Source organism: Patagioenas fasciata, chromosome 1, assembly GCF_037038585.1.
Source record: "Patagioenas fasciata isolate bPatFas1 chromosome 1, bPatFas1.hap1, whole genome shotgun sequence".
NCBI classification, from domain to species: Eukaryota; Metazoa; Chordata; class Aves; order Columbiformes; family Columbidae; genus Patagioenas; species Patagioenas fasciata.
The window spans coordinates 3,709,386-3,781,474 of NC_092520.1; the positions used below are offsets into that span (position 1 = coordinate 3,709,386).

At 46.3% G+C, this 72,089-nt stretch overlaps 1 protein-coding gene across 1 annotated transcript; it reads right to left on the reverse strand.

Moving 5' to 3' along the window:
* Nucleotides 1-17,962: 17,962 nt before the first annotated feature.
* Nucleotides 17,963-52,219, reverse strand: WNT11 (Wnt family member 11). Its single transcript, XM_065833581.2, is given in 8 exon segments — nucleotides 17,963-23,620; nucleotides 35,476-35,768; nucleotides 37,208-37,485; nucleotides 38,946-39,181; nucleotides 48,488-48,602; nucleotides 48,605-48,698; nucleotides 51,970-52,179; nucleotides 52,181-52,219. Coding segments are annotated over 8 exon segments (1,440 nt in total). The 3' UTR covers nucleotides 17,963-23,445.
* Between the last annotated feature and the right edge of the window lie 19,870 nt (nucleotides 52,220-72,089).

Below are 72,089 nucleotides of genomic sequence, written 5' to 3' on the forward strand. Positions count from 1 at the left end.
TTTTGGCGTACGTATGTGGTTACTCGTACTGTTAAAACTCCCTGGACCACATTGTACCTGGTACATAGGAAGAATGAAAAAGGTCGCAAAAGAAGCTCCAGCATCTATTTACTTCCACTGCACTTGCAGACACTCGATGTTAGACCTTTTCACCCCATTTTGCTGAACTATGAGGTAACCAGTGCTACAACTAACAGGCGTCATTTGTGCAGAGACACAGTGACCAGCACCACCTCAGACAGAGCAATATTTTCTTTAGTAGGCAAATTGAACATATAGCAGCAGCATAGCCCTAGACTAGGATTTTCCAGGGATAAACTCCTGGTTAGCACATTAGTAGGGCTTTTGGGCAGGAGCAGCATATTTGGTGCCACGTTGTGCTGAGTTTGGTTGGGATAGAGTTAATTTTCTTCCTAGTACCTAGCATGGGGTGATGTTTTGGATTTGTGTTGAAAATAGTGTTGATAATACAGGGATATTTTCGTTACTGCTGAGCAGCGCATACACAGTCAAGGTCTTTCCTGATTCTCAGACGACCCCACCAGCAAGTGGGCTGGAGATGCATGAGAAGCTGTGAAAGGACACAGCAGGGACAGCTGACCTCAACTGAACAAAGGGATGTTCCACATCATATGGCATCGTGCACAACATGTAAAGCTGGTGAGAGAAGAAGTGTGGAGAGGATTTAGGATGGTCACAAAAATGATGTGAGGCTGGAACAGCTCTGCTGGGAGGACAGGCTGAGAGAGTTGGGGTGTTCAGCTGGAGAAGAGAAGCTCCAGGGAGACCTTAGTGCAGTCTTTCCGGACTTAAAAGGGGCCTTTAAGAGAGATGGGGACAGACTTTTGAGCAGGGCCTGTTACAACAGGACAAGGGTGATGGTTTCAAATGAAAGGAAGAGAGATTCAGGCTGGACATGAGGAAGAAATTGTTGTCCCTGAGGGTGGTGAGAGCCTGTCCCAGTTTGGCCAGAGAGGTGGTGGATGAACCATCCCTGGAGACATCCCAGGCCAGGCTGGACGGGGCTCTGAGCAACCTGAGCTGGTGAAGATGTCCCTGCTCATGGCAGGGGTGGCACTGGGGGAGCTTGGAAGGTCCCTTCCAACCTAAACCTTTCCATGATTCTACAATTCTATGACATTTGGAGTGGTGATATTTGTCTTTCCAAGTAACAATTGTGTGTAATGGAGATGGCTCTTAAAATCTGTCAATGGGAAGTAATGAACGAATTCCTTATTTTCCTTTGCTTGCACACACAGCTTTTGCTTTGCCTATTAAATTGTCTTTATCTCAATCCACAAGTTTTCTTGCTTTTGCTCTTCTGATTCTCTCCCCCATCCCACAGAGAGAGTGAGTGAGCGAGCAGCTGCGTGGTGCTTAATTGCCAGTTAGGATTAAACCACGACACAGGTTTTGTGACGCTCAGTCAGACTCCATGAACACCAGGCTGCTTTTGAAGGACCCATGACAATCCCAAAGGTCACAATTAACATTTTGCACTGAAACCACTCCTAGATGTCAACCCCCAAAAGCAATATCATATCTAGATCAAGATAGCATGATCCCATGTTCACACAAAGAGTAGTGGAGTCATGGAAAGCTCATGACCTCTGTGAACTTTTGGACTAATTTGCTAATTGTCATGATAAATTAGCATTTGGTGCGACACCAACTACACTGTCTCTATAGTTGATGGAGGGAGACAGGCAGTGCAAAAGAACAGTTTATTCACCATGGTTAGATATTGAGGATGGGATATTGAAGGAACATGGACAAGAATTTTTGTCTAGATGCCAACACCTGCCCTTGGCTTCTGATTCATATGCCACCTCAGGGATGGGGTATAAACTCTATTTTTCACACTGCCCATGATGCTGATAATATGTATATGATGAGGGGAGATGACCGGAAAAAGAAGCGGTCTTTTCTGAATAAATGAGGATATCCTATAGAGCCATTGGGAAGCACCTATATACCACCAAGGTGAGCACAGCTTAGATCTGACATGTCTAACAGAAGGAGATAAGTAGCAGAAAAGAGAATATCCTTTTAAAGTAGCCCCTGTCTCAGGGCCAAATCCTCCTTTTGCTTCAGCAAGTGTTCCCAAGGTTGAAATATGAGTCTGGTATATTTGCATTTGAATGCAATAAAACTGTACCCTAGACTCACCCATGTCAGAAGCTAGGAGGGCATTGCAAAGGAAAGAGGAGTCATTATTTGCTTTTTTAAATACTTTTAAAAACATTTGTTTCTGACTACATCTGGGTAGGGGACACTCTCTGTGTCATTCTTTTATTCTTTTGTAAGGACAAGGAATGAGTGGAGATGACTTTTTAAAACGTCTTGCCCCAGTTTGTGAAGATTTAATTCAATTCTGCTGTGGAGGCAGATGAAATCATTTTAAGGGCAAGGCGTTGCTCCAACTCACACCTACACAGCCTGCATGGTTGTGCTGTATCCTCTTCTCTTCTCTTCTCTTCTCTTCTCTTCTCTTCTCTTCTCTTCTCTTCTCTTCTCTTCTCTTCTCTTCTCTTCTCTTCTCTTCTCCTCTCTTCTCTCCAGCCCCTTTGCACATAAGCTGCAAATATTTAGACTTCTTGGCTCTCCCTCACCAGAGCATAACCTAAATCCTCATCTGTGCGACCCCTGACTTTTGCCTCAAACCTTACAACTTGTATATCATTACTGAGTTCCTGCCCCATCATTGCTGGGCCTCCCTCGGCCTTTTCCATCAGCTTCACTGGAGGTGGAGCTCCCATCTTTTTCTAATATTCTACCACCCGGTGCTCTCATTCCTGGGGCCTGTCCATAATGCATAATGTTCCTCTTCATGTTCCTGCCAGGTAGGTCTTTATTAGTTTTGGCCTACGTGTTGGATCATTGTTTGGATCATTGCACGACTAAGTCCTGGACAATAACAGGATTCTGTGCATTCGCTAGTGTTTCCGTCATCATTTCCAGGACAGAAATTTCCCCAATTAAAATGAATATGAAAAGAAAATAAAAACAAAAGAAACGCACAAATGACCCACTGCTACCCTCTATTTGTGAAACCCATCTCACCAGTGAAACAATGCTCTCAAAATTTAGCTTCAGATGTTGCAACCCAAGTACAATAGCCTTTGTCACCTTTGACAGCTTTTTATTGCTGTTTCCTACAACACAGGTCAATATTTGCATAATAAAGTTTCTCTAATCCTGGAATGCAGCCATGTTTTTGGAAACAAGCCCTGTCTCTGTCGGGAATGCCTCTTAGAATGAAAGAAATATCTGAATTTCCTTAATTTGTGCAGGGATTTCCCTTTCAGTAGCTTGGCTGGCCCTGGTGGAATAATAGCTAAAGGAGACACTGTGCCCTGTTATTTTCTTCTTTCTCTTTGTGCTTCAGAGGTCAAGATTGTATAAGTTGCAGCTCTGCTAAACTGGAGGAAAATCTTCTGATAATCACTGTAGAGACACAATAGAAGATGCATTTGGATTTTTGCAGCTGAGGGATATGTTTCGAATAGGTAGGATTTGGGGAAATTCCTAAAGTCTGGGAATACGTGTAGTGTTTCTAAAGTGCAGCGTACCTGGCAGATACAGAGCTAACATCAATGTTTATTGTACTAATAACACCCATGGCCTCTGAGACCTGAATGCTGCACAGAAGGGAGATATTCAGGGCCTTGTAAGCCTGCTGAGATATATTTGAGGTGTTAGTTCAAAACCATTCTGGTTTGATAGTGGTGAAAACCTACCATCTCCTCACTGCCTGGAGTCAGTAAATAGTCATATGTCCATCTTACAAAAGCCACAGATAACCCCTGTGATCTCCTTGCCAGCAGAGAGATGGGTGCTGAAGGAGCCGCTTCTTCCCCCAGCATCACTGCAAGAGGAATGGTTTCTCTTCCACATCATCTCTGAAAATATACCCAGCCTCTCATATTGTTTAATCGAGGAACACCATTTCCACTCTGCCAGATAAACCGGTATCTCAGCTGGCAAGCCTGCCTTGTTCGCTCTACCTGACCTGGGATCTCCAGAGCAACTTCACACAATGATGCCTGAAGACGAAATATGGTGACAGCTATCTCCTTTGAGGTGGGCCAGGCGAAAGGTTTGAGGTGCAAAGGGGATAGCAGTGTCCCTGTAAACTCAGGGATGAAGCGAGAGGGTCATGAGGCTGAGTGGTTGGGAGGTGAGCTGGTGGCTTTCACACCTACATAGACTGGCTCTTCCAGGCAAACAGCTCACTGTGTGAAGAAATGTAAATTCCTCAGAATCACAGAATCACTGTGTCCACTTCTGTGCTCCCCAGTTTACGAAGAACAAGGAGTTAATAGAGAGAATCCAGCAGAGGTCTATGAAGATGATCAGAGGTCTGGAGCATCTTTCTTATGAGGAAAGACTGCAGGAGTTGGGTCTGTTCAGCCCAGAGAAGAGAAGCTGAAAGGTGACCTTATGCTGATTAATATCTCCAGGGTGGGTGTGAAGAAGATGGACCAGACTCTGTTCAGTGGTGCCCAATGACAGGATGAGAAGCAATGGGCACGGACTGAAACGCAGGAGGTTTCCTCTGAGTATGAGGAGAAACTTCTTCACTGTGAGGTGCCAGAGCCCTGGCCCAGGCTGCCCAGAGGGGCTGTGGAGTCTTCTTCTCTGGAGACATTCAAACCACCTGGACACATTCCTGTGTGATCTGCTCTAGTGAACCTGCGTTAGCAGGTGGGTTGGACTGGATGATTTCCAAAGGTCCCTTCCAACCACAACCAGTCTGTGATTCTGTGATATTCCTGTAGAACACACCCAGTCTATTGAACAGGTTTAAATCACAGGCATTTTGGAACCCTTTTGTACATATAAGAACATACCTGCACTCCCTGCATGGGGACCCAGAGGTTTGCTCTAACATCTGCAGCAATGTCAAGATATGCCTGGAATGTCAAACCCATGCATTCTGGATTAAAGACAATCTGGGCTTTCTTTCTCACAGAGCAGTCCACATCTGCCACCCCTTTATGGAGATGCAACCCATCATCTGTGAACAGCTGGATGCCGGGGTTCAAACACACAACCAAGTTGTGTCAGCTGAACACATTGCCATATGTTGGCTGAGATGTGGTAACTATCCCAGTGCATATTCTCCATGCAAGGCAAGCAGAAGTTGGACACTTGTGCATGGTAAGTTGAGTTGATGTGAATGACCTCACATTTGGCTGCCATGGCTTACCTTGCATTTGACAACCCTATTAAATGATTCTGTTGCACTGCAGACTTAACCAGGGGTAGTTATAGAGACTTGCTGGGTTTTGTTTGTTGCCACATGTCTTACCAAAGGAAGATTTATCTGAGCCACAATTTTCATCCCATGAAGGTGAGCTGGGAAGTCAGTCGAATGAATGTACATCTCACAAACTGTTTCCAATGTCTGCAATTTCCAATTGTCTTTCTTACCTTCTAAGGACATGGGTCCTCTAAATCCACAACAATTTCCTCTGTAGTCCTAAAGCAAAGAGGGTTGTGCTCCCATTCGTCCTCGAAGTCCAGTCGCACAGCCTGGTTTGTATCACCACACACAGCTTGGGGCTGCCAGCAGACTGCCTGGTCCACACCACATGGCATTTGGCCTTCAGCCTCCTCCGGGTCCCGTGTGATGCCCTGTGGCCCTAGTTCACAGTAATTACTGGAGGAGGGATGGAGGGGTTCTGCTCAAAGTGTCTGAAATATTAAGTGGGCTGCGCTGCAGCCTGCCAGAGTAATGTTTTCATAGCACGAAACTGAGGGTAGGTGTTACGAGCTCTGAGATGTGGCATAAAGACTTGTGGGGGTGTTTGAAGGTGCAAAGCCTGCCGGGACAGTGCTGAAGGACTGCGCAGGGCAGAGGGAGCCAAAAGCGGTCCAGTCCCATCAGCAACACCTACTCTGCTAAATGAAGCCGGTCGGGGCCAATTTGCTGGCCCTGAGGCCAAGTGTCACAGCATGGCTTGTGTCCAAACACCTCAGCTCTCCTATGCCTGAGAGCAGGGTTTGGGAGTGAGCTAACGGTGAAAGAGCATGGACAACCGACCATCCAAGACCTGACCTCTCTTACTGAGCAGTGAAGATATTCCCTGGGATTCCAGGGGTGATTTCAGGAATCTTTAAACCAGCTCTTCTATGGTTTAGAAGCAGCAAGGGCCTTCTTACGGGGACTTCAGGTTGTATTTTATAATAGGATCTGAAATTTAAATTGTTGCCCAGCTTTCCTTCATCAAACACAACATGAGCAGCACTGCCCACCTTCAAGTGCAAGGACACCCCAGAAGAGAAGACCCCCACATCTTCTGGTTGGCCTTTCCACAGGCTATTCACACAGGCAACACCATTCCCACAAAAAGCTATTATTAAAATGGGTAATTTCACACAGGACTGACCGACTCAGCACTCCCCAGATAGTGAGGCCAGTCACTGGTCTCCTGTCACTAAAATGAAGTGGGTCCACTTTCTTGGAGGTGCCTGTTTCTCATTACTCTTGTATCTGAATGATCCTCAAGCTGACAGAAAAGCTAAAACATTATCTTGCAGATATGGGGGGGAGAAGGGGAAATACAGATGAAATATCATAAGAAAATCTCACACCAAAAACTTGTGCCTTTCACGTGAACCATGTCCACGCCAACGACAAAGGTCACTTTGTTAAAGTAACTCAAATTTTATACTGTGTAACTCAATAGATTTGTACAACATCATAACATACCCGTTATATCTTCTCAGCATCTTCCTACATATGTTATGCAAAAGTTGGCTAATACATCCCAAATGTTGCAGCTGCTTTATGACCAAATACACATTAGCCTGGCTAGCAATCGCTCAGAAAAAGGCTTGTTAGGCAGCTCTTTGCCATTATTATTTCTTTTTTTTTTTGCTCAGACATTAAACAGCCTCATCCACCTAGATCATAAAATGTCTTCCTAACCCTGCAGACTGCTAAAAAGTGTGCCTGCAGACATCAACTGTCACATCTGGAAAAGCCCACACCATCATAATGCCTTCAATACAGATTTCATCAGAAGACACATGGAAATTGAGCTGGGTTCACCAAATCCCTTGCAGGTCATTCCACACTAAGCACATAAGAGCTGACTCCCTCTGTTTTAGGGTCAGCTTAGTTTGCAGGTGAGTCTCCAGGACTAATGTTGGGTCAGCTGCCAGCCCAGAGTTATGCAATTTTCCCTGTTCCAGCGATCTTGTCCCTGATTCTGGCTCTGCACATTTTGGATTGCTTCATCCCCCTGAGACCCTGATGTCTGATTCCTTCTCTGATACTTGTTAGCATGATGAAGTCGTATCTCCTTCTCTTGAAAATAAACCTTTGTAGAAACCTCAGGTCTGACTATGAGTTATTTAACAAACAGTTTAGGACAAGAGACAGTTCCAGCGTTTGTTGCAGTGCTAGTAGGGACTGTGTGCTCCCTACATATCTATGAGCTGAGATACCTAATGACTTAAGCTAAGTCTATTCTGTCCTGGTGGGGCAGTATCTGGAGTACTTTGTCCACTTCTGAGCTCCCTGGTTTAAGAAGAACAAGGAATTTGAGGTTCTTAGGAACATGGCTTAGTGCCAGAGTTAGGTTATCATTGGATTCAATGATTTTAAGGGTCTCTTCCAACCAAAATGGTTCCACGATCCTATTAATTACTGGAGCGAGTTCAGCAGAGAGCTACAAAGATGAGGGGTCCGGAACATCTTTCTGATGAGGAAAGACTGCGGGAGCTGGTTCTGTCCAGCCTGGAAAAGAGAAGCTGAGAGGGGATCTTATTTATGCTGACAAATATCTGCAAGGTGAGTGTAAAGAGGATGGACCAGAGTCTTTTCAGTGGTGCTCAGTGCCAGGGTGAGGGGTAATGGGTACACACTGAAACACAGGAGGTTCCATCTGAACATGAGGAGAAACTTCTTTGCTGTGAGGTGCCAGAGCCCTGGACCAGGCTGCCCAGAGAGGTTGTGGAGTCTCCTTCTTTGCAGACATTCAAACCTGCCTGGACATGATCCTGTGTGATCTGCTCTGGTGAATCTGCATTAGCAGGTGGGTTGGACTGGAGGATCTCCAGAGGTCCCTTCAACCCCAACCAGCCTGTGATTCTGTGATCTGTGAAAAAGAGTGACTAGTGACCAAAGTCCAATCATCATCTCATCCTCTTGTTTTCTAGTTGTGTCTACTCTGTGATGTGGCGTAAAGGCTGCAACGAATTGCCCATAATCTGATATAATGGTATGGTTTAATGGGGGCTCCAGAAACTCACTACTGCACATCTTGTGTTTTGCTCTGGCACCAGAGGTTGCTGGGGAAGAGCAGACCCAGAAGAGCCCTCGGCCTGCGGTTGCCCTTCTCCAGTTGATGGAGCACAGATCAGTTGGAAGACAGCCACGCACTTCGCAATGATATCTTCAAATGATCAAGGTGGTAGCATTATATTTTCCTTGTAAACGTCTCAATCCCCTCCATGGGCTGGAAAATGGTGATTCTGAAGACTTTGCCTACAGAAAGGCTGTTTCCACGCAGATTACTACAATATGAAATTTTACAAAATGTAGACATAGAGAAACATTTCTTCCTAAAAAAAAAAAACAACCCTCCAATGTCACAAATCCAAGTACTGGAAATCTTGCTGAGAAAAAGCCTTTTCTCTTGGTGAACATAGACTGGTTTTTAGTCCCAAATTTGGTTTCAAGCCAGGAAGGACAAAAGTCCTTTTCATGAAACTTTAAAGTAACTGTGAAAGAAATACAAAGTTTACAAATTCCTTTCAATACTCCTCCTCATTTTGCCATCGTTACTGGAAACCCACTGGACCTGAAACCTTTCTGGCTTGAAAACCAATCAGGTGACATTTTAAAATACAGCCTTGAGAAGCAATCAGTGACTTCATTCCCTTCTTTTCCTTCATTGTCCTGCTTTCTTTCCTCCATGGCTCCCGACCCTCTGACTTTCAGTCCAGCCTTAAACCTACTACTTGCCCTTTCATGCACACAAAGGACCCAGACTTCCCACTCGTTGCTACGACCAGGCCACAATTGATTACATATGCTTAAAGAAAAAAACACACACAAGCTTTACAAGTAACTCCACCTTGAGCCAACCAACACTCCTGATTCTCTTTGCAGATCCTTTCCCATGGATCCAATGCAATGATGAAGTGGGTGTCAGTGCCCCCCATACACACTCTTTTGCACCCTCTTTGCAGGCTGTGAGCTGGGCCAAGAAGAGGTCTGTATCTCTTAATCTTCCTTCTCCTGGCAGGGAGCTTTGGCCCGTTCTTGGAGAAGAGGGCACGTTTCTCCAGCCCGCTCTAGAAAAGGTTACAACATCTGCTTGCCAGGGAAGAAAAAAGCCACAGTACAAGGATCACATCTGCTTTTCATCTTGACATGAAGCCAGCTGGTTTTTCATGTCCCACAGATACTTATGGAGCTTTGCTCCTCACTTTCTTGTCCGTGCACCAGGAACAGAGGCTACTGGTGAGGTTTGGTGGTGCTATGAAGGTCTTGTGGGCTGGCTCTCCAGCCCCCTGCCCAGCTTCTCGAGAAAGGGAGGCCTCTGCTTCTCCTGCAGACCTCACTTTGTGATATCTGAACATGTCTCCATGGTCTTGGGGATGGTGCTAAGGCCCCCAGCTGAGGTACAGACCTCTGTGACCCAGGTGAACCCCATGCAATGACCTCCTCAGGAGTTTGTTCTTGAACCCCCAGTACCCAAAGTTAGCTGAGCTGACGAGACAGGGGAAGTTACCCACTTCTGAAACATTTTAGGATCAATCTCTTGTCCTTGTTGTGTGCTCCTCTCTCTGAGCAGCATATTAAGGGATCTCATACAGGGGTAACAAGTATAACTGAGGTACAGAGATTTCCTCCCACACATGAGAAGTGGGAAAAGTAAGAGTTTGCTACTAGTCCTCACAGGTTAGCTCTCTCATTCTCCTGTACCATTGGGAGATATGGAAAGAAGGTGGGTTTTGTGACCTCTGTTAGTATCTCCAAGGGTGATACATGCTTGTTTTACTCCAGAACATCGGTCTGGGCAGCCTTTCCAACTACACCTACATGCAGGCAAAGCGTGATCAGTGTTTCCAGCCTGTCATGGGGGGTCAGGGCTTGCCAGCACCTCCATCCTCTCCACCTGTCTGCAAAGGGCTTTGGAGAAAACACAGTAGCTCAGAAGAGCCAAGCGACCCACTCGTTCTTCCTCAGCTCCTGCCTCAGACTCCAATTTATTAAGCAAGAAGGTGAACAGTTAAATCAAAACCTGACCCGGTGTCACTGATGAGGATAATATGGTTCCTATCCTGTGGTTTTTTACCTGGAAAAAACCCAAAATGTTGTTTCTTTTCTCCTCACCATTCACCGTGTTGTGGCCAGGGAGCACTGTCTAAGCTCTCTCCTCAGGGTACGAAATCTTCTGGGAGGCACTGGGACAAGAAAAATAAGCAAATGTGACCCAGCCCTACCTTGGCTATCCCTCAGTGAAGCCTGGATGGACATTTCAGTGACTCCTGCTCCTCGCAGTCAAAAAGCTGCAAGGACTCACTTCTGAGGAGGCATGAAAATAGAGGTCTACATGCTATGTGCTGCTGGACTATGAGCTACCACTATAGTGGTAGCAGGATAACCCTCTATGCCTGTGTTACACATCCCTGAGGATCACGAGGGTGATAGTTACATGAAAATGAGAAGATATACCGGGGGGATGAAGAAGGGTCTCTTTCAGTACAAGAACTTTCTAGTGTAGAAGGAGGACCAGGGGACACCAAATGAAGCTGTTGGAGGAGAGGTTCAAGACAAACAAGAGAATTAGCTATACAGCCAACAGCAAGGTGAACTGCAGGACTCTCTTCTGTGATATGAGAAGGTGAGAATGTACAATTTCAGGAAAGGAAAAGCAAAGGGTTACAAAATGCTTTAAGCTTCCAAGGCTGTGTCTGTATTAAAAAGACAGCTAGAGCCAGAGTAATGGTTCCAGCTTTGTTCCATGATCACCCAGACTGCTTATATCTTACCTTATTCCCCATTGTGTCTGAGGTCCACACCAGCTAGTGAGTCCAGACATCACCCATGCATGGTCATCCTAGCAGAAGGCAAAGATCACTGACAAAACTCAGTAGGGGTGAAGTCATCTGTTCAGGCAATAAAAACCATCTGTTTGCAAGTTCTCCTGTGCCACTTGCCATGGGCAGCCAGCGAACAGGCTCCAGCCCGGTTTATTTACTAGTCAAACACAGCCAAAGATGGCAGGTATCTCAGGGCTACACACAGGCGCTTGAGTCCAAGAGAGAAGTGTGATTTCCAACACGTCTCTCTCTTTGGCAGCGCCTGTTGGCTGGACTGACACATTCCCCTGTGAAGCACTCCAGGCTGCTGTGATGCTGAGATGCCAGTGGTCCTCATTTAGGCATGTCCATCTGGCCTTGCCCCATCCACTGGCAGGGCTTTGTCTCAACCAGTCCTTTCCCCATTCCTCTGATTTAGGGATTTTTAAAAAAACAAGGACAATGTGAGCTGGGAGGGGGACCAAAAGCGGCATGACACCCATGGCAGGAACACAAAGTCCCATTAGTACCTCGCACCTTCCATGAGCAGCAGAGCTGTTGTGGTCGAAACACTTTGTCTGATGGGGTTTCTGCAAGTGAGAATAATGTGGTCCATCTGGTAGCTCCAGAGCTGGGATTTAAGCCCAGTAGCTCAGTCAAAGTCCAAACAGAAAGTTTAGCCATAACTGGGACACCATATTTAAAGGATAATATGTTTTTCCACTCTCAAACACACTCTAATGAAATCCCGGTTATAACTGAGCACAAAAGAGAGCAGGAAAATGAATTTGTGTTTCACAGAGAAATGCCTTTCTTTGACTTATTATGCCCATAGATTTGGCATGTTCCAAAAGCAATTTAGCCAGAACAAAGACAGGAACTGAGCTCCAAGAGTTTGGGATTATTATCACTAAATTAATTCACCTAACTCTACATGGGATACAGTTACTTTGTTTTTCCCTCTAAGTATAACAAGTATAATTGATCGTTTAGGAGACTAATCCTGAACTACCCTGGCAGTGTGCTGCCTACATCAGAGAGGTTATGGGCTGTTTTACACAAAGATGAAACAAGTCCCTGATGCCAATTTCTAATCGCTGCTTATAAAGTCCAGGATGAACTAGCTCAACAACAGACTTGGCTTAAGTAGGCAGGTGGAATATCATCCCACCTTTGGTGCTCTTGAAACTCCAACATCATGCCAAAGTTGGCTGGGACTCATCACTGAGAGCAGAAGGCATCCGAAAGGACAGAGGATGGACATACAGACATTCGTGAAGGCAGAAGAAGAATGTCGGAAAAGACTGATATCCTCAGAAAATCAGGGCTCAAACTGCCATCCCTCCAGCTTGCCAGAGCTTGCCACCTCTCCCACAGCTCTCAACTCCAACAGACAAACTCTGGCCAGGTTTTCTAGATGATTTAGGACATTGCCACTGCCAAGTGTTCATTCCTTTCCCAACCCTCTGCCAGGCATAGCTAAGCCTGCGAGAGGAGAAAATCACATTCACTGGGTTCTCAGATGCCCCTAATCAGATGCCCATATATCAATTGTCAGTTCTTGAGTTCATTTGCCCCAGGAATAGATCCATCAGCCTTTCTGAGAAAATGAAATACATTAAAAACAAGCAAACAAACAACAAGTATTGATTCCTATTTGCCTTCTTACTGCACTTCCATCACCATGGTGGTGGATACCTATTCTGACCTCTTTCCTTGCTGAGCATCCAGCCTGTGGGCTGCATCCATCACAGCTCCAGATGCCTCTGGAGGCCCTTTAGATCCCTCTAAAGCACTGTGGGCTCCAGCGGAGCTTGCGAGCTGTCAATACCTCGTACGGGATATTCAGCACCTCAGCTTCAAGCCACTTGCCCATGATATAAGAGGGAGCTTAGACCATTATCACCCAGCTCCTGGTCTGTTCTGCAACGACAAGTCCATCTTTCCTCTTGTTTAATCATGCAAACAGTGTGGGAATATAAAGTATATGGAAAAAAAAGAAGACAACACAAAATACAACTGTATTTTTACAAAATGTTCTTGTAGTTAATATAATACACAGTCCAATGCACTTTACAAGGCAGAGCCTCTAAAAGCTGCTACCAAACACCAGAATTCATATGTTCAGCTGGTATAAATCATTGCTGCTGATTTACACCAGCTGAGAACTAGGTCACAATTGCCTAATTAAATAGCTTCTCTTTGAGCAGAAAGCTATACATTTTTAAAGTGTAACTGTGAATTACTTTATGTAGCTCATTGATGGAAAGAGAGAGAAAGCAAGAAAGTAAGTGAGAAAGCAAGAAAAAGATAGAAAGAACAAGAGAAAGCAGAGGAAAGAAAACTAAAGGAAAGAGAAAGGGAAAAAGGAAATGAGGGAGGAAGGAAGAAAGAAAGACAGTAAGTATTTATTTATTTTGGGAGCTCAATTCCTTTCATTGTGAAAGAATGGGGAATTTTGGGAAACCGAGACTAAATCACTCACAATGATAACAGGGTGATACTAAGAGCAGTAAAACTAATTTATTGGGCTGAGTTTATCTGATTCCAGGGAAAGTGAGTACTGCTGAGTGCAGCTCTGACTCTGTTTGCTTCTGACAAGACACACAGTTCAGATGCAAAATTACATAAAGCAGATGTAGCCCATTAAGAAGCTGAGTCTGAAAATGCACTTCATCCTGTCAAGGCAAATCCTGGTTGAAAACTTTGGACCTTTCAAAAAAAAAAAAAAAAAAACCTGCAAGAAGATGTTCTATTGTGGGGTTTATTGCTTTAATCTTTTTTGGTGTCAGTCCTAGTTACAGGTTGATGATAAATATAAACCCACCTTCGTTGGATTTCTAACATAACATAACTCCATTACCTAGCATCAGCTATAGAGGTGAAAAGTCCCCTAGCATGAAACCCAGCAGAACCAGCCCTGGATTCAATTAAAACCCAGAATTAGGTGAGGCTGCCCAGATCTCAGAAGCAAACCAGGTAAAACACAAATCATATGTTCCTACCCCAGACCACTCTAAAAAGCAGAATAATAGATGAGAGGCAGCCAGTTCATCCCTTCCTTGCATCCATCCGTCTGTCCATCCATCCATCATGAAGATGGTGCAGGGTTAGCTCAGATGGGGGTATCTCCATCACCATCACCTGAAGCTGCGTGAGATGATTCTCACCACAGGTGTCTGTCTGCATGAGAGCACCTGAAAAATAGGTGGGATATGATACAGAAGGAAAACTTGGATGGGATTTGAGGTCTGTGGAGTCGCATTTGATTGTGTTAGAAGAGGGCAGGAGTTTTATTTAACAAAAATTGTGGTGAATTCCCAGACCTATTCCTTTATATCTAACCTATTTATAAATCCATGTTAGTTGCAAAGTTGGGAAGGAACAATAGCTCTGGACTAAAAAAGGATAAAATATACAGGAATATATCAGCCATTGAGGCACTCAATTCACACTATCGAATTTAGATGCCTAAAAGGAACTTTAGAACATCTTGCCTCTAAATGCTGATTTTTTTTTGCTTTGGAGTATTTAAGCTCATAGTCCACGATTCCTTTATTCTCCTGTATTTCATCCAGTGCACACACCATTGAGAGAAGTGTTCAAAAGTATGAGCAGGATATCAGCAACAAGAACGAAGGTCAATCTCGTCAGACTGGCCAAGATCACTCTAAGGAGAAAAAGGATGATGTTGAAAGGATGATCAGTGCATTTCTATGCAGGAAAATCTCTGAGCTTATCTAAGTCTCCTAAAGGTAAGCCAGGGTGCTTAGGCTATTAACCAGCTTACGCAGAGTAATGGAAAATATTTTGGAAGGAGAAATCCTCTACCAGCAATTCAGCGTTAGTGTAAAACACAGTTACTGCATGGCATTCGTTTTGTTCTTTGAAGTTTCTTTGTTTACATTTTATTATCTGGAATAGCCTCTTTAATGGCTAAAAAAAGAAAAAAGATACTTTGTACAAGAGTAATTAACAATATGGGTCAAGTTCAGGGGACTGGAGTCTGACATTTGATTGCAACCACAAAGTGGTCAGTGCACTTGAATGGTTTGATTTTCTTTATAAACTGCACAAAAATTAACTTTTCTAGTTTCCTTGGAATTATGTGCAAATCCCAAAATGAAAATGTTCCCTCTAATGGAGAGAAGAGGAAAAAAGAAATCTAAGCAGCTACATTTACATGTTTATAATGCTTGATTTAATCCATTGAGTTTCATTGTTTTATTTGGAAGTATCTTTAAGCAATTAGTGCAAAATAATAGATGCCAGCTGTAATTATTTTGGGTATAGGACTTTTACAAGATCATGCTCTGATGCTAATACTCCAGCTATGCTTAACAACTCATTAGCTTGGTTTATAAGAGGACCAAACATCGAAACAGAAGGACCTCTACACCAAGCATCAGGCTAAGGATAAATCTCATCTGACTTCTGACATCTGTTGCATGGATGTCTACATGAAAAGGGTCATGCTAGCTCTCAATGGACACAATTTGCCTTATCCCAATCTGCTCTTTGGAGGCACGCCAGGTTTCTAGCACTCTAGAAATATCTTTATTGACAGCGCAGGGAGCTGAGGACAGCTTGCTCAACAACCTGTGTAATGTCAGAGTAGGTGAATTCCTCCTAGGAGGAATTCATTCAATAGCTTGGAACTTTTCTCTATGGTCCTGTTTAACTCAGAAGCTTCTCTTGGTGATTAGGGGACTGTAAGGACCAGATTTGGAGGTCCAAGCTAGCCTATGTGTGTCAGTGGCAATTATGAGGCAGGATCAGCCCTGTGGTTTTGGAGAGCTCATTCTTCTGTATTGCCCCATTTGTTGGTCCATGGTAGACCTGGAAAAGCCCTTAGGACAAGTGCTGTGGAGCAAAGAAAGTGTCTTTGAGTTCTTACATCACCCTGTTGTGATAGGACAAGGGGTGATGGTTTTAAACTAAAGGAGGGGAGATTCAGGCCAGACATTTTTCACAGTGAGGGTGGTGAGAGCCTGGCCCAGGTTGGCCAGAGAGGTGGTGGATGAACCATCCCTGGAGATATCTCAGGCCAGGCTGGACGGGGCTCTGAGCAACCTGAGCTGGTGAAGATGTCCCTGCTCATGGCAGGGGTGGCACTGGGTGAGCTTTGAAGGTCCGTTCCAACCCAAACTATTCTATAATTCTATGATTCTATGAAATGTCAATGCTATTTAAAATGCCCTGGGTGTCCTCTTGATGTTCCTCTTCCAGCCCTGGTGGGCAGGGGAGTCCTGCAAGCTGAACATCGCTCCGAAGTCTGTGCAAAGCCTTGAATAACACCAGATACTTTACTGCTGAGAGGACCCCTACATCCAGCAGAGGAAGAGTTATGTGTGGGGGTCAGGGTGAGCAGGGGAGATGTGCCTGCCTTAAATCAGCCTTAAATTGCAACTGTCAGTTCAACACTTTTATGTCACGCCGAGCGCTGCTCCTCAAGCGCGGATATACAGGGAGTTGCTAGCCATCATTTCCCACTTTCCCCAAATGCGAAGAGACTTCCAGCTCACCCCCCCTGCAGATTTCACACTGCCTGCAGCCGGGAAGGAAGCACCTGCAGAGGTGAGCACCGAGGTGGTATTTTAATCTATCCCAACCAGATGAGGACTGGAGCCCCGGACAGAGCAGAGAGTTTAGAAGATAAAACAGTTTTCCTGTCTTAAGCCTGGCCCTGGTCAATATGTGCAGCACTTTGTAAAATTAATTGTATATTGAGCAGGTAGTGGAGTGGAAAGCAGCTGCAGGTAGTTGCGTGTTTTCAGTGTCTGCAAGCAGCAAAGTAAGTTCTGGATCCTTCTTTGCATCATCAGCCTCTTAGACCTGGGGGAAATTCGGTTTGAGATAATGCCCACTGGTTGGTTTTCTTTGGTGATGAAGTTGCTATTGATGACTTTTATAATGACCCCGATTATAGCGTCTCATCCTAAATTCCAAGATATTTGGAATAAACTTAATTAACTGAAGTGCTAGGGGTGTGTGACAGCTCAACCTCAGCATCCTCAAGGATGCTTTCTCAAAATTCATACTGAATTTTGGAGAAAATAGATTTTTTCAGTCCACGTTATTTAGGATAACCCTAAATAGCCTGAAATTTTGGATGAGATGCTATAATCTGGGATAATCCTAAATATCTTGAAGTTTAGGATGAGAAACAACAGGGAAGGAAGGAAGCCACATAGAATGATGGACTTAAAATCTCTTTCCTCTGAAATTCGGTATGATTTTGAGTTCAGTATGAATGTTGAACTGTCACACACCCCTAGATCTTCAAATGTGGTGTTGTAAGCACCCAATTTTACCTGTTTTTGTTTTATAGTCCCACCTTTGTTCCAGCCCAGGTTCATTGTTCATCACCACTGAGGAATGCAACAGACCCCACCGCAGACTGAGAGAATTTGGGGCCTGGCATTAGAAAATCTGAAATAAATACAGCTATCCATTTAAAAAAAAAAAAAAAGCCCATATTTTTCAGCAGTTACCACTTAGAGAGATCTGAGATATCGATAACTGGCATTTACAGGATTCAGTTCCCCAAGGTATTCAGTGCTTTGGCCCCGGTCCAGAAAAACACTTATACACATGTTTAGCCTTAAGCGCGCGAGCTGCCTCTGTTTGAGTTGTCGTTGTGTTGTATGAGTGCACAAGCTCTCAAAGTAACTCAACCCACCACAATTTTTAGGTTTGAAGCTCGTCCCTGTGCAAGTGGCAGCGCGAGAGCCCCAGAGCAGCGTTTCAGATCCAGTGGCTTTCTCGTAAGTTCTGCAGCCTTTGCAGCATTTCCCTTCATGTCCCAGCTCCTGGAGTTGTGCAATTACACGATACCCTCTTCTGTCTTTTTATTTTCTTAAGAAAAATTTTGAGGCCATGTGGTTCTGGTGAATACCTTGAAAAATTCCACTTAAAAGGGAAAAAAACACTCCACACAAGCCAGAAAGGATCTTTAAAATAACTCATTTCATCTTTACAATACAGGCAAAGTACAGTCCACTTACTCTTAACAAAAAGCAAATAAAAAGGATCCACATTGCATACCATTGTTATTATTTTTATTATTATTGTTGCTGTTATAATTAGAAAACAAAGCTAATGCTGCTGCCCTGAACAGGGGATAACTTCTGCTCTAGATGAATAAACCACAGCTCTGCTGAAATATTTAATCAAACCCTGTCTGACTGATGAAACTGGTCCTGAGGGGAAAACAAAACAAAACAAAACATGTTGTACATGTTAAAGTCATTAATCTCAGGTGGATTTTAAGTTTCCTGTTCTTTCTCCCCCCTTCTCCCAAATCTTGTTTTCTGCTTCGTCTCCCATGTGCAGAGGACAAAGTCATTCCTGTGCTGGCTCTGATCAGCTCTTGGGAGTGAAGCGATGGTGTTTCTTAACCCCCTGCCCAATGCAGAGAAAACAAAACCTTCTTGGTGGGGTGAGAGAGTTTAGAACAAGCGATCCCAGGGTTTAATTTTCTTCTTGCTCCCCATGTCCCCAAATATCTCCAGAGCCTCTTCCCAGCATCTTGCCCAGGCAGGTAGCTGAAAACTGGGCAGCACAAGCCCAACTCACTTGGAGGTTGTCAAGAGGCATCTAGCAGGAAAAGGGATGGTCCCTCAAGGGCTCTTTTATCACTTTCCTGACAAAGGCACTGTTAATTATATTGAGATTTTTGCCTCCTTTCCTGCCCCACTTCCCCTCAGCAAAGGCTTTTGTCACTGCACATGAAATGCTTGTGGGTTGCCTGCTTTAACATGATTAAGACACTTTTCATTTTGCAGACTGAACCAAACAGTCAAATGGGAGTTTTCTATATTGAATGTCATTTGCCTGCTTTGGGGAAAATCCTTTATGATATAAAACTGGAAAGGGGTGGGTATGGGGGGGGGGAATTCATAAAATAATATGAAGCCAGCTGAATGCACACGAAGTCCAAATCCTCACATTTGGAAATAGCATTAAGTCCAAACTGTTTTATTAAATCATGGATATTTTTTCAAACAGATAAATGCTACAAAGCCACCAACATAATGCTTTTAAAGATGGCTTGCCCTTTTCCCTCAGGGGTAATATTGTAATATTCTGAAATAATAGTATTTATGGGACTATATCAGCTTATTTTCCCAGTCAGTGTAAATCAAGAGAGCTGCGTAGTAGGACATGGAGCTGGGCCAAACAATACCAGCTGTTAGGATCTGGAAGGGCATGTTATGAGAGAACTGTAGCATCAAAATAATTAAAGCCATTTCATTCAGAAGCTGAAAGCCCTCAGTGTTTCATAGCGAAGCCTTGCAAACTGGTTGCAGAGGGGACAGGGAGGGAAGGAGACTGGTACATGATGGGCTTGCCCTGCCATTAGGGATATATTTTCCTTGTAAAACTGTTTGTTGACAAATGTTCTCCTAAATATCTTTAAGGCTACGCATGGACAGAATATAATTTGGCAGCTATTTCTAGGATGCTGGTCGCACTGAGCATTGAAATTGAGAGCAATGACACTTCTCTTTTCTGGCCTCTCTGTGCTTTGCTGCTGATGCCAGGAGGAAAGAATCAGAGACAGGCTGTGAAGAGCAAGAAGCACCATGAGCTGTTCCACCAGTACGGTACCATGTTATAGGTTCTCTTTTTATTCCTAGTTTGTATTAAAATGAAAACAGAAAGCACTGCATCCCTCTCATAGAAAGCCATTTCCTGAAAAAACTAGAAAATGTCAGACCATCAGGAGGGAGATGACCCTAATTTGCTGGATGAAGCAGTGCTGTGCAACAAGGGATGCTGGACTTTATCACACCTTGCCCTGTGCATGAGTCTCATCTTGGTGAGGCACATCACCCCGAGCACATGGCTAATGAAGGGTGCAGCCACTCCGGAGAAGGACCCTGAGACCTCTCATCCTGGCTCTTGTTCCTGGGGAGCAGAGCCCGACCCCCCCTGGCTCCAAGCTCCTTTCAGGCAGTTCAGAGATCAGAAGGTCTCCCCTCAGCTCCTGTTCTCCAGCTGAACCCCCCAGGTCCCTCAGCCGCTCCCATCACACTTGTGCTCCAGCCCCTTCCCCAGCTTCGTTTCCTTCTCTCCACTCGCTCCAGCACCTCAAGGCCTTTCTTGGCATGAGCGACCCAAAACTGCCCCCAGGATTCGAGGTTTGGCCTCCCCAGTGCCAGTTCTGGGGGATGGTCACTGCCCTGGGCTTCCTTCAAATTTTACTTCTTTGAGCTAAGAGTCTCTGTGGCCCCAGCCACAGCCAACCCTGTTGGTTTATGAATTAACACCATTACACTAGTTTTGCTCTAACTCTGAGGAAACGGCCTCAGGTTGCACCAGGGGAGGTTGAAGGTGGTCCTTGGGAAAAATTTCTTCCCAGAAAGGGCTGTGGGGCATCAGAACAGGCTGCCCAGGGCAGCGCTGGAGTCACCATCCCTGGTGGGGTTGAACAGGTGTGGAGATGAGGTTCTTAGGGACATGGGTTAGTGCCCGTGTTGGGTTAATGGTTGGACTTGATGATCTTGATGGTCTTTTCCAACCAAAATCATTCTATGACTCTATGATCAGCAGAGATTTTGAGCCTGGATGCCCCGAACTGCAAACCTCCAAACACTGCAGCTGTTTCAGTTCAACATCTGCAGTAACAGACAGCTGGGGGAAGGGGCAGACACAAAGTATGAGGTACCACTTTGGCTAAAGGTCTGCTGAGGGTTCATTTCCCACCTGATGGACCCGCAGGTGCCTGGTAGGCTTACACACGTGTTTTCATGCTCTGCAAAGTTATGATTTCTTCTGACATGGGAAAAGCAGGTGAGGAACACAGGCCTGATACCAAAGGAGTGAAAGGCGGCTGAAAATAATGTGCACATAGAGCATTTCTTCCATCTCGCTATTTTTTTTGCCAAGCAGAAAGGCTCAGGAAGGACATCAGCAAGGGAGCAAGAAAAAGAGCCATTACAGAATAGCATTGAAATGTTCAAATTTTTCTTTGGTCAGAACAACCCTGCCTTGTTGGCTTCATCAGAAACTGGAAATAAAAATAAAATTCCTTAAAAGAATGAAAGTAGGCCGTTTCTCTACATATCTAACGGAGCCAAATCCTGGCTTTGGAGAGCAGTGGGATTTCTGCCACCAGCCTGTCTGCATGTCAGCCCAAAGACACCCACCGCTCATCACACCGCACTGCGGAGACGTTTCAGTCCACCAGCTTTTATGGGGTGACAATAACACAAACCACTGACAAACTACCAAAGGCCTCTTTCTGCCTGCTCGTGGAGGGGGGAGGGAAAGAGGCGAGGAGACCGAACCTCTTACAGCAAAGCAAAGTGGCTGAGGAGTACAAAATATCTGTAATTTTGCTCTATGGTCCCCAATGCTTTTCTCCTCCAGCTCCCCAGGGCTGGTCAGGGACATGGCAAATGCCTCCAAAAGAGCAGCTGGGTGTGGGGAGGGATAAAAAGGGATTTAGAGGAACACTGCAGTGTTATGGACATATTTACTTCTAGGAAAGTGGCACTGTCAAACCTCATTTGTGTAGGAGTGATTTTCTGGCTGCTTGCAGGACTTTGCGTGGGGAACAGGGTGCCCAAAAATTATCAGAAGGACCTCATGGAATCTGCAGCCTTCTGCTCCTGGAGCAGACATCCTTCTCCAGCATCACCCTTCCTAGCTGGGACATAGAGCTGGGTGCTCATTGCAAAAAAAAAATGAGCAAAAAAAGGACCTAAATCTAAGCCAAAACTTCCTCTGCACAGCAACTCCTACAACATGCAGGAGCGAGGAGCAAACCACCCACGAGAGGTATTAGTCACATTTGTTATTAAGCTCCTTAGGGGCTGTGGGATATTTTACTGATGAGAGTGATTACTAATATTAAAAAGCAAAACAAGAACAGTGACTCTCCCTTTCTCCAAGTGCTCTTTTTCGTTTTCTTGACTGTATCTTGGCTAATTCTGCTCAAAATGAAGAGACTGGGGAGACAGGGAATAAATGAACTTACCTATCCCACACCAGCGAGTGCCTCGAGCCACGATCTCCTCCTGCCCTCAGGAGGGAAAGCAGGGCTGCTTTCCAAGTAGGAGAGCGAAACATAATAATCTAACATTTTGCTGTTGCATCAGTAAGTTCAGCATTTATTTCATACTATTGTTACTGCTTGTTTATAATATATAGATATATTTATGTGGGGAAGTAGAGTAGACGAAAGCATGGTATATATCTTATAAATATTTCTGTATGTCCACATAAAAAAAGAAGATATGTACAGCCACAGATAGTGGTTCTCTGCTGTGCCAGGGCCAGGTGAAGGGCTGACACTTTCACACTCTTATTTTGTTCTGGGAAATTTGTTGCCCTGCATGGATGCTCTCCCTACAGCCGGGACCAGACCTGCTCCGCTCTCTGGGGCTGGGTCGAGAGTGTTGCAGAAAAAAGGGCAGTGGCAGATTTCCCCAAGGACTTGATGGCCCAACATGGCAGAACATCAGTGACTAAGGGCATCAAACCCAAAGGGCAAGAGGGAAAGAGAGCAGGAGCTGATTTTTATTTTATATTTTTTTTTCACTTTCCCCACTGGATTTTGACTTTACTTTGTTAGTTTCTCCTAACGGCTCCACTACAATCTCATGGATCCCATACAGCCCTTCTCAGAGTACCCTACTCTCACCACCTTAGGGATCCATGGGGGTTCTTGCACAGCTGAATTTGAAACCCCATCCAGCCCAGAAAAATCATGGACAACTTTTCCTGCAGCAGTAACTTCAAAGTTGCAAACCTGTGTAAAGAGAAAGGTTAAAATGAGCTGTTCATTTCAGGGGATTGACCTGAAATCTTTCCACCTTTATCATCAGGAGTGGATGCTTCCATGCTAAAAATTAAGTCTTTGGCAAAAAAAATACGAAGGCAGTTATTGCTGAAGACTTGCAGTGTTTTCCATTCTGTCCTAATGCAGACTCAGTACCTCTGCTGGAAGGCACAGACAGGTGCGAGCCTTAGTTATTTTCAAACAACAGTTGCTTTTCTTCCCCGGGGAAAGCTCCTCGTTTTGTTGCTCAAAATACTAAGGGACTTGATGGCTGGACGTCATCGGCAACCACAGGAAATATTTTGGAATAAGATAGCATCCCAAATGAGTTTTTGTCTTCTCAGAGAGCACTTTATTCATGGAGGGGAAACATTTGTGGGCTGTTATTTTTTTTTAAGGGCCTTAGTTTTACTGGTGTGATTGTTTGGTTTTTTTGTTCGTTTGGCTTTTGTTTTGTTTTGTTTTTCTTTTTTTCCCTCCTACCATCTTTCTTCAAGTCTGTGTCTTTACAAGATAAATGACGTCTGGCCGGGGAAATGTTTTCTCTTCTCTGAATAGTGCTGGGGTGCCGCTGGCCTCTCAGCTCCCGGGTGGAGAGAGGAGGGTTTTCACTTGCACACGTATCTCTCGACAGTCCTCTCGCACTTTTTACAGGTCACATAGCAGCACCAGTGGTACTTGCAGTGGCACCGCTCCACCACTTTGTCCATGTAGGGGTTGTAGCCTCTGCCGCAGCACATCAGGTCGCAGCTGTCGCTCCCGTTGGAGGTCTTGTTGCATTGCCTGGAAGAAAGAAAATGTGGTGAGCAAGAGGAAATCGTAGAAGGGTCACAAAAATTATCAGAGGGCTGGAACAGCCCTGCTGTGAGAACAGGTTGAGAGTTGGGGGTGTTCAGCCTGGAGAAGAGAAGGCTTCAGGGAGACCTTATTGTGGCCTTTCTGGACTTAAAAGCAGCTGATAAGGTAGATGGGGACAGACTTTCGAGCAGGGCCTGTTGTGATAGGACAAGGGGTGACAGTTTCAAACTAAAGGAGGGAGATTCAGACCAGATATGAGGGAGAAATTGTTGGCCCTGAGTGTGGTGTGAGCCTGGCCCAGGCTGTCCAGAGAGGTGGTGGATGAACCATCCCTGGAGACATCCCAGGCCAGGCTGGACGGGGCTCTGAGCAACCTGAGCTGGTGAAGATGTCCCTGCTCATGGCAGGGGTGGCACTGGGGGAGCTTTGAGGGTCCCTTCCAACCCAAACTATTCTATGGTTCTATGAGTCAGGCTGGAAAAAACCTAAAGACCTTTAAGATCATCGTTAGATGATCCACTAACTTAACACTGTCAAGTCCACCACTACGCCACCACCATAAGCACCCTAAGAACCTTGCAGAGCTTTCCAAAACAGTGTGCTGCAGTGGTGCTGGGAGGTGGTATCTCTGCAAGGTGCTGGGTAAAGGCAGCATGGTTGCATCTCAGCTACAGCAAGCACATGGTGGGGTGAGGACCCAGCCAAGCAGCCTTGGGGGAGGCAGGGAGAGTCCTAGGGCAGCACTCACATCACCTGCTCAGATGGATAGATTGCACTTGCATCACCTGCTCTGACACCCAAAATGACATTAAACACCTGTTCTGACCCTCAGTTGGGACTCAGCAGCATTCAGGCTGCAGGTCAGCCAGGACCCAGCTTCTGTACAGGCAGAGAAGCAAAGCTATTGTGATACCTCCACCAAACTGAAAACTCATAGTTCCTAGCAACCTGTATTCCCAGGCAGGCTCCAAAGCTGTCTGAAAGGAGCTGGAAGAAGATGATACCCTAAAGAACAAACACTGGTGTTTGTTGAACACTACGTAACCTGAAAAGGATGGAGGAGGAACCCTGCAGCCACAGAGTATTTGCACAGGCTCTGTGCCAGTGATCCCGGGCCGGGAAAGCTCCTGAGCAGGTTGTTACAACCACAATCCAGTCCTGATATTATCAGGGATATCACAACCGAAACTAGCAGAGCTGGACTCTGCACTTTCTCCTCTAAATGTCTCTCTGCATGGCACGAGCAGATGGGGAGCTGGTCCTGTAACACCCCAAGTCCTGACCCAGGAGCAGGCAGCACGGCAGGAGCACAGTATAGGATGACAAGTAGCCAAATATCACACAGACTTCCACTGCTTGTTTTGCTTCTGCTTTTAATTAAAGCCAGACTTGTTAGGATAAGTCTGCCATTGTGTGGGGTTCCCTAGCTTTGTCCTCTTGCAAGCAGCTGGCTTGAGATTTTCAGAAGTAAGTCATGAATTGGGAATCTCCTTCACTGATCCATTGATCACGGATCCTCAGCCATTCTCAAAAAACAGCTGTCTCCTTCTCCTAAAATACTCCACGTTGAGTCACTGGACATGACAGAGCAACAGACCTTGACTTTAAGATTATATTAACCATGCTGTAGATATGCTGTTTCTCCACTGGCTGTAAAGATACCCAGAGCGGAAGTCTTCATGCTTGGTCAGATGCTTGGCTGGACACTAGTGCTGTGGGTAACATCTCATGATGCACCCAACACCATGGGGCTGTGAACTTGATGCTGAGCCTTGAAACTACTGTAAGACAGGCAATGTGGAGAGTGGGGGAATTGCTGACTTCTCTCCACAGTCTTATTCATAGAATCACAGAATCACAGAATGTCAGGGATTGGAAGGGACCTGGAAAGCTCATCCAGTGCAATCCCCCCATGGAGCAGGAACACCCAGCTGAGGTTCCACAGGAAGGTGTCCAGGCGGGTTTGAATGTCTGCAGGGAAGGAGACTCCACAACCTCCCTGGGCAGCCTGGGCCAGTGTTCTGTTACCCTTACTGAGAAGAAGCTTCTTCTCAAATTTAAGTGGAACCTCTTGTGTTCCAATTTGAACCCATTACCCCTTGTCCTGCTGCTGGTTGTCACAGAGAAGAGCCTGGCTCCATCCTGCATGGCTGTTTTGGACAGAAACACTCTAAGGCTGGTTTGGGTCAGGGAAAAGAAACAGGAGCATGAGTTGGACTCTTGAGCTGACTCCATTAATAGATGAAAACAAATCCATGAGACTAATAGGAATTCCTCATGAAGCAATGCTTTAGGAGAAGTTACAGGATTAATGAAGTGTTGAGATCTTGTTCTTGTTCTTTCCTTGCTTTTCTCTGACTCAGGCAGGCCTCCCGTTTGTTGTTTCTGACTCGCATTCCTCTCCAGGTTCAGTGTTTAAAGACCCCCCTCCCCGCTCTCCTTCTTTCAGGAGTGTGTGTAAATATTTACAAACCTTTGAAAACCTCTACCAAAGCCGAAGTCTACAACCACACTGAGCATGTTTACCTAACGCTGAACCAAAGGCGTTGTTACCACCCCTGTGAGCCAGGGCCCCAAACCTCCAAATGACTCCTTATAAATGTATTAGTAAATGCATTAAATATTCAGAGCAAAGGTTCAAATGTAGGCATGTTGACATTAGAAGAGGGGAGGGTATTTGACAACTTTACTCAGTTTTACCAGTGTATGGAAAGTTTGTTGCCTGGAGGTTCACCTAGGAAGGATGGAGACCCTGCAGAAGCACGGTGATGGATGTGCCACCTCGTGCTGAGAGATCATTAAAATAGTCAAGAAAAAGAATACAGGTCCACTCTGACTCAAGTTCACCACTGAGGACATTCACTCGTCAAATGTACAAGGCACTCAACAGTCACATCTACCACATTCAAAACTCTTCTATCTGCTGTATTGAGACTTGGGAATCTCCCTTTTCTTGCATCCACTCCTGTGGTTTGCAAAATGTGGATCTACTAGGGGACACACTTTTCCATAGCTGACCCCATCCCACCCAGTCTGAAATAAAGAAAGGAAAAAAACCAAAATCTTACTGAAAAGTCCCCAAGCTTCCTTCAGTTTTGGATAAAAGAAGAAGGATGTTCTGGGTGGATGAGCTGAATAGCCGAAAGAAAGCTTTTGACCCCATCCTGAGACTGAATGGGCTTCTAGAAAACTTTCCTGACAATGCCACAAACCAGAGACTTAGTTTTCTTTTCTAAAGTATAGGCTCGGATGAATTATCTTTATTTTTCTTTAACAAGCTGAAACAGAGGTAGTTTACCAGCTGTGTCTATACATAGACAAAGCAAGAGGGGGAAGACAAAGGAGCCCAAAGTCCAGAGTTTACCCACAGAAGCTGCCCCAGAGCATCTGCTTTCAGAGCCCACGGCTGCGATCTCACCAGGCTCCCTGCTGATGGGTTAAGTTCAATCTCATTTATTTTGGGCCTGGTCCAGCACGATTCCAGCAACTCAGAGAAATGCCCTCCTCCTGAGCCTCAGAGAGAAAATACGAAGGCAGGAGATTGCATCTTAACACAACACCGTAACCTCTAGAAGCACTTGGAAGATCGGTGAAAAACGATGCTTCGGCCGTAATCCCAGCCAAGGTCCTGGCTCAGGGACAGGCTTTCACATTGTCACAATATTTTCTCCTTCTTTATGCAAGAAGGGAGAAGGTCAGCCCTGCTGACTGGACAAATCCCACTCAATACGCCTGTCCAAAATCTCCCCCTTCTAGTCCTCACTTGCAGAAACACTGCAGTACATCGTTCCCTGAGACCAAACAGCTTCATCATGGGGGTGGCTCCTCAGCAGAGATGATGAAGGACATCTCAGCACTTCCATGAGTCGTCGCCCAGGTGGAGAGGCTAAGCCATCTCACAGTTACCTCCTGGGGAATTTTCATTTTAAAACCTATAGCGAGACACCACACTTAATTTCATAGTGAATCCCAGTTCACTTCTGTCGCATCAGCAGATACAAGGATAGATTTTTTTCGTTGACAACAAGGGCAAGTGTTGGATTTTGCACCTGGGACACGGCAACCCTGACTGTACATACAGACTGGGGGATGAGATGCTGGAAAGCAGCTCTGCAGAGAAGAATTTGGGGGTTCTGGTCGATGGTAAGTTGAACATGAGCCAGCGGTGTCCCTGGAGCCAAGAGGGACCCGTGTCCTGGTGCATCCAGCACAGCATGGCCAGCCGGGCAGGGAGGGGATCATCCTGCTCTGCTCTGTGCTGGTGCAGCCTCACCTGGAGCATTCACTGTGTGCAGGGCTGGGAACACAGGATAAAAAGGATATAAAGCTACTAGAGAATGTCCAGAAGAGGCTACAAAGCTGGTGAAGGGTTTGGAGAGGAAACCATATGAGGAGAGGCTAAAGTCTCTTGGTTTGTTCATCTTGGAGAAGAGGAGACTGAGGGCAGAGCTCATGGCGGCTACAGCTTCCTCGCAAGGGGAGGAAGAGGGACAGGTGCCAAACTCTTCTTTTTATCAACCAACAACAGAACCTGAGGGAATGGCAGGAAGATGCGCCAGGGGAGGTTCAGGTTGGACATCAGGAAAAGGTTCTTCACCCAGAGGGTGCTGGACACTGGAACAGGCTCCCCAGGGAGGTGTCACGGCCCCAAGCCTGACAGTGTTCAAGAAGAGACTGGACAACGTCCTCAGACACACGGTGTGAACTGTGGGGTTGTCCTGTGCAGGGACAGGAGTTGGACTCCATGATCCTTGTGGGTCCCTTCCAACTCAGGACATTCTATGATTCTATGACAGCTGGCATCTGAGAGCCAAATTGAGGCAAACTCTGTACTGTGTCACACACAATAATGACATATGATGACAGGGACAGGCCAGATGTCGACCGGGACCTCACTCCCACAGTCTTACTGACAAGTGGAACCTGCTTATTAGTACACTAGAAAAGTTGTTCTGGGTCACAGCAGTCACCTGCATGTCCCAATACATCTCCCACTGGCTGTGGGACATGCTGTTCAGGGAGGAAAATGCAAATATGGACACTTTCTGTAATCCTTTTCCTCAGCCTTTTCCTGACAGTAGATGTCCCATCCCTGGAGACATCCCAGGCCAGGCTGGATGGGGTTCTGAGCAACCTGGTCTGGGTGAAGATGTCCCTGCCCAAGGCAGAAGGTTGAACTGGATGAGCTTTGAAGGTCTCTTCCAACCCAAACCATTCGACGATTCTATCTACCACCAGCACCTGGGATGTTGCATTAGGGATGATAGAAGGTATGTTCCTGCCTAGGCATCTCAGGATCCCCTTGTGGGTGTCATGGACATGGGTTTGTCTCATCTCTCTCACCTCAAGGAAACCATCTGCCTCCATGAATTCCAGCAGCCAAAAGTCCCAGAAGACAGTACTGCTGTGTAAAGAAGTAATTTATTTTTTCTCTTTAGAATCAAATTCCTGTTCATTTCTTTAGTGCCCCTTGCTCTAGTAACATCACGTTTTACAGCAGTATATAAAAGAAAGAGAAAAAATAACTCAAATCCCCCAGGAGGTATGTAACACAATGGACATTGGCTAAAAATACATCAAAGTGCACAGCTTCACATAAGATTTTGAGGGCAGGATCTTAACTACTTTTAAATTGCTTTCTCATCCACAAGGAACAACTAGAGACTGACACTGAACAACTGTACGAAAGAGCGTTATCAATAGTACATGTCAGCAAGAAGATGTCAAGGGAGACCCTGGAATCAGCCTGTATTTTCATTAAGAAGGAGTAGAGAGTGAGCCTAAACATTTGTGGAAAATGCTGGAGCAAAAGTAGCTGAGAGCATTTTGTGAGAGTGGATTAAAATGCAAAGTAAGCAACACACTTTGAGAAAGATCCAGATACATGTGGGAATGTTCCCGGGAGGGTCAGAGGAGCAGTTCAGAAAACAGAAAAGCTTGAGGGAACCAACTTAGAGAAGTTCATAAGAACTATCTTCCCATCTATAAAAGATCATTGCAAAAGGGAGAGAGAATAAATGTTCTTTGTATGCAGAGAAAAGAGGACAAGAAATGACCAGTTTGATTTGGAAAAAAACAAAAAACAAAAAACAAACAATTTAGATTAAGAAAAACATAATTCTGAGCATAGGAAAGCCCTGGAAAATGTTGTTTAGGGCAACTGTTTGGAAGATCAGAGTAGACAAACATCTTCAGGATCAGCCCACAGTTCAGTCTTGCTCCTAAAAAGATCAGGCTCCGTGGAAACGCATTCCCAACACTGATGTTGCCTAACTCCAAGACTGTTTCGATGCAGAGGGACTAAGTACGTATTTTTTATTGTCTGAATTCAATATCTGCTACAATTTTACTGTGTGAAATTATTCTTTCCACCAAGAAACGTATTATTCACAAAGCTGGTCAGGAAACTTTATGGACAAATACGGGTTTCTAAAAGTGAGAAGGATTCAAACTTCTCCAGGGATGAACTGAGAAAAAGCCCAAGAAATCACAGCTGGACCAACTGTCCAAATGGGCACCAGCTACAGGCACGTTGCCCTAGGAAAGTTCCTCCACTGCAGGTGAGAGTAACAGAAAGCCACAATTTTCTTGACTCTCCTTCAGTTTGAACTTCTGGTGTACTCACAGAATAATCATTTGCAGTTTGTTAGTCATTGTTTGTTGGATGCCATGAAAAAAGGGCAGTACATCTGATAACAGTTCCAAAAATTACTGAATCACCATACACATTATAACCAAGCGAAAGCCGGAGTTCATCGTGTTGCTTCTTGCGCCCTCACTAACAGAAACTAAACCAAGACATAACCAAAAAACACCACCAAATGCTGTTGTCTACCCATAACTACCACTCTTCGCTGTATGAGTGTTAAGAAATGTCATGGCCCGCATGACCATGCAAGCAAAGCATATTTTCAGGGTGGCAGGAGACAAGTGGTACCAAAAACAAAGGCTGTCACTGAACATGGAAAAACACTCCATCCTTTTTTTTTTTTTTTGCAGAATTTGATCAATGCATCTGTTTGGACAACCAAGATACCAATAGAGGCAACCACCAGCCACCAAGTCTTTGCAGTCACCACCGAGAAGCAGATGCGTGCTCAGACAACTTCATATATGTTCCTGCCCAAGAAAACATACCAGCCTAAGACACCTTGGGAGACACTTAAGACTAATCTTTTTAATTGCATAAAAAAGACGAATATGTGAGCAATGAGCAACCACCACAGAATGGTCATGTTCTTTGCCAGAGTGTGTCAGCTAAGGAGCGGTGGGTGATCAACCCAATTTCTGCAGCATTAAGAGAGCTCCTTCCCATCTTCAGCAAGGAGGGAGAAGCTTTTGCTTGGCTCCATGACTGCTCTGGGAAAGGTCAGTAATAAACAGCTCAATTATCTCTATGAGGCTTCAAGACCTGGAGGTTTTTGCATGCACGGCAGAATTTCCCTTTCTTTGAATTCCTTAAGGGACCTTAAAAAGCCTTTGAAATATGATACACTGCACCCTACTGATAAAGAAGGTTAATGCTTATGCTTCTTTTCTCACAAAAGACATCTCAATTTTATAATCTGCTATTATTTATCATTTACTCAAAGCTGCTATAATAAATTTCTCAGGCAGAAGAAACTGAACTACCTTTTTAAAGGATGAGTTATCGGGTGCTTCTGTCCAAGAAAGCTCTGAAATGGGAACACGTGCAGTTTTTCCCAGTGGTTAATTCGTTGTATTGAAATTTGTGCAATCCCCTTGCTGCTCCACAGATCAACTTCTTCAGATTTTCCTCCAGAACATTTTTTATTGTCTGTGGAAGTGTGATGGTGACATATGAGCACATGGAGTTTGGCTGCAGTCGATTAAGGCTGTGGTTGCAACAAACCTGTTTGCAGGAGGTTTGGACAACGGTTGCAAAACTCAGCTCCTTAATCAGATTTTGAGCACTTCAAAGAGGCTTCAAATCTCAGGTTCAGGTTCAGCTCCCTGGCTTTGAAATCAGGATACACCCCAAGCTCTTGGAGGCATGCAAATTTCCAAACAATTTCTAATTTCAACATGAAAATGAGAAAGGCTGAGGTGTCTCAGAAAACATTTCAGGCTTGTGCAAAACAAGGCTTTGAAATCCTTTCACATAAGAGCTCTAAAAGGCATTTGATTAACGGACTGCACATTTTCCAAGTGGATTTTCATGCAGTTCCACTACAAGGTAATTGAATTCCCTTTCCTGCCTGAAAAACACACAGTAAGTCCGCATAATGTGAGGGTTAATTAGAGAGATGGAAGCCACCGATTAGATTATCCCTTCCACCCACCTGCTGGTGCAGGATTGTTCCCTGCAGCATACACTGAAATTCAATATGTCCAAGGTGTTGCAACCCAGCCATCAACCTCTGTCCTGCTTCCCACGTGCTCTGAGTGAGCACCAGACCTGGGGCAGAGGGAGGGAGAAAAGGGATTTTTCTCCATATGATGCAGAACTACTAATTTTTTGTAAGAAAAATGCAGTAAATGGAACTTTTTAATCCAGTAACAGGAAAAGACATGGATCTGTGGGACATGGGCCAGAGGAGCCACAGAAATGATGCAAGGCTGGAACAGCTCTGCTGGGAGGACAGGTTGAGAGAGCTGGGGTGTTCAGCTGGAGAAGAGAAGGCTTCAGGGGGACCTTAGTGCACCTTTCCAGACTTAAAAGGGGCTGAGAAGAAAGATGGGGACAGACTTTTGAGCAGGGCCTGTTGCGACAGGATAAGGGGTGATGGTTTTAAACTAAAGGAGGGAAGATTCGGGCACATAAGGAAGAAATTTTTTACACTGAAGGTAATGAGACCTTGTCCCAGGTTGTCCAGAGAGGTGGTGGATGAACCATCCCTGGAGACATCCCAGGCCAGGCTGGACGGGGCTCTGAGCAACCTGAGCTGGTGAAGATGTCCCTGCTCATGGCAGGGGTGGCTTTGAAGGTCCCTTCTAACCCAACCTGTTCTATGACTCTATGATAAAATGTGTTGTTAATGGGGTCCCCTCCTGTCTGCCCCCCTTTGGAGGTATAAAGTGGTCTGGAAAGCTGTTGAAGATGCCCAGATCAAGGTCTTCTGGAGCATAGTGAGAGAGGTCTGTGCTGTAACATTCCATGGGCTAATCCCTGCACCCATCATCATGACTATAAAAAAGCCAAAAAGGGAATAGGCAGGTGGTAGGAGAAGAGAAAAAATGAACCAAGGGACCACCAAGAAAAATCCCTTTTTGATTGCATTTGCCATAAAAGACCCTAAAAATTAGCTTAATAGGAAACAATGGTATCTCCCCCCAGAAGATTTTGACGTGCATAAGGATAAAATGTTAAGATGCCTCTGGGACTTGACTTGTAAAATAAAAACCTGTTTGGGCTATTTTCATGTGAGTGTTTTTACATCTTTACAGAACCGCATTTTTCCCTGCTCTCTCTAACAGCATCCCTTTTGTGTTCCTGCTCCCTCATCCCTGTCATTAGCCGCTATCTCTGTAGCCCTGCGGCCAGCTGGAACAGAGCCACCACATTTAAAATACATTTAGATGTCCTCTCCGGGAGAGAAAAATTAAGAAGGGAAAAAGGCATCCATGGGAGGAGGATCCCACCAGGAAGAACCGGCCAATCTGCAGACACATTATGTGCATTTTACATTTATTTCCTCTGTTAATGTAATGCAGAAAAGGGGCTGCTATGGCTTGTGTTACACCTGCAAATGTTGAGACACCAGGCTCAAGAGCTGGCAGATGGATTTTGATGAACATGAGTGTAACTACACATGACCTTAAAACTTGTCCTAAGAGGTGTCTGCAGCTCAACATGGGACTATCTCACCATCCTCTCCTCCCACAGCCATCACTATCTCTCACATCTGAGAACAAGGAGTATTTCTTTACAGGTGCCTTTTGAAACTCATCCCCTCCTGCCTTAATATCTCGGTTCTCTAAATCCTCACTCAATCTTACTTCCCCTGGACCCTCCCCTGGCAGGTTCACAATCACCAGTGTCACCCAAATCGGGATAAATGGACACCTGCAATACACATTTTCCTATTCTCAGTAGAAAAAAAAAAAGATCATTTAAGACCTTGACATATTTTTCATCCTTTGCTGGGATAAAAAGGCCAAATCTGCTGCAAAATGAAATTAGATGAAGAAGAAGACACGCCTCCCTCCTCCTTAAGAGGATTTCAGCACATGGAAAATGTTTTACTTGGCAAATCTGTAATGAATTCAGTTTGGTTTTGACACATCCTGTTAATTTCATGCAATTCCTATAAAACTAATCTTCAAATAACCTCCACAATTTTTTCATTGCAAAGCAGAATGACAAAAACAAAGAGATCTTTTTCAGGACACAAATTTGTCAAAATCCATAAAAACCCACAAAAACTTTGCTTCCACTCAAATGACATTTTCCCTCAGAAACCAGTTTCAATGCATCCTTTTTTTCCCTACAGTCCTCAGTGATCCATAAACATCTTCACTTGCTAATTACTGCTCCACCGCTGGGCCAGCAATGAACATCAACCTAGTGTTCCCACCACAGAGCTGTTGTAGAGCAGTCCAACCACTGATTTTGGTCCTAGTGGAGGATACAAAATCGTAACTGCCATAAAATATCAGAGGACAAAAAGCACACGCTTGCCTCACTCAACTGTCATCATCTCCTGATCAGGTCCACCAGTTAAATACAGATATATTGTCTACAGAGTTGAAGTTACAGATTAAATGGCCACTGCCAAAGGATATTTTCTGAAGTCTCCTCACGAAGCACTTCCTATGAATCAAAGGAATTCAAAAAGGATGTACCTTTTCTGCATTTGGATCATTTACTTCATTTCTGTTATTTCTGTCACACTTTCACTCATCGAACTTTTCAATACACAGTGGGAAGACCACTACATCCAACAGGAGTTAAGATGAAGACATTCCACAATAGTGTAGGTGCATGCATCTTGCAACTTGATTGAGTCTCAACCACAAAATAACACAAAGAGCGAAGAAGAATTATGAGAACTATCTGAAGAAAGCCAAGCATAGCAACTAATGACACCGCTGGAAAAATCCAGCATTTGTAACCACCTAACAAAAAATCTGGAAATGCAGCAAAATTCTGGAAATACACAATTATTTGGCTGTTGAAGGGTCTGCTGCCCACCTAGAGATGCTCAGACTGCTGAAACGTGGAATTGGTTTGTCTTGGAGGGAATTAAACAGGTCCTGGGAAGAGACAAGCGTGTCTGTTGGCTCTGAAAGTGACAGCACTGTGCCCAGTGGAGGTTTGGGTATGATGACCTCAAATCATGACTATTAATGGGATGAAGAAATTCCTCTGCAGAGACATGAGCAAGACAAACACACCTGGATTTTTAAAATGCAGTGGAAGAAAAATTCTAAAAATTTACCTTTGTAGTTTACAGGGTTTTTTAAGGTTGCCTGGGAGCCCTGGTCCTAATTGGGTTAACACCTGTCTGCTTAGAGGAGCCCTAAAGTAGAATAACAACTCATCAGCAGTGACTGCAAGAAGTGACTTAGAGAGACTCAAGACAGTAAAAAGCAGCTGCTTGATCACTACAAGTTCCTGAAGAGGTGAGTTGCCTAGGGAAATTCAAAAGGTATCTTGGTCCTGCCTATACAATGCAAAAAGTACCTGCAGCCTTGTCTTGGACACAACCACCACTAACAGACTTGAGCATCCATGGACCATACCGTATATTAGAGGCATCCTTTACCTGCATGTGCTACCTCACAAATTATTTGCCTCTTATTCATATGTGTTAGTCTCTTCCCCTTTTCTCTTTAGAGCTCAGGGTGTAGTCAGCACTCGCTGCAGAAACCCTCACCTGTCCTGTGTCCCGTGTGACCCCACTTTCTCGTTCTTCATGCAGAAATCGGGCGAGCTCTGCAGGTAAATCAGCTCTGTCTCTTTAACCGGCCTGATATCAATATCCTTTGGCACAAGGTATTTGCGTGTGCCCATGGGCCGGTGAACGACCTTGGTGGCTGATAAATATTTGTTTTTGAGGTCCAGTGCAATGTCTCGCAGCTCTTGAAGGCCTTTCCAACAGGTCTTGATAGAGCATGACCCAGAAACTCCATGGCACTTACATTTCATTTCAAGAGAGGCTTTCAAGACCTGCAAAAAGGAATGCAGGAGTTAGGAAATGCCCTTCTCTTTCCTTCAAATATTCCATAAACTTGCTAAAGAAGGCACTTTTTTAGCAGTGGCTGTTATAGAGAAGGACTGCTGCTCTGATTTCTGCTCAGTCACTCTAGAGTAGCTGCTGTGCAAAGGGAATGAGATCCCACAGCTCCTTGGTGATCACTATCAGCCCAGGACTACGTTCACCAAGGCATCTTTGAAGTCAGCAGACACAAGAGGATTTTGAATTTCGATCAGATATCTACACAGGGCTCCATTTCGACCCCCTAAATTCCTAAGGAGCTGAAAATCAAAGCAATCCATAAATACATAATTAACATCCATGTCTGCCTCTAGCAGCTTTGGGCTTTAGGTAACAGGGATGTCAAGGCTCTGACAAATTCAGGGCACCCTCACCTTGCCTTTCTGTTGGCCATGGGGACAAAAGAGCATTTTACTTTGGTTCTGCACTACTCTGATTTCTGTAGGATGTGGCAGGATGCTGCCAGGAAGGGGTGAATGCACCAGCCGTAGCAATGTTACATCCCAAACAAAATTTTGCCCATTGCAATTAAAATAAAAACTAAGGACATTACGAAAATATTAACAATAATTAAAAAAAAAACAGAGTGGGAATGGTGGAGAAAAACACCCAGGAGAGGCAAGTTCAGCGTGGTTGTGCTCTGCAAAGGTGAGTTCAGCCCACAGCTACACAGTCAGCTGCCAATTTGCTCAACACGCTTCAAGTTGTATCTGCTCTCACGCCCAAGCACAAGCAGCCCTGGAAGGACTAAGCTGTGTGGTAGGACCAGCCTAGGAAACCCCTGTAGCCCCAGAGATAGGCGCAGGGCTCAGCTTTACAGTCCCACACCCATTTCTCCAGCTGCGATGGGGATTTGCACCTCCGTGTGCCCCAAACACAGCACGTGGTAAGTATTAACCCTCCCCTAGATGCAAGATGTTAAAAGCAGCTTCTGCCAGATATGGGAATCATCACTAGAAAAGTAGTTTGAAAAGGAAAAATCAGCCCTCCTGTCTGCAGGGATGGCTGGGGGGCAGCTGCTGGACACATCTGGCAGATGATAATTGCTCCATGCTCGCACAGCATTTTGTCTGTGCAACGCCCTTGGCAGAGCACGACAGGACCCATCCCCACCACAGCTCCTGGGGTAAGCCAGCCAGAGCCATCCTTGGCTGTGGAAAGGGTGTCAGAGACATCCCACCCGCAGTTATATAGGGGTGATAATAATGTTCAGGACCTCCCGAGTCCCAGCATGAGTTATAGAGCCACAGTCTTCAGCAGGCCAAAGGAGTTCAGAGCAATCTGGGAGAAAACTGCCCCTTTCACTAGCTGATAGAGACACTGAACCTCACAGAGCGACCAACCACTACAGATGATTGTATAAGTACAATAACTCTTGTGGATTTGTTACCTGTCTCCCTACTTCACTGTTGTGTAGATGCATCAGTTTATTGGCTTGTGATCCTGATTTTTTCATCTTCATGGGAGCATCTGAAAATTTGGACCCCATGATAAGACCATAGTTGAGGTTGTCTGCACATCCTCCCCATCGATACCCAGGTCCAGGTGTCTCACCTGGGATGGGACCACAGGAACAGCCAGGGAGGTCCCCGGTGGTGCAGGCTCTGGCAATGGTGTGGCTGATGGCAGCAGCAGAAAGGGCATACACAAATGCTGACTCCCTTGTGCCTGGAAGAGACAAGAACTCCAGCTCAGCCTCCTAGGACAGCTGAATGCTCCCCAAAATGAGACCCACATAATCTGTACCCCACAGAACAGCAAACACACCAACTCACTGCAACTGAGACCTCCCATGGCATCACCAGCTTGGAATACATTTCCTAAGCGAGCTCTTTGACATGACACAACATCCCAACAGGGCAAAGACACACACAGATTTATACAACTTGCCCATTGTGGTGTGATCAGCTCTTGGAGCACATGAAGAAGCACCCCCATGGACTGTCCCATCTCCTTTTACCCTTGTGCTGGATGCTGCTTGCCAGCAGGTCATGGAGCTGGCAGTCATGGAGATGGGGGAGGTGATGGGAGGCCATAGTGCTGCAGCACAAGTGTGCAAGGATGCTCTGACCCATAGGAGAGCTGACTGCACAGCTTCACGCATAGCATGGGGTGACTGACAAGTCTGCAGGCTCTGAACAGCAGCTCCATGGCTGTGAGCAAGTGCACCATAACTCCTAATGGGATGAGCAGACCATATTGGAGGCAAGCAGGAGACAAGGTGTTGGACTCGAGAGCTCCTCAGCATGATTGGCACCATAATAATGAACATGGTCTCAGAGAACAGGAAAACCAGGTTATGTATCAGGCTGGGAGATGAAGGGATGGAGAACAGCCCTGTGGAGAAGGACTTGTGGGTGCTGGTGGGTGAAAGATTGGCCATGAGCCGGCAAAGCGTGCTTGCAGCCCAGAAATCCACCCGTGTCCTGGGCTGCATCCCCAGCAGCGTGAGCAGCAGGTGGAGGGAGGGGATTCTGCCCCTCTGCTCCGCTCTGGTGAGACCCCCCTGCAGTGCTGGTCCAGCTCTGGGTCCTCAGCACAGGACACACACGGACCTGCTGGAGAGGGGCCAGAGGAGCCCCAGGAATGATGCGAGGCTGGAACAGCTCTGCTGGGAGGACAGGTGAGAGAGTTGGGGTGTTCAGCTGGAGAACAGAAGCTTCGGGGATACCTTAGTGCGGCCTTTCTGGACTTAAAAGGGGACGATAAGAAAGATGGGGACAGACTTTTGAGTAGGGCCTGTTGGGACAGGACAAGGGGTGATGGTTTTAAACTAAAGAAGGGAGATTCAGGCCGGACATGAGGAAGAAATGTTTTGTGATGAGGGTGGTGAGAGCCTGTCCCAGGTTGGCCAGAGAGGTGGTGGATGAACCATCCCTGGAGACATCCCAGGCCAGGCTGGACGGGGCTCTGAGCAACCTGAGCTGGTGAAGATGTCCCTGCTCATGGCAGGGGTGGCACTGGATGAGCTGTGAAGATCCTTTCCAGCCCAAACTATTCTATGATTCTATGTAGTCCCTTCCCAAGACTCCTGGCAGCACAACCCTTCCCAGCCCCAGCACACACACACACACCCCCCACTGACTCTACTCACTCATGTCCCCTGGTGAGTCAGTAGTGCTGTTTACCTCTCTCTAAGTCCAACAGGTAGTTAGGAGCCAGCTCAATGGAAGAGCAGTTCCACCGCATGTCTGAGAAAGTTTTACGACAGGTCTTTATCACTTCCCGTGCTGCCTGGATGATGGTCTGCATTAGCTCCAGGTTGCTGCGGCACAGCTGCACCTGGGAAACCACCAAGCCTTCAAGCTGCTTGCAGTGCTGGGTTTGATTCAGGGCCAAAGCCGAAGGAGTCTTGGACAGAGCTCTGAGGAGACAAGCACATGCAAAAAGGCATTAAAACCAGCAAAAAAAAGCTAGTCTTCAGGTCAGTCTTAATTCCTCCACTACCTCCAGTACTTTGGCACATGTTCATCTTAATGTTAGCTACCTGAAAATAAGAGCTTACTTTAAGCTGGTGAGAGATATGGTCAACTTTTAAGAGTAATTTATCTCATCTAAAGTAGGTGTTTAAGGTATGTGGGAAGAAACACCCTCTAGAAGTGTGTGTTTCTCTCCATCATCTTGGGGAGCCCGGACAAAGCTCCTGGGGCATGTGCCAAGTTGACTGAATGTGTAAATCCTTATGGAGAGGGTTTTTCTTGCTGAAAAATGAAGAGGATGGACATCCCAACAGCGTGAAAAATGACCCATCAGTTCCATGATAACAGAAAGCTGGATTTTCCAAGACTATGGTATTTAAGAAAAAAAAAAAAAAAAAAAAAATAAAGTTGCTGTTATCAGTGTTTTGCATTCAGCATCTGTCTCACACACTCTCTAGGGATCATGCTAAATGTCATGTAATCAATTATGGAAAAAAAATCCCCTGCAAAGCCTAGGGAAAAGCCACCAAGCTTGCAAAACAGATGCTTTCCCCTAGAGTTAATGCCAAGGGCCTCCACCAGTTCCATCACTGTTGCACGTAGATAAGCCCGTTTCTCCAGTTTCCAAAAATGTAGAGCAGAAGCACAGTGAGAGTATACACAAAGAGAATATCATGGCCAGAACTGAGAAGGGATCCACTAGCATCAGCACTTTTGTAACCACAGAAGAAACCAACAACATCCTAAAAACCTCATTGATTTTTCTGGTGTGCAATTGTCAGCGTTTCCAGGTAAAAAAGAAAAATGCGGATGCTGCCATGCATCGCACAGGGCTGTGCTCTTCTTTCTTAAGCACCCACAGCGATCAGCAGAAGCCTGGTGTGTAACTCTCTTTGTATCTTTATGACCTGCTTAGGGCAGTCATAAATGTTATTCATTCCCATAAAACAACTTTCTAGCTGGCTGCATCAGTAACTGGCATCTGATCCTGGCACCACAACTGCCTTAACACATATTTCCTTCTCTCCTTGTTAAATGTGTTGCCTTCCAGTTTCATCCTAAGCCATCTTGGTTAGTTTGGCTTATTAGCAGACACATTTCTGGGCGCATTTCACTTTATTACTGTAACATCCACGTCCTTCAGAAGTTAAATGGGATGGAAACGGAGCTAAAATTGAGCCCTAACCAAGATGGGGGGGGGGTGGGTATTTAGCTCTGATCTCTGACTTTCAGGAAAACACATCTATGTTCCACCAGCTCCCTCTGGGTTGGCTTGAACCAGCTGCTGTGTATGTTGGAGCTCTCTCTGGGTTCTGCATAACTGCTAAGCCCAACTCCTCTTCCAGCAGGGAAAAGCTACCATCCTTGCTAGGGCTGAGCGGGTCTGCACTGACAAATTCCCGAGCTGCTGGAGTTTGGCATTTCTGACACCAGATAATCAGTGGCAAACTTGGAAGGGAAACCACCACTCTGCTAGCTATATAAATATATACATCATACATATATTTAAAGAGGTCCATTAAATATACAGCGAACAGAAATTTTGGCCAATGAATTTCAAGGGAAAGGAAAATGTGGAGTATTTAATGGTCTGAAACTCTGCCCTGTTGTTCATCTCTGTCCCTTGCACACTGTTCATAGAATCATAGAATGTCCTGAGTTGGAAGGGACCCGCAAGGATCATGGAGTCCAACTCCTGTCCCTGCACAGAACAACCCCACAGTTCACACCGTGTGTCTGAGGACGTTCTCCAGTCTCTTTTTGAACCCTGTCAGGCTTGTTGTCCTTGTCTGGAGAGGGGCATCTCCAGAAGGCAACATACCCTGCCTTAGATGTGAACCAGCACTGGACCTGAGTTGATGGAAACAAAACCTGGTGGAGATATTCTGGGTGCTCACATGTCTCAGATTTATTATATCCTTGAAGGCAGAGGCAAGAGTCTTGGGACGCTAGGAATGCCACCTGACTGCAAACCTCTACAGTGTGGACCTCATGGTGGTCCTTCCTCAGCCCATGGAAAGAAAAAGCCATGTCTAGAGAGTAACCTCATGTGTTTTTAAGATCTACAGTAGGATATGGTGATTCGTGCCCTAGTTCTCATTTTCTGCTCTGGCTATAGAGAGAATCCAAGTACTGAGCTCAGATGCAGGCATCTGGACTGCATAAGCACAGAGTTGGGTGAGATGAGTCCAACCCCTAGCACTTGGCACCAGAAACCTATGAAAACTTATCCCAGAAAGCCTATCAGCAACTCTCAGTAATGGGTTGAAGTGCAAATCGGGCAAGATGCCAAAGCAGCTCATCACCAATAGAGTAAAAATGATAAATACTCCAGCACAGTATGTCCCAGCAGCAAAATAAGGAGGAAGGGTGAGACAGATGAAACGAGAGAGCTCCACAGCCTGAGCTTCAGGCAAATGAGGAATACTCCATCTCTGAGAGATGCTATACTACAGGGCACCAGCTCAATTTTCTAATCAGAGGTGCCAAGTGACACTTCAGAGAGCTTGGGATGTTTCACCTGGCCCTCCAGAATGATGCACGTATCTCCTACATCCTATACCACATTTTCTAATCCTGTACAGAGGTCTTCAGCATCTTTCAAGGACCTGGAAGCCTACACTGAAACACCTGCATCTCATCATTACAGATAGGTCAGAAACAGCAGAAATAACCACCTACAAGTTGGGATGAGAGCTGAATTCAGACTGAAACTTATCCCCATTGTGAAAAAAGGGGATGTGATACAATGAGATCATATTATTACAGATAGCCTGAAATGATCTCCATTAGAGAAGCAGATTTATAATGCAACAAGAAATAAATTTGTTTTGTGGAAGAGGGGAAAATATCTGCCAGACGGTCAAGAGAGGAAGGACCATGGCCCTGTTGGGGAGATAAACTCAGTAAATGGCAGCAATGGCTGTTTCTCATTGAATGAGCCGAGCTCCAAGGAACCCGCCAAGAATAAAAATGCAAGACGCAGGAAGGTGTTTTCTGAACATCTCCCAGGCCTGAACTTCATGGCTTTGCTGGTGAGAACCTATAATTGGAAACATCTCCAAGTGTCGGGAGGAAAAAGTAAAGGGTAATGGGGATGGAAAAGAAAACTCACGGTTACTGGAGTTGCTTGCCGAGACCGAAAAGTGCATTTATAAATCACAGATCAGGAATGTGAGAGGCCTATTAGGTCATTTAGTCCATGCCCTGACAGCCTAGGTTTGCTCAGTCTCTGTCCTACATTCAGAAATGCCTTCTCCACCCCTTGTCGCTTCAAACCCTCCCCATGGAAAGGCACCAACCCTTCCTGTTCCCCAAATTCTGGCAGGACCAGGGAGAGATACCCACCACCTGCAAAGGACATTGGTGGGGAACAAAGTCCATTCATAGGGCAGTGGAAAGGAAATAAACTTCCCCAGAAGAGTCTTGTCTATGGCGGGATTGGGTGGTGGATGTCTACCCCATCTCTACCGAGTCTCCATTGACCACCAGCAATGGGAGGGGAAACAGCCAGCCTGAACAAAGCAGCCCTCAGGGAAGAACAACCTTTAGCCCTCAGTCTGGTAAAAAAAAACCTGATAAACATATTTCTTTGGACTCACACCCTTCATCCAAGAAGCAGCACATGGGGATTTTACCTGCTGTCATCCCATAAGTGCTGCTTTTCAATGTTTCCTCCTGCTAACATTGTCCTCTCCTCCCTTGACTCTCCTGCCCCATCCTTCATTCTCCAGAAATCTGGGGACAACTGAGGGGTGGTTGGTTTTTTGGTTTGTTTTTTGTTGTTTGTTTGTTCTTGGTTTTTTTAGGGTTTTTTTTTGTTGTTTTTTTTAACATACACATTTGACCCATCCCCTTAAATAAACAGGCCCCAAACCAAACATCTCCTGCTTTATATATAGCATAGCAGCGCTTTCAATTGGAGTTATGGATACTGACAGAAAACCATAAACGTAATTACAGAGGAAATATGATGCACAGATGGATCATGACTTTCGTTTACTCTTTTAATTATCTCAGGCAGTTAATAAATTCATTTGAAAACATGAATGCTCTACAGTGTTAGGTCCTTTGAGAGGTATGGGCTCATTCCTGCAGATCTGGGCTCTGTGAGAAGACTATTCATAGAAGCAACAGCTTGGAGGAATTACCTTCAGATCTGAGCAGGCATGGTTTGGTTTACAAGGAGCACTGTGCGTTGGACACTGCTCCCAGCCAAGCCAAAAGGAGAAAACTCATTGAACTGAGTGTTTCAGCATTGGTGCCCTGTAAAACAGCCTTGGAAGGTAGAAGGTCCTCCTCTCTGTCTGATGTGGGCTCTCTTGAAGGCATCTCCCCATCATCCCTTGTGCGGTGTTACCCAAGAAGGTCTCACAAAGGGACTGTTGGTGAAACCATGAACTTCTGCTCCAAATTGTCTGCTTGTTTTTTCATGAAGGCACCCTCGTTTTTATGCCTGTTCTTAAACCCTTTAATCTTCCAGGGATTTGGGTGAAACAAGATTTAAACGAAATTATGTGGCTGTGGACAATGAAGTGGGCGGTAAACTTTACTAAAGAGAAGCAGTGATTGGGGGCTTTTTGCATTTGATCCCATTGAAGGTTTTATCTGCGGGAGCCTCATTTTCCCAGGTTTTCAACTGGAAGAGGCTCACAGGATTGTTATAATAACCTTGTGTAAGCTCCTGGTAGTCAGAGGCAGCCCATGTCCTTGCCACCCTGCCCTGCATCAGCCCTGGTCTGGGGACCACAAACACTGGGAGAACCACCACATCCCCTGGTAAACACTTTCAGTGGTTCTGCAAAGCCTTTTCAAAACAGAGAAAAGGGATTTAAAACGAAATAAAGAGGAGAAAGAGGGAGAGGAGTCGGGGGGAGGGGGAGGGGAAATTAAACAAGCCTGAAGTAAAAGCTTAAAATAAGAGCTGCTTTCAGATACGGTGCCAAATCCAGCGCTGGCAGTAGTGGGCACCAGGCCATTGACTTCCAGCCCAAGCCCGACTGAAGTCGATGCCAGCGGCGAGTTGGCTCGCCGAGCGCCGGGGAAGGCCATGGAGCTTTGTCAAGTTTTCCCGAGCTGCCTACGGAGCGAAGAGAAAAAGCTTCAAAGCCGTTGTGTCCCCCCTGGCTTCTCCTCGCCCCCACCGTCCCCGTCCTGCAGTCTTTTCACAGCAGCTCATCTAGCAGCCCCCTTGCCAGGCAGACGGTCTCCTCGCAGGCGCCCGTGCCCCCGTGTCCCATCTCCCCCTTCCCTAGTTGAAGGAGAGAAGCAGAAGCTGCTGGGAAGCACAAACTCTTTCCATTTTCTCCCCTGCTTTCTGCTGGCTGCAGAAAGGCTGCGGTGTTGCTTGGGGTTGGTGAGCTGGGAGACACCCCAGGTTCATCAAAACACATGGCTGAGCCACCTTTTGTTCCCCAAAGGCTGTGATTTAACCGTGGGAATTGTGCAGCAAAGCTGACCTTGTAGCTGGGAATGGTGCTCAGCTGGGGATGGCTCCAGAGGGCCATGGGACATGTCCAGGCTAACATAACAGGGACAGGCAGGGACTTACCAAAGCTTCACTTAAAAATGATGGGATTCCTAATGCCACCACTTGCTATCATGGGCTGATCCTGCAAGCCATGCAAAAAAAACCCCCACTTGCTGTATTTGGCCTCTTTGCAACCACTCACATTGACGGTGACAACACAGAGGAACAGTCCAACCTGTGTCTCGCCACCTGAGCAGAGGAGATGCCAACACCCAGCGAGGCAGAAGTGCCTTGCAAGCCGCATCCCAACATCTGCAGACATCTGCAGCATGCACATCTGGCTGCAGCTCCCTCTAGTGCTCATCTGGCTTTCAGCTCCACTCAAACAAGTTGCTTCAGCAACCTGCTTGGCCAAACCCAAGCTGCCCCTAGGAAAGCTAAAGGGGATGCGAAAGGAGAAGGATAAGGTGATAGAGTTCCTACGTGCATTGGCCCTAAGACATCTCCCACTTAAACCGATAGCTGCCTTGACTTTCCAGCCACTGTGATGCAAGACAAGCACTAAGAACCACAAAGCAATGAAAAATAAAACAACCAACCAACCAAACAAAACCAGCAAACCCTGCTCTAAGGATAGGCGAGTGTTTGCAAGAAGTAGCATGCAAAAATAAGACTCAGGGGCTCCTATATATTGAATGGAAAGACTGATTCTCCATGGCAGCCCTGATCCTGAAAAGATCTGTCCATACCCTGGCTTTACACCTGAGCAGCTTGCTAGAATTTGGATGGAAGAGGCCAGAATAAGAAGTTTCTCCAGCAGAAAGAGCAAGTTTTTGAGATGTAGATCATCCCTGCACCACACTGGATGCTCAGTGATCGACACTTCCATGGCAGGGAAGGGCATGGTGCCAATTTACAACATCTGGGGATCTGGACCACAGAGCTCGTAAAAATAAGCCAAATAAAATAAGAAAAATAGTTCCCTTTTACCTTCTCCCCACTTTTCCTAATTTACAGATGTTTTTCTTATTACACGGAAGTCCTAAATGGCCGAAAAGCATGTTTTTCTTCCCCCTTTCCCCCATAATTACATCACACACTGAGTCAAAATTGAATTTCCTATCACCTTTCATATCAGTTGCTCCCTATTCCTCAAGCTTGCAAACCCAGCACGCTAGGCTGGCAAAACCCACCTCCTTATCTTCTGTTCTCCCCTCCCAAATCCTCTTTGAAGCTCGTCTCTGGCATCGTGCCTACAACAACCGAAAACATCTCGTAGCACTTTCCTCCCTCTTCATCCCATCCTCCTTTTTCCCCCTCTCTGTCCACTAGCACAGGAGGGTTTGGGTGTACAAAACCCAGGGTGTGAGTCCAGGGCTGGGATTGCAGCTCTGAGATATTACTTGGCATTCGGTACCATTGATTTCTGTTCACCAAGAGTTTACTCATGCAATTTCCAATTCACCAAGAATTTACTCATTCAGTTTCCAATTCACCAAGAATTTACTCATGCAATTTCCAAGGATGGTCCCTTAGAACCAAGGATGGCAGCACCATTGCAGTGAGGAAAAGAGAATGATGAGGAGGGGGGGAAAACTGACCCATGTTTCCATAGCAAAACAAGGGTGTGGAAAGGAGGGGAAACAGCAAATGAAAACAATTAAAAAAACACATAATTTTTAGAAATCCCGGCTGGCAGCATCCCAGTTGCGCCAAGTGCCCTGGGACAAGGAGTGCAGGTCTCCATCAGGTTTTAAACAGGTGTGAGAGGAGCCCCAGCAGCGCATCTGGTTGCAGTTCATGCTTCAAATGCCACTTTAATCCCAGCTTTCATCTTCCCCACTCGCTTTTCGATAGGGGGGATATGTCTGCTGGGAAGGGGAGGAGCGGCGACCAAAGTGTCTTTCCCCCAACTGCTTCTGCCCCCACCCCAACCCCAAAAACAACCAGCTTAACCACTTACCAACCAAACAGCTGCTTTTCCAGCCAGGCTATTAGAGACCTTGCCTTGCCTTCCAGCTTTTTTTCCTGTCTACAGCTTGTCACCGCAATATCAGTTTCCCTCTGAAGCTCATCTCGCCCCTGCCCTTTGAAGGAAGCCAAGCCCTTCACTCGTGATTTAGGACGTGCTTAAGCGGGACCCTAACACCAAGTATATAAGTCAGCGTCTTATCAGATGCTGAATCAGGGTGCCACAAACCGGCTATATTTCTGTGCTGCATAGAAATAAAAGTCGCAAATGAGTCCAGGTTCTGACAGCCCATGGACAGGTTGCTAAATGTCTTGCAGAGAGGAGATGCCCACCCTGTGCAAGGTCCTGGATGTATGCAAAGCTGAGCACCTAAATACTCGAGAAAGCTGGCAGAAAGAAATAGCTGGGCTATGTAATTTAGTTGTAGTGACTATTAAAAGGTGTCAAGCCGGGATGGTGAAGAGCAAATCAAATCATGACTCTTCTCTACCTCCAAGGTGATCCTTGGAGTATGGAGACAGCAAATGAAAGATGCTCTAAAGTAGGTGACTATTCCTCCCCGACCACGTATATTTAAGCACCCTGTGGAGGGATCCCCCCTGCTTCATTTTATGCATATAAAAGGTGGATGCGTGGTCTCTACCAGCTCCCTGCAGTCCATGTCATCTCCAAACAACATCTCTTGACATTCCTGTTGGATATCTCTCCTCAGAGCAGGTGAATCCCCACCTAGAAGGTCCTCTTTCCCATGACTGCATGCAGGGCAATGAAAACACTGGCTCCAAACAGACATCTGACTTGAAGATGCCCAAATTTAAGAAAGCCTTTACAAAAGGTGGCATAGAGAGAGCCTCAAGTGACAACGATTGGGACAGTGGAATGGGAATTGGACATAGTAAAGAAGAAGGAACAAAAAAAGAACCTCTCATCTCAATTTCCTCACCTAGCCCCAAAATCCTCACTTTGACACACTATACCCTCTACAACAGACTCTCCATGGCACTGCATTTTATTGTGCCTGTTCTTCTACAGAAGATGCTCATTTGAGGCCAGCCCATATCCCCTTATTTATTTCACGCACCACTTCAGAAAAGACAGATCACTCATCAAGGACGTGAAAACAGATGGGTGTTGGAGGGGCTTGTTTGTTTATTTTGCAGTAAGCAGCTAATTGATTGCTTGCTTAAGCAAAGAAATGAGATAGCGATGTTTTCACTTTGTTTGCAGTGACATTACCTCCGAGGAAACTCGATCCAGGCTTGACCACACTCCCTGATATTCCTTCACCCTCCTCTCCCACTTCTTCCCCCCCACCCCGGCTCATTTTTAACACCCTTCGCAAAATCCAAAGGCTAAAAGGTCCGCAGAAAAAACATGTTATCTGTCAAGCATCCCCTGTGGTTGGAGATTGGCGGCATTATCTTAGTTGCCGTCCCTCCTGCTCTCAGCTCCTACTCAGCACGACCAGTGGTCCCGGTGGGAGAATTTCCCAGCGTGGCAGGAGCTAACTCTAGAAACTTCATTAAGTGGCTCATGTGAGCGCTCAAGTGTGTGCCTTTCCTTCGGTATCAATGAGGAGAAGAAAAAAGCGAGCCTAAATCATGCATATTTTGGAAAAGAAGATGGAGACATATTGTTAGCACAAGCCCCTAGTACACACACTTGAAATCAATGAATGCCCAGAGAAATGCAGCGCTTGCTGCTCTTTAAATGGCTTTACAGTGTGCTTCAAACAGCAGTTGCAAAAATAAGAGACCAGCAATGCCTACAAAAGGCTTTAAAAATGCAGAGAGATAGCCAGGTACTTACATCCATTTTATCCCATAGCAAAGCCCCGTCTGCAGAATCAAAGACAGAAAACCAGCTAAGAAAAATCGCAGACTCGGCTTCATTTTCTCCACTTGCTGAAGGAAATCGGCTCTCCGAAGAAAAAATAATAATAATAAAAAGCTTTCCTAATTTTCTGCACGATGTATTTCCCTGCAGTTCGGGTGTTTGCTCCTCCTTGGAGATGAACTACCTGAAAGGAGAGAAGGAAAGAGCACGAGCTACAGTTAACTCTGAAGTTTAGCGAGTCGTCGCGAGAAAGATCTATTATCCAAATTGCAAAGGAGTGGTTTATGAATCACGAAAAAAAAAAAAGAGAGGTTTGGATTATCCCCTCTCAGTCCCCTCCCTCGCCAAGCCGTGATACAACCTTTCGAGTCAACAGACAGACAAACCGTATGGCTTGAATTACACCCTGAGTTATGGTCTGATTGTGTGTTTCCATTTAACCCTGCACATGGCAAGACTTCATTCGCTGCTTCGCTTTTTTAAATCCCTTATCCAAAAAGGTTTGTGTAACTGCTTGAGAAGGAGGAAAAAATACAAAAATAAAATATGAAAGATAAATCTTTAGACAAGCCCAAATCTTCAGCTATTCATCTCTCCCTTGCCTCCAGATTTCTTTTATTTCTCCTATTTTTTCTGCAGAAAGGACAAATTATAAAAACTGCATTTCCCAGCTTAACGCAGGTGCCCGTGCCCTGCAGATGTTTCGGTCTGATCTGTTGCAACAAATGTGTTTTGCTCTTTCCCTTCTGCTTTCCTTCTCACCTCATTAACTCTGCCTCTCACTTCTTCCAAGTCCTCGGGCACCTGGAGCTTACGGAAAAGGGCTGCAACTTCGTAAACATAAAATCACATTTCTGACTTCAGGGGAGCAGCCAAGAGGAGACAAAAGCTCTCAAGGATTCCCCCAAACCTCCTTAGGGGTTATTTTGTTGTTGTTTTTCCTCTTCTTCAGTCCAAACAAATAAACAAACCAGGTGCGGGACTTAAATTCTTAGAGGGGTTGTCTCTGTCTCCGGGGCACGGCTTGCTTATTTTAGCAGCGGTATTAATAGCAGTAAATGGGTTTCCCTTCAGTTATTCACTTCAAACGCCGCTCCAGGCTGCTCCTTGTGGTCTTTGTGGTGGTTTCCCACCCCTCCAGAAAGCCAATAATAAAATAAACAGAAAAACCTGCCTGCCACATTGCACCTCTGGAGTCTCACAGCCCCACGTTGTGACCGTGCATCCCCCCACGTCACCCCCTCAAAGGGGTTCGGGATGGGACTGGGAATCACTGGAGTGGTCAGCATCACTTTGGGGGACCCTTTGCCCCATAAAAAGCACATCCCACCTCACCCTCAGCTCTGGATATGTCCCAGCTGCAGCTTTCTGCCTCGATACCCCCATTTGGGGAGCAACTGGGTTACAGGGGGGGGCAGGAATATTTCTAGGTGTTTTCTCTGCCTTCTGCAGCATATTTTTCCATCCAGGCTGGTTTTTTGGCTGTCACAACCTGGTGCAAAGGGTTACTAGAGAAGTGCTGTTATTACAAAGGATTTTAATAACCTCTAGGGGCGAGTTCCCGGCTCCCTTGAAGTCCGAGACAAAACTCCAACTGACTACAAGGGAGGCAGGATTTCATCGCCACGGGTTGTTTTTCTTTACTGCCTGCTCAGATTTGGGTTTGATGTGTCCCTTGAAGGCAGCGCTCCCATGAGCATCCAGCTACACTTCTTGTTTCAGGGTATTTCTCTATCTTTTCATCTTTGGAAGCTCTTTGCTTCCCCCCCTGCCCCAGCCCTCCACAAGCACACTGGAAACCTTCAGCCCTTAATCCTGCCCATGCCTTTTAGTGTCCATTTAGATATTTCAGACTCCTTATCTCCCTCCTGTGAACTGCTGAACGACACAAGAGTTGGGTGTAAAATGTCTCAGATGGTCTAAAACCACTCTTGCTAACCCTGACCAGACAACACCATCCTCTGCTCTCACCCTACCTTTACCACCCCCCCATAGGAAGGAATAGAAATTATCTAAGACCCCCATCCCCACTCCAAGAGCTGCAAGCTTGGCCTGCAATCGCACCCCTGTTATTTGGGGAGGTAATAATGCCTTTTTCCACTCAGTCCGGCACAGGTTACGTTTGCAAGAGGAATTTGCAAGGGGAGGGGAGGGGAGGGAGACTCTTTGGGGCAGACGTGATGTTTACAGCTCTGGAGAGCTCTGGGTCACCGATCAAACCAGCAGCAAGTGGCCTGCGGACTCCTAAAAACCAGAGCCGTTTTTAACTCAAAAGCTCCCTTTTCTCTTCACCCCAAGGCTGTTTGCAGCCAGCCCCAGCCTTACACACAGAAAATAGTCCCATCCAATGCCTCTGAGAGCCTCATCCCAGGGATGAGAACAAGCAAGATGAACTATATATAAGGTGTATCTATCTCACATTTTTCCAAATTTCCCACCCAAAAAGGACAGACATCCACCTGACCCCCCTGCCAGCCTGTGGCTCTCACCAAGAGTGCAGTCGCCTGTTCTAGGGGTGGCGCATCCCCAAATGAGCTGCAGTGAGGATGGGGAGCAGGGACAGGGAATGGGGAGTGGTGAGGCTGCTTGCAGCCCCCAGGTCTCCCCCTCTCCCTTGCAGATCCTGGGTCTCTTCTCTCCTTTGCAGCCCTCTGCACCTCTCCTCCCCATTGCAACCCCTGGGTGTCCCCGCTACCCTGCAGCCTCCCGGTCTCTTCTTTACAGCTCCCTGTATCTCCCTTCACGCTTGCAGCCCCAAGTCTCCCCTCTCTCTTACAGCCCTCAGATTTTACATGTCCCTATATCCTTCTCCATCTCCCCTCTCACTTTTAGCCCCCGCGTTTCCCCTCTCATTTCATCCCCCAGGTGTCTGGTTTCCCTTGCACCTCTTGGGTCTCCCCTCTCCCCTGCAGCACCTGGGTCTCAAGTCTTTCTAGACCCCCTCGATTTGCTTCCCTTGCAGCCCTCGAGTCTCCCCTCTCCCTTGCAGCCTCCGAGTCTGCCCTCTCTCCTGCATCTCACCGGGTCTCGGGTATCACTGCAATCTCTCTCTTGTAGCATTCAAGTCTCCCATCTCCCTGCACCCCCTGGGTCTTCCCTCTCCCGGTAACCTCCTGGTGTCTCCTCTCCCTGTATCCCCCCGGGTCTCCCGTCTCTCTTGTAGCCTTCAAGCCTCCTCTCTCCTTGCATATATCCCGGTCTCCCCTCTCCCTGCATCCCTCCAGTCTCCCCTCTCCGTTGCAGCCTCCCAGCCTCCTCTCTCTACACCCCCCCTCCCAGTCTCCCCTCTCTCCACAATCCCCTTGGGTCTCCCTCTCTCCCCTGCAGCCTCCCAGGTCTCCCCTCTCCTGCTTCTGGCCACATTCTCCCTCGCACCTTCGGCATTTCGAGGGGCTCCCGCAGCTCCCGGCAGCGGTTTATAACCCCCCCCATCCCGGGTGTCGGTCCCCGCTTACCTCCGCCCGGGCTGCGCGGGCGCGGAGGGGCCGGGGGCTGCGTGGGGACCGGGGCTGCTCTGGCGGGGCGGCCCGCGGAGCCGCCTTATATGCGGCCTCCTCGGCTTTGATATGCGGCGTGATGTCAGCCCGGATTAGCATAACAAAGGGCTCCGCGAGGAGAGCTCCGCGCCCCGCGGATCCCCCCGCGGGCAGGGCTGGGGCTCCGCGGGGCTCCGCGCACGGGGTGGTACCCCCGCCCCGGCAGCATCGCCCCCTCCGTCCCCAGGACATCACCCCCTCCGTCCCCGGGACATCACTCCCTTCTTCCCCGGGACATCCTCCCCCCTCTTCCCTGGGACATCACACCCTCCTTCCCCGGGACATCGCTCCCTCCTCCGTCCCCGGGACATTCCCCCCTCCTTCACCGGGACATCACCCCCCCCTCCGTCCCCGGGACATCACCCCCTCCGTCCTTGGGACATCCTCCCCCCTCTTCCCTGGGACATCCCCCTTTCCTTGCTCGGGACATCCTACCCTCCTTCCCCGGAACATTCCCCCGCTCTGCCCCTGGGACATCACCCCCACTTTCCCCGGTGCATCCCCTCCCTTTCCCCGGGACAACTGCTTCTGCTTCTTCGGGACAACCCCCCCCTCCTTTTCCGGAACATCCATTCCCCCTTCACCGGGGCATCTCGCCCTCCTTCCCCGGGACATCTCCCCGCACTTCACTGGGACATCTCCACCTGGTTCCCCAGGACATCATCCCCTCCTTCCCCGGGACATTCCCCGCCCCCCGTCCCTAGGACATCACCCCCACTTTCCCCGGTGTATCGCGACCCCTTCCCAGGGACATCCTCCGCTCCTTCGCCGGGGCATCCCCCGTTCCTTCAACGGGACATCTGTCTATCCTTCTCCAGGACATCTCCCCGTTTCCCCGGGACATCCCCCCTTCCTTCCCCGGGACATCCTCCCTCCTTTCCCGGGGCATCCCTCCCTTCTTCCCCGGGTCATCCCTCCCCCTCCTTCACTGGGACATCCTCAACCCACCCCCCCTCTTCCCTGGGACATCATTCCCCTGTTTCCCCGGGACATCTTCCACTCCTTCTCCGGGACATCGCCTCTCCCTCCCCGGGACACATCTCCGTCCTTCCCCGGGACATTCACTCCCATGTTTCCCGGAACATCCTTCTCTCCTTCCCCGGGGCATCTCGCCCCACTTCCCCGGAAAATCTCCCCCTCTTTCCCGGTACATCCCCCCCTCTTCCCCGGGGCATCACTCCCTCCTTCCCTGGGACATCCCAGGTTTACAGCCTCATCACAAGGGGAGGAGGAGGAAGAGCAGGCGCCGAACTCTTCTCTTTAGTGACCAGTGACAGAACCCAAGAGAATGGCAGGACGGTGTTCCAAGGTAGGCTCAGGTTGGACATTAGGAAAACGTTCTTCACCCAGAGGGTGCTGGACACTGGAACAGGCTCCCCAGGGAGGTGTCACGGCCCCAACCTGACAGTGTTCAAGAAGAGACTGGACAACGTCCTCAGACACACGGTGTGAACTGTGGGATTGTCCTGTGCAGGGACAGGAGTTGGACTCGATGATCCTAGTGGGTCCCTTCCAGCTCAGGACATTCTCTTATTCTATGATCCCCCCCACACACACTTCCCCAGGACACCCCCCTTGCAGAGCTGTGGGGAGGGTGGGGGGATGCCCGGTGTTGGTCCCTGGGGATAGTTGGATTCAGCGCTGCAACCATTAACGGCATTATTCTAATGAGCGGTTAATGATTAGCAACAAAAATAGCTAGTCCGTCTTTTCACCGGAAACTTTTAAACTCCCCCTCTCCAGAGGGTGATTAGCGCTCGCTGGGCTGCGCGACCGGCTTCCCAATTAAAGGACAAAGATACTTTTCATGCACGGGGCTGTCAGGTGGATTTTTCTTCTCCTGCGAGGCTCAGAAATCACTGCGCGGCAGTCCTAGGGCCGGCTGCGAGCACATGTCCTGCCCGATCGAGCCCTGCTGTCAGCCCTCAGGTTTCACCACCTCTTTTTCTTTGATCTGGCTTTAATCACTGGAAAGTTCGGATGGTGAGATCTGACTTTTTTTTTTGTTGCTTTCACGTCAGTATCGGGGATGGAGGCTTGATGGTTGTCTGCTAGAAAAAGAAAGAGAAAGAGAAAGAGAAAGAGAAAGAGAAAGAGAAAGAGAAAGAGAAAGAGAAAAGGAAAAAAGCAGAAAGGAAAAATAAACCAGAAAAAGGGAGAAAAATAGGAAGAAAAAGAAGGAAGAAGGAAGGAGAAAGAAGAAAAGAAGAAAAGAAGAAAAGAAAAGAAGAAAAGAAAAAGAAAAGAAGAAAAAGAAAAGAAGAAAGAAGAAAGAAGAAAGAAGAAAGAAGAAAGAAGAAAGAAGAAAGAAGAAAGAAGAAAGAAGAAAGAAGAAAGAAAAGAAAGAAGAAAGAAGAAAGAAAAAGAAGAAAAACAAAAAAGAAGAAAAAATAAGAGAAAGAAGAAGAAAAGGGAAAGAGAAAAAGAAAAAGAAAGAGGAAAATAAAGGGGAAAAAGGAAAAGAAAAAGGAAAAAAAAAAGAAAAAGAAAAAGAAAAGGAAAAAGAAAAAGGAAAAGAAAAGGAAAAAGAAAAAAGAAAAAAGAAAAAGAAAAAGAAAAAGAAAAAGAAAAAGAAAAAGAAAAAGAAAAAGAAAAAGAAAAAGAAAAAGAAAAAGAAAAAGGAAAAAAGAAAAAAGAAAAAGAAAAAAGAAAAAGAAAAAGGAAAAGAAAAAGAAAAAAGGAAATTTTTAGAAAAAAAAATTATGAAAGAAAAGCACAACTGGTTTCTCAAACTCAGGCCTCACAAGTCTGAAATTAAGACACCTGTGAACAAACGGTGGCTGGTTGCAAAAGTACCTGTGCCATTTTGCTCACTGAGTTTAATCTTGGGTTTCAGGTGAAAAGAAAGAAGAGAATAAATGCTTTAGTCTCAGGGCCAAGAGCCTCAGAAAAAATTTCCTAAAGGTCTATTTTCAGAACAGGATAATATTTTTATATATATTTTATGTCCCTGTGCCGGAAAGATTGCATTCATATACACAGGTCGCTAATGGGCTTTCCTATGTGAACTGCAAAGAACCCTGTATGCACAGTCCCAAATTCCCAAAGCCACTATATTATTTGTTTAAGACGTAGTTTTGCCAGCAGCTTTGCACAGTATGCCCATTTTTCTTTGTGTGACAGTCGCCCATAAGTGCTCAAACTGTTCGAGACTCCCATTTCCCCATCCCACTGCCCCCTGAAACGTCTCCCTACGAGGAGGAGTTTTTGTCAGGGATCTCCAAGGAGGACTTATTTACATTGCCTGGAATATCTACTGCAGTCCAGCTTGCTGTGCAAATGCCCTGATTTCTGAATTAATAGCTTTTTTCCAAATTACCTTAATTTTTAAAGGGCTGTTGGGAAAATGGAGTTGTTATTCCTCAATAGGAGCAGAAGTACTAAGTAGCAGTAGCTGTAATACTCGTGATTTCGCAGCAGGCACCTGCTGTGCTTGGAGCTGAGCGAACACAACACAGCGGGGCAAAGTCCTACAACCGGACCTTCATGGTCTAAATATCGATGATGAGAGTTGAATGGCCAGAAATGATGGCCTAGAGGAGGAATATGGAAGGGAGATGGTCCCAGTCTGCATGGTTGTCTTAAAGGTTCGTTAAGGTTTCTTAAACATGGCAACATGCTGGAGAAGCATTAAAAAATGCCATGGTAGCACAAGTATTTATTAATACTAGTATCTATTAATACTCCTTGGCAACTTCATGAGAGATGCTTGTCCACTGTGTTCCTCAGGACAGAAGGACACAGGAGACAGAGGTCAAAAGGCAAGATAAAGACTAAGAAACCAGAAGGATAGTGAGAAAGGATGCATGCATAAAGAACATAGGATAAATATGCTCCAGACTAACCACATGTATATAGGGAGTTATTCGGGAAGAGCTTGAAGAACTTTAAAACCACCCCAAACCTTTAATTTGAGACAATTTCATGTGCAGACAAGCCCCTAGGCCCTGATATGCCAAAACATTTCAGCACGTGTTTAAATCCTCTTAATCGCTGTGTGACACGTTGTGCTTAAAGTGCTTTGCTGAATCAGGGATGTCCACTGCTGCAATGTTGCAGGTCTTTGTCTCCTGCTCCTCATGCACACGTTGGTCTGTGGGTCTGGTGGCAAAGCATGGATGGTTTTTGGGCACCTGGAAGCAGTGTGCATATGGGATTTTATATCACGGGATCTGAGTGCTGAACCAGGGGCTGAAATCTAAAAGTTTAGCAATTATTTGCTTTCGTATTGTGTTTGCGCGTCAAAGCTATCAGCATTTGCATCAGCTGAAGACAAACTGATTCACCATTTTCTATGGGTTTTTTTGTAAAACTGGCCATACCAGCGTGATAAAAAATAAACCAGATCTATGACTTTCCAAAAGCATTTAAGCCCCATGAGAAGCAAGTGGTGGTTGAGCAAGCAACCCTCTTCAGCACTGCAGCCTGCAAAGACAGACTTTACATAGGGTACGGATGTATCCATGCATTCCGGCCAGACATGAGGAAGAAATTGTTGCCCCTGAGGGTGGTGAGAGCCTGGCCCAGGTTGGCCAGAGAGGTGGTGGATGAACCATCCCTGGAGACATCCCAGGCCAGGCTGGACGGGGCTCTGAGCAACCTGAGCTGGTGAAGATGTCCCTGCTCATTGCTCACTGGATGAGCTTGGAAGGTCTCAGAGAGCACTTTATTCATGGAGGGGAAACATTTGTGGGCTGTTATTTTTTTTTAAGGGCCTTAGTTTTACTGGTGTGATTGTTTGGTTTTTTGTTCATTTGGTTTTTGTTTTGTTTTTCTTTTTTTCCCTCCTACCATCTTTCTTCAAGTCTGTGTCTTTACAAGATAAATGACGTCTGGCCGGGGAAATGTTTTCTCTTCTCTGAATAGTGCTGGGGTGCCGCTGGCCTCTCAGCTCCCGGGTGGAGAGAGGAGGGTTTTCACTTGCACACGTATCTCTCGACAGTCCTCTCGCACTTTTTACAGGTCACATAGCAGCACCAGTGGTACTTGCAGTGGCACCGCTCCACCACTTTGTCCATGTAGGGGTTGTAGCCTCTGCCGCAGCACATCAGGTCGCAGCTGTCGCTCCCGTTGGAGGTCTTGTTGCATTGCCTGGAAGAAAGAAAATGTGGTGAGCAAGAGGAAATCGTAGAAGGGTCACAAAAATTATCAGAGGGCTGGAACAGCCCTGCTGTGAGAACAGGTTGAGAGTTGGGGGTGTTCAGCCTGGAGAAGAGAAGGCTTCAGGGAGACCTTATTGTGGCCTTTCTGGACTTAAAAGCAGCTGATAAGATAGATGGGGACAGACTTTTGAGCAGGGCCTGTTGTGATAGGACAAGGGGTGACAGTTTCAAACTAAAGGAGGGAGATTCAGACCAGATATGAGGGAGAAATTGTTGGCCCTGAGTGTGGTGAGAGCCTGGCCCAGGTTGGCCAGAGAGGTGGTGGATGAACCATCCCTGGAGACATCCCAGGCCAGGCTGGACGGGGCTCTGAGCAACCTGAGCTGGTGAAGATGTCCCTGCTCATTGCTCACTGGATGAGCTTGGAAGGTCCATTCCAACACAAACCGTTCTGTGATTCTATGATTATTAGAAGTGGAGACAGTGGGACAATATTTTCTGGATTCCTAATTGACCTAATTATTAGAATCAAATGAATATTTGGAAAATCATCTTCTTGTTAATCTGTAGAGAAGTCTTTGAGACAGTATAAATAAATCTTTTTAGCACATCAGAAAGACATCGGGCTGGAAAATAAGGCTTTGTTGTCATCTGTCGCAGCAGGTGTGGTAACCTCAGGAACTTGAAACCTTCCTTCAATCTACCAGCAAGTCCTTGCAGGATTTACCAGGAGCACGTACGGTGATGAGAGATCAGTCTTCAAAGCAACCGTAGGCAGGTGAGACTCCTTCACCCAGACCGCAGCTACAGCTGTCCCTGGCCTCACACAGAACAAGGAGGGGGGGTGAGTCCTGCAACCCCTTGCAAAAGCCCTAACGCTGTTGCAGACCTCACCAGACTCATGCTACATAAACCATAACACCGCTGTTTGAGAAAGGGAAACCACTCAGGTGCTGAGGAGCTCATCTGGATTTCAACCAACCGCACAGATGCAAAAAAAAGAAAGAAAAATAGAAAAAAAGAATATTCTGTTACTAATGCCCTCAGCCCACCCATGCAGCCTTTGGTAGCATCATTTATCATCCATTTTTATATTGCGTCTCCTCACCCTCTTTTCTTCCATCACCCCCACAAGAGGAGAAGACCCTCCGTGGATGACTCACGATAACATTAAACATGTGCAGAACCAGAACCCAAGTGTAAACTCTCCTGGAGCAGGGGGCCATGCTTCTTTACTTAAAAAATATCTCTAAAGTGCTGTGCCAAGCCGTGGCACTTTGCAAATATTTATTAATATGACATAGTTGTGTATACTGTGGGGTGTGGTATTATGGTTTTATCAGTGAGTTTCGAGATGTTCTGTGCTATGAATGAGCTATGAAAGCCATCACACCCGCAGAAGGGTTAGGACAGCACTTCACCCAGCATTAGTGTGTGTTCTGCATGTGACAGTCAAAGGACCCATTTATAAATGTTCTGGAAGGGTTTTTTTTTTAAATTATTGAGTTGGGACTGGTGGCTGGAAGGTGCCAGGGTATGTGACAGCACGCCCTGCCATGGGATGCCATTCCTCTGCTTTAAATAAGTATTCTGGCCATCTTCAGACATGGGGTCCAGCTATAAATATAAACAACTTTGGGCTAGTGACCATTTACTGGCCTGATGCACAACTGGCTCAGCATGACTTGTGAATGTAAAATCAAGCTCCCTCACCCAAAGCAGGGTGGCCACATGGGTCTTAAATCCCCCTTATCTTTGGTAAGATTTTTTTTTTAATTAATAATAATTTTAGGTCTGTACTCAGGTTTGTGTCCTTGACCCTATTTATTTACTATGGGGAGAGGCTGAGGGAGCTGGGCTTGTTTAGTCTGGAGAAGAAGAGGCTTAGAGGTGAGCTCAGCACTCTCTAGAACGACCTGAAGGGCAGTTCTAGCCAGGGGGGATTGGGCTCTTCTCCCAGGCAGTCAGCAATAGGACAAGGGGGCATGGGCTTCAACTCTGCCAGGGGAAATTGAGACTGGAGATGAGAAAGCAATTCTGTGCAGAGAGAGTGGTCAGCATTGGAATGGCTGCCCAGGGAGGTGCTGGACTCACCGGCCCTGGAGGTTTTTAAACTGAGATTGGCCATGGCACTCAGTGCCATGATCTGGTCAACGGACTGGAGTTGGACCAAGGCTTGGACTTGATGATCTCTGAGGTCTTTTCCAAGCCAGTCAATCCTGTGATAAGCAGATGGAAGTTTTCTACTGGGTCTCCGAGCTGCAGTTTCAAGCATTGATAGGAACTGGTTTTAATGCTTCTTCACCTACTTTAAAAAAAAATAAAAGCAAAATTATTATCTTATGAGTTTTGAATATTCACCCACATACGTTTTCTTCTCATGAGGGAACAAACAAGCACCATTTGATGTCAAAACCTCCTGCAAAATGCTGAAGAACAGGGATATGTTAAAAAGTAAGGACCCAGTAAATCAGATTCCTCCAAATTAAATCAAGAATAGGGCATATACTACAGGAGTGTTTTCTCTAGGCTGTGTCAGCTCTGGTAATGCCTCGGTGGTGAGTGGCAGCTATAAGGCAAATAACAGAAAAGATATTTTTGTCCCGGGAAAGTGGAGCCAGAGGGAAGCAAAAGCTCAGCAGTTTCTCCTTGTAGTGTCCAAACCCTGGCAACAGCAGCCAGACCATACAGAGGATGCATGCAAACACCTTCCTACCTATGGCATGGACAGGTTTAAAAGGGGATGAAGTCACTCTTTGTTCCTCCTCTGCCATCCCTGCAAAGCAGCGAGATTGCACCAAATGGAGATTTCTCCCCCACCAGACGTGTTGCAGAAAGATCAGAGCATTTTCCTGGGGAAAATTCGAGCCTAGAGCCTCGCAGCTCTGCCTAATTCTGCTTCTTCCCTCCCCTCACCCTGCCCTTAAATAACAGAGATTTTTGTGCGCTGACATCCCGCTTACCTGCCTGAAAAGGGGCAGGATTCAGAGCTGTAGCCGCAGCTCATTTTCCCTAAATTTCCGTGGCGTTTGTCTCCCTCACCTTTTCTTTAATACCGTCACTCATCACTTATGCTGTAGGATCGCCCAGTCCAAGGCATAGCAGAGGCCAACTCCTGTCTCACCGGACCAGCCCAGCTTCCATCACCACCAGCCAGAGGAAAAACATCAAACCAGAACCTCTCAACTCTTGTGCCATTTGGCCGGAGACCATCCAAGCCTGACCTTCCAGCCCAGGGACTGAGCAGAACATGCTTCTCCTCCAGACCAAAGGTCCCACCCCTGCCCCAACACTGCCTTTTAAAGGCCTCCATCCTAATACAAAACAGCTGTCAGCTCCTCTCTCCAAAGCTGAACAATCCCTTCAGGGTGGGGTAGAACTTTATTTTCCCTAGGAAGAGGCCCAGTAACCCTCTCTTTGCTGTGGTGCTGGAGCCCGCCTTGCAGGGGGGCTTAACAATGGGCCCATAATTAATAATAGTGATTTACAGAAGTGGAGAGATGAAGACCAACTGGAAAGGATAAAAATGCCTGAAGAGCCTACTTGGAATAGGAGGAATGATGTAAAATGTTCAGGGGAAGCATCTGCCATTATGGCCCCGGCTTTGCAAATGCTGGCTGAGAGTAAAAACACCTCATCTGTGAGCAAGATATTTGTTAGACATCCCTGTTTCTGCCCCTTTTTAACCTCGACCCTGATCCCAACACCCATTCTGACTCTGTGATGGGAAGCAGGGACCAGGACAGAGCTGTGCCAGGTTTCTCTCTGACTCAGCGGGTCTTGGGACCATCTCAAGCGAAGGCAGCGTTAGGGCCAGGTTATCCAAAGGGCTTTTGGAGAGGTTTTTCAGGCAAGACTGACTTGCAGAAAAGAAGGTGGACTTTTTGCTGTTGGTTTTATGAAAGAACAATCTTCAAGGGCTTGCTATGAAAACCCTCCATCCTTTCCCAGAAACACTCAGGCTTGATTGTTTTGTTCTTATCTAAAACTGCCAGGAAAATATAGGAGATTAATCCTTTCGGTTGGCAGCAGTGATTTTTTTTTTCCTGAGTGATTTATTTCTGACCCTGATGCGATTTCTTTCTGATTCCACCTTGATGGTTCAGTTAGACTTTCTGTTTATCTAAAAACACCTGATTATGGGCTTTGGTTCCTACTCCATGATAGAGTATGTCCATTGTAAAACTTTGTGAAATAGGCACTGAGCAAAGTATAGCATTTTTGAGGTTGTAGTATGGATTCAGGGCCTGACTTAGCACTGAGTTACTTTAATTTTATTCCAGAGTGTTCCAGGGGCTAATTACAGGATGGCATAAAAACACAGGCAGGCGTTTGTTCCTTTTCCCTCCTCAAAGCATTGCTGTGCTATCGCTTGGACACCGTCCTGCTCTTGGAAAACACAGGCTCTTACGTATCGCTTATTCACTTAATTGCATGGAATCTGCAGAACAAACATTCACAAAGCTATTTTAATTGAGGAAATCTGCAGGGTAAATATTCACAAAGCTCTGTTCTCTCCTCAGCAAAATGCAAGGCAGGTTTGAAAGCCATTTTGTCATCTTGCTCAAAAAGTCGAGGGGTTGGCAGGGTGATTACAGGGAGTTCATCAAGGTGAGGTAATGATGTGGAAGAGAAATGGGGTCTTGTATAAGCCAGGCTTAGCTCGGCACACCCCAGCAACTATAGGACCATGGTACACCTGCTTGGTAGAACCCTCTTCCATAACCCATGAGGTTCACCAAGCTGCTGCCAGTTCAGCTGCTGGGGGCATATGGAGATGTGAAGGTGGTGCTGAGGGTCAGTGTTGGCATGTTGTCTCCAAAATGTTTGGGATGGCAGATGTCGGAGAGAAATGGGTGGGGTAATTTAGGTCTTCCCTAATTCCCAACTCATTTGTGAGCAGAATCACAGAATCCCAGAATGTCAGGGATTGGAAGGGACCTGGAAAGCTCATCCAGTGCAATCCCCCCATGGAGCAGGAACACCCAGCTGAGGTTCCACAGGAAGGTGTCCAGGCGGGTTTGAATGTCTGCAGAGAAGGAGACTCCACAACCTCCCTGGGCAGCCTGGGCCAGGCTCTGCCACCCTCACTGAGAAGGAGTTTCTTCTCAAATTTAAGTGGAACCTCTTGTGTTCCAGTTTGTACCCATTACCCCTTGTCCTGTCACTGGTTGTCACCGAGAAGAGCCTGGCTCCATCCTCCTGACACTCACCCTTTCTATATCTGTAAACATTAATGAGGTCACCCCTCAGTCTCCTCTTCTCCAGCTCCAGAGCCCCAGCTCCCTCAGCCTTTCCTCACACGGGAGATGCTCCTCTCCCTTCAGCATCTTGGTGGCTGCGCTGGACTCTCTCCAGCAGTTCCCTGTCCTTCTGGAACTGAGGGGCCACAACTGGACACAATATTCCAGGTGTGGTCTCCCCAGGGCAGAGCAGAGGGGCAGGAGAACCTCTCTGACCTACTGACCACCCCCTTCTAACCCACCCCAGGTACCATTGGCCTTCCTGGCCACAAGGGCACAGTTTCATTGCTTTTGCTTCCTCTCCCATCCTTCTCCTGGGGACAGTGGGCTGTCATAGGGACAAAATCCCTCCTACTACATGCATACAAGTTGCCCTGCACAAAGAAAGTCAGGGTTCCCAAATACCGCTGCTGCAGTATAAATAGTATTCTTTATTTTTAAACATGGATACAAAGGCACGAGGCATCATGAGTTCTCCCTGTTTGTTAGATTGGCAGTTTCCTAACCCTGCAGAGCCACGAATACCATGTCTGGGTTTGCATGTGCTTTAACAGTCACAGTTCATAGAACTACAGAATAGTTTGGGTTGGAAGGGACCTTCCAAGCTCCCTCAGTGCCACCCCTGCCATGAGCAGGGACATCTTCACCAGCTCAGGTTGCTCAGAGCCCCGTCCAGCCTGGCCTGGGATGTCTCCAGGGATGGTTCATCCACCACCTCTCTGGCCAACCTGGGACAGGCTCTCACCACCCTCAGGGGCAACAATTTCTTCCTCATGTCTGGCCTGAAGGTTGTGAAGGACCAACATGTCTATAAACCGAACACATCTGGATGCCATCCCAAAGGATGCACTTGTGCTCATAGAGGTTGGGGACTTGATGCCATAACCATTTTGGGGAGATTCCCCGTCTCTCTCCATGTTGGAGGTCTGACCAAACACTTTCTTCTTGCCTTTCAGCTCCTGAATCCCGTGCTCACTCAACTTGGTGGAAAACCTCTATTAACAGGACACAATCAGATGTTAAAAGCTACAGCCTCAATAAACTATAATAATTCATATTCACTGCGGACCTGATCCTCCTCCTCACTGCTCCTTTTAGCTTCCCACAGCTGTGATAACAGTAAGACTTCATGCCATGAGAATAACCCAAAACTTGCTGCTTCCATGTGAAAACACAACAGCTTCAATTCCTGACTCATCCTAATGCTCTGCGGGACAACTCCTATATTTTTCTACTTTTCTTACCATTTTCTGCTGCCCCTTTCTTCTGGTCTTCTTCTCTTTAGCACAAAAAGAGCATGCAACTGTTCTTTGGTTGTTGGGGTGTTGTTTTCTTGCTTTTGTTGTGGTTTGTGGGGTTTTTGAACTGGAAAAGGTGGAATATAGGGGCAGGGGGAAGGAGCATAGCAGAATGTGTTAAGGCAGACATTGGAATAGCAAGCCAGCAGTTATCCAAGTATGTGCAGCAGAAAGCATCTCTGAATAAACAATAATACTAAAATAACAATAATAATAATAACAAAAGGAGAAGAAAGCTCTCTCCATCCAACCAGGCCAAAAAAATAAAGGTTTGGCAAGGCACAATCTGAGAAAGTGTCTGAAGAGCTGGAAGTAGGTTCCGTATCATACAGAAGAGCCAAAAATGTGTTTGGCCACAAACAGCGCGTGATGCATTGCAAAACGCTTCACAAGGAGATATTTAGAGGGTGGGATGGTTGGCATGGAGAGGAAAACGGGGAGAGGCATCGCTGCGGGAGAAATATCTTTAGCCTTCAAACAACAGCCACTAAAATATCCCGAATGCTCTGCATCCCCAGAGGTGCCAAGGGTTGGAAGTTTCGTGCAGAATGGCTTTCGCAGGATAATGTAATCTCATTTAACATTATCTATTTAGCTGCCCCTTTCATAGTGAGAAGGAAAAGCCCAATGATAGGGCCTGATGCAGGGATGTCAGTAGGCTTCGGATTAATGGGTTTTGGATTGGACCCATAGTGTAAGAGACACTGCTCCACTCCAGCCATAAATAAAGTGGCTTCCATTAACATTTATATTTACTTTAATTTATTTAACCAAGAAAGTCAGCAGAGGCCCATAGGTCTCAGTATTAAGAATGAGCTGGCCAAGACAGCAGCAGATAAAACTCGCACCAGTGTAAATCAAAGCTTCCATAAGTCATACTCAAGAAACCATGGGTGAGTAAGGCAATAAAACATGACCATTGTTTCTTTATTGTATCATTCTCAGCTTTCAGTTTCTGCCGGAGCCAAGCGTCATTTCTGCTCCATCTTTTTAAGAGGTCCTGGAGAAGATGGACCAAACTCATTGCAAACCCAGGATCTAGAGGAGGAATTCAGAGGCTGGGATTTGCAAGCAGTTCACAAATACTTTTCGTCCCTTTATGGCCAGATAATAACAAAGATGAGATCCAGAAGCTTTATTATTCTTTTTTTTTTCCTACTTAAATGTTGGAAAAGACTGCGCCTCCACCTTCTTAGACCCACGTTGTGAAAAATCACTGCAATCCAGCATTGCTTTACACAATATAATTTGAGTTTACCCACAGCTATCCATCCTGGAAATTGATATATTTAATTTTCCCCTTCTCAGGGGTGCAAAGAACTGGCAGGAACCCCACAGAGGGGCCGGTTCAACATCTCACCTCCCTCGACACGAGGCCACAGAGACACAGTGGATGCCATTTTGCACCAGGGAGGAGATTTAATCCTTTTAAAGCTCATCTTGGCAAGGCGCCCTTTTCCCATCCAGTTGCAGCACCCACCTCCTCAGACTGTTTTTGGGGTACCAAGTGCTGTTTAGACGCCTTTTTTTCCTTTTATAATACCCGGTAGGACAGTACCAGTTTACGACTGTATAACAGTGATGCTGTTCCTGCTACTACAATCATGGCTCTGTCATGATTTCCATTATAAACCTCAGACTGGATTTTTTAAATTTATTTATTTTTTTTTCTTTTTCTGGGGTCTATAATTTGATCGTAAAAACTCATGCTGGGCTGAAATTCAGCTGCCAGGTCTTGGTTGGATATCAAATCTGATTTAACCCTGAGGATGCTGAACTGCTTTCAGGTAGATGAGGGCTTTGGGGTGCTGAGCATGCCAAGATGTGGGACATAAGTCCTTAAGGGTAGCAAGGAGGGGTGGTCTACTTTAATTTTGGGTATTTTGGGACTGAGGTACAGGGAAAATCCAGCCGGTCAATACCACATCCCATCTGCACTTGTCTCTGCATCTCTTCAGGTTGTAGTTGATATGCCTTACTCCTTTGATCGACATCTTTATTTCCCATCCTCATGGGTGTCTCATGTTTGATCTATTCCTGAGCTCTTCACACGGAATTTCGTAATCCATTTAATGCATAGCTTTACACAAAACCCCACACTTGTGAAGTTTTACCCGACGTATGTCACTCAAAAGCACCTTATCCCCCTTGCTCTACATCTTGCTGAATCAGACCTTTGGTCAACCCTTGTCTTCCAAGCCCTCCTCCAGAAAGGCTGAATTATCCCCACTTAAGTTCAGGTGGGTTTCAGGTTTGACAGCAGGTCCAGCCCACCAGAAATCACTGGTTCCTGGGCCCAAACCCATCCGTTCAATGGCTCAGATGTACCATCAGCTCAGAGAGCTCTTCAGTCATCTTCTCAAGGAGAAACCAAGGTGAGGACTCAAGAGAGTAAAGCACAGCACAGACACAGCTGCATCATGGACAAGGATATTCTGGGGGCAAAAATAGCCAGCAGCAGGACACATTGCATCAGGGAAGGCAGAAAGAGAACTGCTGACATATCAGCTGCCCACGGATTCCCCATCTCTGTAAATATGGGGAAAAAAGCGCAATGAAAGGGAGTGACACCATCTTGCAATTACAGTGGGATGGAGCAAGCACACCTCTGGTTCAGACTACCTTCTTTAGATACCTTCTCTAGGCTGGAAAAAAACAAACCAAACCAAACCAAACCCCAAAAAACTACTTTATGCTGCGGTGCCTCCTTTTTTCTCCTTTTTTATCCCTACATAATTGTTTATCCTTAAGCACCCAGCTTTTAAATGCAGCTGAAGCAGCGTGAGGTGGATTCTGGTAGCAGTGGGTGAGCTTTGCTCCCATGGATGCTGCTGCTCTGAGATGGTCTGTAAGTCACCCACTGCACTGATGCAACTCTGGTCATAAAAACTGGTGGTGTAGATGTGCTGGAGCTCCGAAGAGCACAGTAGATGGTTCAGTGGCTGGGATTCTATTAGGCACCTCTAGGAAAGCTTCCAGTCCCTGATCCATCCCCAATTCGGTATGGAGAAAATGTTGTTCCTCTCTAGATATGCTTATCTCTTCCCATTGCCTAGGGATGGAGAAGGAGAAAAAGCTTTTTATCAAAGCAATGAAGCACAAAACAAAGCCTGTTGCTATAGGACAAAGGGTGATGGTTTTAAACTGAAAGGAGGGAGATTCAGACCAGACATGAGGAAGAAATGATGGGCCCTGAGGGTGGTGAGAGCCTGGCCCAGGTTGGCCAGAGAGGTGGTGGATGAACCAACCCTGGAGACATCCCAGGCCAGGCTGGACGGGGCTCTGAGCAACCTGAGCTGGTGAAGATGTCCCTGCTCATGGCAGGGGTGGCACTGGGGGAGCTTTGAAGGTCCTTTCCAACCCAAACTATTCTATGATTTTATGATTCTATGAAACCAGGACACCATGTCCTCATCTGGTAAGTGGGTGTAATAGCACTTTCCTAGCCAGGGGGGCACAGTGAGATGCCGTTAAACACTTTCACATTGATCAGATACTTCAGCCATGAGGGCTCTCGTGGGAGCTTAAAAGTGATGGGATGAGGTATCATGGCTGTACAAACCCCTAATCTATCAAAACAATAATCTATGGAAGAAAGATACTTTACAACACACATACACAGCAGATGGTAAGTGACTTATGATGTATTCCACCTATCATCCGCAGGAAAACAGTATTAATAAAATATGCTGACATGACAGATTAATAGCTCAGAACTGCGGTCCAGAAGAGGTTAGGACTAGCCTATTCTTCCTCTGGGGTTTTTAACAAAAAGGAATTAAGTAAATGTTACAGATTGAAGATTACGGGCACGCAATATTAAAGCAAGGTTTGGGTCTGGATGGAGGCTGTAAAACCGGCACCATGGGACTCGATGTTTATTGTGTGGTGGTGACACCATTGTAACTTCGCACGGTTTACAAATAAAGCGTGGCTCTTCCTTGCTGCTCGTGCTGCCAACCTGTCCCTGGATCTGAGAAATCAGATGTGCTCCTCTGGCTCCAGCACCACCTCTGGCAGCACTGGGGGCCTGATCCTTCATATCCTTCCCACCTCCACCCCCCCACCAAAAATGAAAAGGGATGGTTTGGTTTGGTGTTGGTTTTGGGCTTTGCTTGGTTTTGGTTTGTTGTTTGTTTGGGTTTTTTTTTAACTTTTTGGAAGTGAAACACAAAATCCTTTTAGTTTATCACTGCCAGGCAATTTGGTGGGTTTGTTACTGGTTTATAAATGGAGACATTTATGAATGTTCCCCACTCTAGCAATGACCTGGAGGTGTTGCAAAGCCCATGATTTCACCCCATGTCCCTATTCCTCTCCTTGACCTTCCCATCCTGATTCTGACTCTTCAGGGCAGAGACTGGGAGGAGGCAAAGTGATAGGAGTTAATAATGCCAGATAATTTTAAGCACTTAGAGTGATTTTCTGAGATCCTTTGGATCTTCCATATTCAGTGGAGGGAGAGGGGATTCTCCAAAGGGCAATTGGGAGTTGAGGTCAGAGCTGTTTTGGGAGCTGTTTTATTCCATGTGATGGTTGGTACCATCCAACCACAACCACAAAACCGTACCCATAGAAGTTACGATTTGTCTTGCCCTTCTGCAGCTTTCCTGAAGCTGGGTGTCTAATCCAGCTGGCTCTGCTTCCTCCAAAGGTGATGGATGGTGCCACCCCTACCAAAAACTGCTCTGCCAGGGGTTTGAATAAGCTTTTCCCATCCTGGACCATCATGATCACCAGTGCTGCAGGATGTTTTTGGAAGTTTGGAAAAAAAACAGGATGGAAAGGTCCAGAGTGACTTTTGTACCTGTGATCTCTGGATTTAGGGCTCAACCTCACACATCAGTGGGACCAAGTAGAGACGCAGTTCTCACCACAGCTACACCAGCAAAAAACACTTCATCTTATTAGTACTGGTTCTTTTCTTCTTCTAAATGCTCTTTTATCAAAACAACTGTGCCCACGTTGGAGTGACTGACCTACTGTGAATAGAGAAGGGACAAGGTTTAGTGGTGGATTTGGCAGTGTTTGGTTGATAGTTTGACTTGATGATATTAGGGGTCTTTTCCAACCAAGAAGGCAAGAAGGAAAGAAGGGAAAGAACAAGAGAGAAGAAGAAAACAAAAGGAGGAAAGAGAGAGAAGGAAGGAAAGAAAGAGAAAGAGAGAAGGAAAGCAAGAATAAAGCTACCTTTGTTCTTTGCTACATTAAATTTAAAACATCAGGCTGGTAGTAATATATTGGCTTCATTACACAAAGACTGTAAAGTCCAGCTAGCTCATAATTCCACCAATAAAGATCATGATTTGCCAATAAAAATTAGGGCAGCCACTGATCCATAGTCTAGATTTCCTGCTTGAGGTGGAATTGTAAAAAAAAAAAAAAAAAAAGAACAAATTTGGTGCAAAACAGAGCAAATGTGCAAACTAAGCCAAGCAAAAATATTCCCTTGCTATGGCCACATGAACCCCAAACATCACCAGGTCCTTCAGCAGAACACCCCAAACCACCTACAGCAGTTGTGAGGAGGAATCTCATTTTTTAGGTCCTATGGAAAGTCTTTGCTCACCATTTTATATGCAACTTTTTTAGCAACTCGCAAAAAAGAGGCACAGAGAGGCTTGATTGAATACTGATGACACAACCTAGCTCTGCTTTTAGCATTTTGGCTTGCAGCACAAAAGCATTTCTGAAATCCCGCCAGCATCTAGAACTGTACCTGGAATGTCTTTAGGACTAATATTAAAAATGAATGGTAGGCTACAGGCAGGTCTACTCAGAGGAGTGAACATCAAATGAATTACTTTCCTATCTGTCTGTGAGTGATATGAAAACAAGAGTCCTGTGAGATTATATTTTTCCTCCAGGGGAAAAAAAAATCTTGATAAAGCACCTTCAACCTAATTTAAAACTATTTTGTTTGCTGTTTTCTCAAAGAGCCTTAAAAAATGGTTGCAATCTCATGTGGCTATGGGTCTTGTTCAGTCGGTTCCCAACCCCACCGCTGAGCCCTGGTCTTCCAGGAACACCTGCCAAATAAAATGTTTGAAAAAGAAATACATGTGGTCTTTACTTAGAAGTCTTGAGGGTATCCAGATCGTAAACTTGTTGTGGAGCGTGTGGCAATGCTTGTTTACTCGTGACCGATTATTTTCTTTGTGGGAGTTTTCCAGCAAAGTTAAAAAGTCAGAAAGCACTGATCGTAATAAATGCATAATGCACCTTAAAGAGCTGAAGGAGCCCATCAAAATTCATCCTCGGAGAAAAAGACACAGGAGATAATACTTTGTATTGATGAAGATGCCCAAGGGAAGAGTTATGTCATTATTAGAGTGGTGCAAGTAAAACTCTGAGCAGATAAAGATCATCTGGACTTGGGGTTTGAGGTGGAGGTGAGACTCTGCTGAGCACCTGTGAAAAAGTAGGACAAGGTATGTCAGCCCCGAGCAAACAGCTTGTGGTCTTGCTATGGCCGCAAGGGTGAAGCTGCCTCTGGGAAGCTTTGGGATGAGGTTTTCTTTCAAGTTTCTGGTTTTACTTGAACTTCAAAGTTGAAGCAAAAGTTAAAGAACATGAACTTGGTGGGGGAAAAGCTTTTCATGGTCTTCCTCACCATTGCATCTGTCCAAGGGCGTGTGTCTGCATTGATGTTTTGGTTTACAACAAACCCAAATCAGAAGACATTCTCCAGAGAAGCACCTACCACACATGGACCATGAGTGTGGATGGGAAAGCATCAGGCTAGACAGCAACAACTTTGCAGCATCAAGGAGCAGCAAACAAGCCCTGAGGAGAAAAGATGCGGCAACTGTATTATTTATTTAGCAAGAATAATATACCTGTCTTCTGCTGGCAGGAGCCATAGACTTCTCTTTCTGGGCATGGGTGAAAGGTGGATCAGAGAACGGTTGGGGTTGGAAGGGACCTCTGGAGATCATCCAGTCCAACCCACCTGCTAACGCAGGGTCACCAGAGCAGATCACACAGGAAGGTGTCCAGGCGGGTTTGAATGTCTGCAGAGAAGGAGACTCCACAGCCCCTCTGGGCAGCCTGGTCCAGGCTCTGGCACCTCAAAGTAAATAAGTTTCTGCTCATGTTCAGATGGAACCTCCTGTGTTTCAGTCTGTGCCCATTGCCCCTCACCCTCTCACTGGGCACCACTGAACAGAGTCTCATCCATCCTCTTGACACCCAGCCTTCAGATATTTATCACACTGAAGAGATCCCCTCTCAGCTTCTCTTCTCCAGGCTGAACCGCACCAGCTCTCTCAGTCTCTCCTCATAAGAAAGATGCTCCAGACCCCTCAGCATCTTTGTGTCCCTCCACTGGAGTTTCTTCAGTAATCCTTTATTCTTCTTAAACTGGGGAGCCCAGAACTGGACCCAATGCTCCCGATGGAGCCTCACCAGGGCAGAGCAGAGAGGAGGAACAACCTCCCTTGACCTGCTGGTCACACTTTTCCTAATGCACCCCAGCTACCATTGGCCTCTTGGCCACAGGGCACATTGTTGACTCATGGCCAACCTGTTGTCCCCCAGGACTCAGGTCCTTCTCTGCAGAGTTGCTCTCCAGCAGGTCAACCCATAACCTGTACTGGTGCCTGGGGTTGTCCGTCACCACATGTAGGTCCCTACACTTGCCCTTGTTGAATTTCATTAGGTTCTTCAGGTCCCATGATACCAACATCCACCCCACCATGCATGGCCGGGTGGGATACCCCGACCTCTTGGTAAAGGCATTTTTGCAGCCGTGATGGCCCATGAAAAGCAAATCAACCCCCTTGCAAACCCTTCGACCTCCGAAAAGCGAGCGCTGGCTGTGTTTGCAGGATCCAGCCCCAGCGGCGAAGCGAAACCTTAACGAGAGGCAAGTAATTAACTTCAGATGTACCTGTCAAGCTGTCACGGACAGAGACCCGGAGAGGAGCAGCGTGTTATTTGTTTCTCATAATGTAACAATTATCTTGTTGTACGAGGGGCTCTCTCCCGTGCCCCCCTCTCCGCCTCTTGTTTTCCTTCCACATTCATTCACACATTATTTAACTTTTGACTTGGACACAGCAGGTAAAAGCATTTAACAGCTCGGCTGCTTGTTCAGACGGAGCTGGGAAGGGGAGGTGGGGGGAGAAGACGGCAACTTTTTGCTTTAAATTTTCAACTTTTCAGCACTGCGTTTTTCTAAGGGTTGGGGCGGGGGGAGAATAAAAGAGAAGGAAAGGCGAGTGGGGGGGGGGAAATGGCATTCCACAAAGACGGAGTCACATTTTCCAGCATTATAACACGCTCTCCGCTGTCCCCAGCCTTCACTGTTCCCGCTCTGCGGCGGAGAAAAGGTCAGCGGTAAAAATTTCGCAGGAACTCCATCATTGTCCTCGCGGGACGTGTTCATCAGGAGG